Here is a 68,886-nt window from a genome sequence, read left to right as displayed (position 1 = left end):
GTAAATTGCTTCAGTTTGATGAACCTGACCTATACTCAGAGCGGTAGTTATTCTAAATACCAACAGAGAGGGAAAGAGTCTTCACATCAAGTATCAATGCTACCTATCCCCTCTGTACACAGGGTAGATAGGGATGGGCAATTTAGACACTGGCTACCTAAAATGAGGGGGCAGTAAAGTCGCGAAATGACTGGCTTACAAGGTTTCAAGAGGGATTTTAGTTTAAGAGTATGGGGGGAAAGAAAGAGTCCCCACTGAATAGCTGTCATCTTGTCTAGAAGGGTCTGGTGAAAAGAGATAGGGATAAGATTTGTAAGATTCAATAATGAATAATTGTTATCATGACTAATCGTGCCTGTCACAATTGTAACAAAAAATTGTACAAAAAGTTTTGTAACAAAAACAGGGGAGTGGTTAATCTTACAGTCCAGAAACAGAGGACCCTAGGACCATCAAGGGAGAAGCACCCAAGCAGAATGCAGGACCTTATCCGGAGAAGCAGCAGCGCCAGAGATGGAGGCAGAGATGGGGGCATGGAGAGGGGGAGCGGATGAGGACTCTAGATTCATGGACTAAGAAGAGAAGGACTAAGAGCTGGTGGTCAGGAGGCAGACTTGCAGAATGTGCCCTTTGGAGGTGTAAATTATTATATATGCCTGCGTGGTTTATTTGTTTTTTAAAAAAGCTAAAGTGGATAGAAAGAAATACTGTTAAGTGATGGCACATGGAGGGGATTATAATCATTGTAATTAAATAAGGTATATGATTTGTTGAACGTAAAACTGATGATATGCCCTGTAAACTTTAACGCAATCCACAATATAAACCTTAAATAAAAAAACAAAAACTCTTCATTTTGCTTGTATCCACAATCAACACTCATGGAAGAAGCAGTCAAGAAATCAAATGACACAGTAAAGAGCAGAGATGTGAGATTTAGTATTATAGTGCACGTGACCCAAGCCATGGTATGTTCAGTAGCCTCATATGCATGTGAAAGTTGGACAATGACTAAGGAAGACTGTAGAAGAATTGATGCTTTTGAGTCATAGTGTTGGAGAAGAATATTGAAGGTACCATGAGCTGCCAGAAGAACAAACAGATCAGTGGTGAAAGAAATGCAGTCAAAATACTTCTTAGCAGCCAAGATGGTGAGACTTTGTGTCTCATACTTCAGACATGTTATCAGAAGGCACCAGTTCCTGGAGAAGGACATCATGCTTGGTAAAATGCAGGATCAGTGGAAAAGAGCAAGACTCCCAATGAGATGGATTAGCACGTGGCAACAGCAATGGACGCAAATGCCAATTTCCTGTAACAATTGTGAGGATGGCACAGGACTGGCAGTGTTTCGTTCTGTTGTGCATAGGATTGCATGAGTTGGAATGGACTTGATGGCCCCTAACAACAACAACAACACAATGCCTTTAAGATTCATCCTATGTAAATAGTTATTTCCTTTTTATTGTTGAGTAGTATCCCATAGTATGTACCATACTTGTTTATTCACTTGCATATTGACAAATATCTGAGTTACTTCCAATTTGGAACTTACAACTAAAGCCGTGTAAGCCTTCATTTCTCCAGGATCATAACATATTTAGGGTTGGGTTGCTGGGTCATCAGGCCGATATGTGCTTAACTTTATCAGAAACTGCCAGAGTGTTCTCCAGAGTGGCTGTACCATTTTACATTCTCCCCAGCAATGAATGAAGGCCTGAGTTGCATATAATTTTGCTAGCGTTTTGTCTTTTAACAATTCTGTCTGCTGTGAAATATGTCTCATGGTTTACATTTTCATTTCCCTGATGGTTAGTGAAGAACCCTGTGCCTGATCAACAAGATGGCATTGCAGCTACCCCCAAGTAGCGTCAAATAAAGTCCTGCTTAAGCTTCCAGTCTCCAAGTCTTTATTACCCCAAGGGACACCCACCCCCATCCCCCCACCACCCATAATTCCAGGTTTCAGGAAAATCTCCATAACCCCACCTATTGGAAACTCACCAGAACTATACCAGGACCACACTGCCTTAAATACCCCAGTCTGAAAGAAACAGGTGGGCACTTGGTCTCCTTTGGTGACTTAGAGTACCCATCCCAGGTTTACTCTCAATAAGCTTGCCTGCTGTTGAAGCCAAGCCTTTCTCCTCCTCTCTTTCTTTCTCATTTCTCACAGTTAGTGATGGTGAGCGTTCACGTGAGGATTTTGCCCATGTTAAAGTTGTTTGCTTTCTTACTGTTGAATGTTTGCTTTCTTACTGTTGAATTTTGTAAATTCTGTATCCGTGAGTATTCTGGATACAATCTTTTATGAGATGTGTGATTGGCAAAATTCCTGCCACTTTATAGCATGCCATTTCAAAGAACAAACCTCACCTGGGCACATCACAGTCTGGTCTTCCAGTGAGTGGGTGATTGTCCTCAGCAGGTCTAGTTTCTTAGCAGTTTGAAACTACCAGCCGCTCCGCGGGAGAAAGATGAAGCTGTCTGCTCCCGTACGGCACGGCACACAACAACAACAAGAAGTAAAGTTCTGAGGCTATTCAAGCCTCATTTTCTGTAGTCTTTTGCTTTCTACCCCATAAAGTGTTCTGCCTGCCTATATGGCTACTATTGGGGTCTTATGAAGACCCTTTGGGATGGATTGAGGGCTCATTCTCAACAACAAGCCGTCAGTGCCCACGGAGTCCTGATGTGCCTCTGTAGGATAAGCACTGGACTTGTAACCCAGGTTGGTGGTTCAAACTCACCAGCTGTTCTGGGGAAACCCTATACAGGATCACTATGAGTCGGAACCGACTTGAGGGCACTTAATGACAGCAACAACAGCTTCAAAAGATCTGGATCCTTGAAGCCTGGTCAGCATGGGGTAGGGTCTGTGGAAGACCCCAGGGTTGAGGCCACATGTTTGCTTGTTGGTGGTTTCAAAGGACTAGCCACAAGTTCCTCCTCAGAGTAGTTATACAACGTGATGAAGGCCTTAGGCCTCTTGGAGCTGCTGTTTGGGGTTTCTGAGATGTTGTTCCCTGGGTGGACATCAGAGGAACATGTGGCTACCTCCTTGGTTTTCCACAGGGCCCCAGGTTGCTGACTCACCCAGTTCAGGATTTCACCAAGCCTCACTGGCATCAAGCTGGCAGGCTATGGGGTTGGGATTTTGATGGAACCAGAGGCTAATGTTTTCCAATATGGAAAGTGTTGATAACATATATGTTGCTGGATTATTCTCAGAAAAAACTGTGGCGTTAATCAAGCCCTCTGAGTTAGGAAACACATGTACAAACATACACCGCTGGTATCGATCACCATCTGTATGCTGGAGCTATCTTACTGTGCTCGCTTCTGCTGTGTGGAGTTCAGGTGGCAAGGTCTCCTCTGCCTCCAGCACAGGGCAAGCGGTGCCCAGAGTGGGTGGCTGCAGCTCCTGCTGCCCTCCTGGGAACCCCTGCCCACACTGCCTGGCTCCCTCCTTCCTGTCTCCACTGCCTCTCCTCTACCTGGCAGGGCCCCCAGAGACTCTGTCACTCTCTGAGGGGCTCTAAGACATTTGCCAGGAGTGGGGTCTTGCTTCACTGGGGCCCATTCCGGCCTGAGGCTGGCCCGGCTCTCCCTGGACACCCCTCACTGCTGAATGGTTAAAATGTAACCTCCTGACAGTTAGCCTAATGCCCAGGCACACGGGGTGTGGGTGTGAGGTTGTTGTTTACAAACTCAGGCCGACTGTAGGCTTTGGCTCTAGACAGGAGAAGGGCAGACACAGAGAAAACAGGATATGGTAGGAAACACACAGAGCCATGAAGGTGGGAACAGGGACATTTCTTCAAGACGTGTGCCGGGGGCATCCTTGGCCACAGCCCAGGACTGATGGGTGCTGCTGGCTGTAGGTTTTAGAGTCCCTCTCCCAGGATTCCATGTGGGGTCTGGGGCTGCCTTTCTGCTCCCTGGACCACCCGCCTGAGGCCCTTGGCCCCATGAGGAGAGGAATCCACAGGAAGCCACTTTGTGTCTAGAACATACAAGCCCTGTTGTGGGTGGGCTTGATTTTCTTTTTTTCTTTTCCTCTTCTCCATTTCCAAAAACCTGTTTCCATTGTGGAATGCACTGCCCCAATCAACCCCACCCCCACAAAGGGGACTCCCGGACCCTAATTCACTTTCTTACTTTTCAAGAAATGTTACCAAACATGCACCGTGAACCGTGTCTGGTGCTAGCTGAGGTTGGTGGGGTGCTGCCTTGGGCCCAGACGAGGCACGCTCTTCCTGCTGGCTCTGTCAGGGAGGTTCTGGTTTTTAAGATAAGAAAACAGAGACTGGTGTGTATGCGTGATGAAACTTGTCCAAGGATTAAGTGGACAGGGAACCAGCCTGAACTGGGATGACATGCCTCTATAGGCTGCAGATGTTTAGGGATTTGAGCAAGTGGACCTCAGTTTCCCCACCTGAGCAGTTTCCAGGACCCTGAGAACTGCTACTATCTGGGTCAGATTCCGTGCCCTGGAAGATTCTATAGCACCCTGGTGACACACTGCATGAAGCACTTGACTGCGAATCCAAAGGCAGGGGGTTTAAGTCTACCAGTTACTCCTCAGGAGAAAGAGGAGGCTGCGAGCTCTGTGAAGACGAACAGTTTTGGAAACCCTCCGGAGCAGTGCTATGCTGTCCTCTAGCATCATCTCAGTGGAAGAGGGTTCTGAGCTCAGAGAGATTCCTGGTCACCCCGAGGACAGTAAGAGGGGGGCTCCAGACCCTCCCTGATGCTAGCCCCTAGATTGCTCAGGCAAGCCGAGTAACCTGAGTTACAGTTTCTTTGTTTTAGCCTTCAAGAGGGGTGACAATAAATAGCCCCCACCTCAGATGAGGAAGGATAACCTGGGTTCTCAGTGCCTGGATTAGATTATTATTTTTCTGTCTTCTTGGCTGCCTCCCTGGTGGGTGGGAGGTCCAGCCAAGAGGGTGGGGGTGGTGAGGTGGTACCCCAGATAGCCAGCTGGTAGCCTCACCCAGCTTTGAGAGCCCCACCTAGCCCTCCCTCTTGCAGATGGTGGCAGCCCTATCTCACTGACCAGGTGGCAGAACCGATTAGGTCCATTGGATCCAAGTGGCCTCCAGCTCCCTTCCCCCAAGTACTAAGACTGAGAGGAATGTCCCCTGTCCTCTGGAGCTTTGGTGTCCCAAACTCCATTTACTTTGTAAAGGGCAGGCAAGAAAACCACTCTATAAAATAGGACACTCCAGTTGGTTTCACAGGTAGACTTAAAAAAAGTTTGGGGCAAAGGAGTCTGAGGCACACCCCTGAGGGGAATGGAGGTCGCTCTGGGTACACCATTGTCTAGGCACAACGCTTCTCCTTTACACCTGTCTGCCGTTTTCCCATCCCCGTGTCCTGGTTTTGTGTCTAGGCACCCACAGCCGCCATGACGGGGACCACAGACAGGAACCTCGATCACCTGATCCCTATTCCTTTCAGGCGTCCAACTCCTCCCCACTGCCCTGAGCCCTGCTGGCCTCACTGCTGCGCTCCTTCTCAGTTCTATTCCAGAGGTTCTCCTGGTAAGTGTGGGAGGGACTCAGAAAGTTTTTGGTTCTTCACAAATCAGAGCAAATGAAACTGGGAAATGCTTGGAAAATCTGTAACACAACGAGCATTCAAGCTCATTAAAAACAAAGCTAAAAGAACACAAAGAAGCCATGGAAACCCAGGTCAATCCTGTTAACTGATGATACATGGAGCGGGATTACAGTCATTACAATGGAGCAAAGTATTGGATTTGTTGGCTGTAAAACTGACCATCTGCTCTGTAAACCTTCACTGAATTCACAATACAAAGTGTTTCCTTTTTTTAAAAAAAGCATCTATAAGCAAGACACTTTGAATGACTGCTACAATCAGAGGGAATAAATGAGGGGCTTAGTCCTAGAATAACTACAAAGAACTGAATTCTGCCAACAATTAGTAGGGGAAGAGCTTGGAAAAGGAGCCGTAGCTGTAGAGGAGAAGGCAACAAACACCTTGATTTTAGCCAAGTGAGACCCTGCGAGAGAACCCAGTTACAGCATGCCCCGGCTCCTGACCCACAGAAAGTATAATGTTATGCTGCTAAATTTGTGATTTGTTATTCAGCAATACATAACTGATACATATTGTTATGTGGCATTCAGTCAATTCTCATTCTTTACAGCCACCCTGTATGATACAGTAGAACTACCCTAGGGTGAAATCTTCATGGGAGTAGATCTCCTTTGAAGGAACTGATGGGCTTCAGTCTCTGACTGTTTAGTTAGCAGCTAAGCACTTAACCATTGCATCACCAGATCTCCTTAAGTGGTACATATGGCGCTGTGGGTTAATGCATCAGACTGCAAAGTCAGTTTGAACTGCAAGGTTGGTGGTTCAAGCTCATCAGCTGCTCCTTGGAAACCCTATACAGGGTCGTTATGAGTCAGAACCGACTCGATGGCACTCAATAACAACAACAACAACAATATTAAAACAGCAACTCAAAATGGATTCTATGATGAAAACTTCTTAGATATTACCATACTCCTTGAGGAAATGAGTGTTGGACCTGGGGGCTCAGGCCCACAGTCTGAGGGACATCATGGTCAATTGGCATAACATAGTCCACAAACACAACGTTCTACCTCTTACTGTGATGAGTAGAGACTGGGATCTTAAAAGCTAATGAACAGCTACCTAAAGTGTACCTATTGGTCCTTCCATGTGTAGAAGAGAGAAGAGTGATAAACTCGAAGATACTTAGAATCAATGAAGCCAGTGGACTAATGGAACATGTGAACATCAGCCTCCACCACTCTGGGAGCAGAAAGAAGGTCCTGGATAGATTGGGATAAAATATGGAATAAAACTCAAAACCATAAAAAAGGCCAAGTGTCCTGGTCAGAAGGAGACTGGAGGAATCTGACACTATGGCCTCTGGCCACCCTTCGGGTCTGTAATAGAACTTACTCTAGTGGTCCAATTTCCAGCTAAGCCGGAGGTAGATCTATAGGGGGAACAACTACACTAGTAAGGCATGCATATCATGGAATGGTCAACCATTTAGCCATTAAACGGCAACATGTACCTGAGGACAAAGGTCAGAAGGGTTGGGAAGGAGTGTGGGATCGAAATAAGGAGCAAAGCGGAGAAGTGGGTTAACTTTTGTTACCTGGAGAGGATTGACTAAGACTGGTGTGATCTGCTCTGTAACCCTTTACTCAACTCACAATACCAAAGTCTCAAAATAGAAAATGTACAACTGAATTATTTTACTGTGTTTACAGCGTTGTACAACCATTACCACAAACTAATTTTCTAACATTTTTGTCAACTCCCCCACTCAAAAAAAAACATACCCATACCCATTAGTAATCACTCCTCTTTCTCCCCCGCCCCATTTTCCCAGCCCTGGGCACCACTAATCTGCTTTCTGTCCCTAGGGATTTGCTCCTTTTTATGACTCAATGGTATACCATGGTATAGATGAATCCCATTTTTGGAATTCATTCATCAGGTAATGGACTTTTGTGTTGTTTCCACTTTTTGATCTATTATGAATAATGTTAATTATAAACACTCCTGTGCAGGTTTTTATGTGTGCATACGTTTTCATTTCACTTGGAATGGAGTGAAATTGCTTCCTATTTCACCTTTTGAGGAACTGAGAAACTTTTTCTACAGGAGCAAAATCATTTTACAATCCTATCAGCAATGTGTGAGAGTTCCTATCTTTCCACACCCTTAGCAACACTTGTCCCTGTGTGGCACAGTAGGATAAGCACTCGACTGCAAGGTCAGCTTGAATCTCAAAGTCAGTGGTTTAAATCCACCAGCCACTCCTTGGAAATCCTATATAGGGTCACTATGAGTTGGAACCAATTGCAGTTAACAGCAAAAACAAAGCAGCTTACCTTATTATTGTAGTAAAAATATATGTAGCAAAATGTTTTCCCTGTCAGTACTCCTCATATGTATAATTCAGTGACATTGTTTTTTGCAGTCCACCAAATTAACCCACAGTGCCACATCAGGACTTCCATTATCCACTTCCAAATTTCCCCATCACCTTTAACAGAAAGAAGGTCAGCAGTGTCGCCTAAGCTGTTAGTACCCCCTCTCTCCAGTCCACCCCTGGTAACCCCCTAGGCGTGATCTGTGATACACTTGCCTCTTCTAGATATTTCATGTAAGTGGAATCTTACAAGATTTGTTCTTTCGTAGCTGACTTATTTCACTCAACATGTTTCCAAAGTTCGCTGATGTTGTACATTATCAAGATTTCATTGCTTCTTGTGGATGGTAGTATTCCATTGTATGCTGGTGAGCCAGTTACAGGTTGGTGGATAGTTACGTTGTTTCCATCTTTTGGCTATTGTGAATAGTGATGCCATGGAAATTGATATGCAATTATTTGTTTGCATTCCTGCTTTCAGTTTTTTGGGGTTATGGATTGCTGGATCTTATAGTAATTCTAACTTTTTGAGGAAATGCCAAGCAATTTTACACACCGGCTGTACCATGTTACAATTCCACCAGCAATGGGAAAGGGTTCCTATTTTTCCACCAGTTGTTTTCTGCTTATTTATTTTAAAAAAATATATATTATTGTGAATTATGTGATAGTTTACATGGGAGAACATTAGTTTTACATTCATCCTATCGTATATCATTTCATTGCCATGGTTACAATCCCCTCCATGCATCATGAACCAACCAAAGGGTATACCTTGCAAGCCTGCTCTGTTTATTTTTTAAATTAAAAAAATAATTACCATTGTCATCTTAGTGAACATGAAGTGATAATTTGGCTCTTTAATTATAGTCCTTTTCAGTTGTCTCTTATGCATGTGAAAGATGGGCAATGAATAAGGACGACCAGAGAAGAATTGATGTATTTGAATTATGGTGTTGGCAAAGAATATTGAAAGTACCCTGGACTGCCAAAAGAACAAATCTGTTTTGGAAGAAGTGCAGCCAGAATGTGCCTTAGAAGCAATATGGCAAGAACTTTATCTCACACACTTTGGAGGACAGGTCATCAAGAGGGACCAGTCGCTGGAAAAAGACATCATCTTGGCAAAGTAGAGGGTCAGCGAAAAATGAAAGACCCCCAAGGAGACGCAGTTGTTGCAACAATCAGCTCAATCATGCCAACCATTGTGAGGATGGTACAGAGCTAGGTAGGGTTTTGTCCTGTTGTGTAGAGCCGCTGAGTCCAAGCTGACTCCATGGCGCCACCTTACAGCAAGTGGGTGAATATCATTGTAGTTTTGATTGCATTTCCCTGAGGACTAATATAGTTGATGTGTATACATTTCCCGTGGAGAAAAATCTCTTCAAGTCCTTTGCCCGCTTTTTAATTGGTTGACTTTTTGAGATGTGAGAATTTTTACAGCTGGGTTCTGGATGCAAGCCCCCATCAGATATATGACTTGCAAAAAAATTTTTTCACTTTCTGTGCATTGTCTTTTTATTTTTGTGATGATGTCATTTGAGTACAAACATATTTAATTTGAATTAGTTCAATTTAGCTGTTTTCTCTAGTCTCCCATGCATTTACTGCTAAGAAACCAGTCACATCCAACATTCGTAAGAATTACTTTGTTTTTTGTTCCTATTAAACAACTTCTAGCTATACAAATTTTCAAATCCTTTGCTCATTTTTTAATTGGTTATCTTTTTACAGCTGGATTCTGGATGCAAGTCCTGCATCAGATCTATGACTTGCAGATGTGCATGCGAAAGTCGGACACTGAATAAGGCAGACCTTAGAAGAACTGATACATTTGAGTTCATAGTGTTGGAGAAGAATATTGAAAAGTACCATGGACTTCCAGAAAAACAAATCTGTGTTGAAAGAAGTACAGCCAGAATGCTTCTTTGAAGCAAAGATAGTGAGATTTTGTCGCTCATACTTCGGACATACCAGGAGGGATCAATTCTTGGAGAACATTGTGCTTAGTAAAGTGGTCAGCGAAAAAGAGGAAGAACACACTAAGATGGGCTGACACTGTAGCAGTAGCAATGGGCTCAAGCATAACAACTGTGAGGACGGCGCAGGGTCTGACAGTGTTTCGTTATATGGTGCATACGGTCGTTAAAGTCAGAAGCGAGTCAACAGCGGTGTCTTGTTTTCTTCCTGCCCAACGCAGGAAGGTGACGTCAGACGAAGGCGCGCAGAAGAAATCTCGCGCAAGCGTACGATGTACACGCGTCGACACCTTCAACGCTGCAGCCAGCCTCTTAGCGGAAATCTCGCGATCGCAGAGGGAGCCATTTTTTCCGCGCCTGCGCAGGCAGCGCGTCTATCCGGCGACTGTCTACCTTGGTTATGCAGCCGCGCCGCTGGGCCCGCCCTCCTCCGCTCCGCCTCCAGCCTTCGTCCATCTCTGACTTTCCTGCCCCCGCGACCCTGTCAGCCCCCTACTCCTTCAGCCCCGACTCTTTCTCAGGATATTCCCCACCCCCGTGTTCTTGGGTTTTGCCTCAGACCCCCTTCTCACAGCAGGATGGGGGACAACACCAGCCCCATCAGCGTGATTCTGGTGAGCTCGGGAAGCAGGGGCAATAAGCTGCTGTTCAGATACCCCTTCCAGAGAAGTCAGGAGCACCCGGCGTCCCAGACAAGTAAGAGGCCATTGGGCGCGGGCGCTTCTGCGCATGCGCCCGGCGTCCACCCAGCGGCGCGGTGGTCCCTTGGCGGCTCCGACGTCAGGGTCTTGCGTTGTCTAATCCTGATCGCACGTCGGGCGTACTGGATCGTCGAGTGTATGGAAATACAGAAAAGCCAAAGAAATTTTTAAAACCACTCAGTTCAGTATTCCCAAGCAACTTTTATTAACGTTTGGTCAGCCTTCCAGCCTTCTAACAATTGTTTTTTAAATACGAAAGCTGTATGAATGTAGTTATATTGGGGGGAAATGTAGACCTACGAGTACATCTAAGTTTTCTTAGGCCGTTTCGTCTAAGTTCGGCTCCTCTTCCCCACTCCAGAGATAACTACTTACTCAGATCCTTGTTTGCTTTGTTGAGTGCGGTGACGTCTTTTGTGACCCACTTCAAACTGACCTTATGGCCCAGTGCTTACACCAGGACTCCCGCAGACAGATCGTATCCGGAGTAAAATAGCATTTCTCTCATGTGCATGTAGTCTGCAGCCTCACTGTTCTGTCTTGAAATCCCTTTGAGTTTAGAAAAATGGACGGTAACCTTCCTGGTATTTGCGGCATACCGCTGCTTTCTTCCTCTGTTGATGACCAGTTAGGATACTTGCAGTTTTCCACTGTTACTATGAGTGTTTGATTTTTAATTTTTTAAAAGTTATTTTTAACTTACCTTTAAACTTGCTAATTTAAGACAAGTTTTAAAGGTACAAAGGGGTTTATATTATGCAAAGAAAGCGCTTTATTACAGTTGACGCATGGTAACCCAGTTTCTCCTGTTGGGGAACCCAGCCACCTCTCTAGAATCTTTTGTACAGATACAAGCATATACACACATTGTTGTATTTTCTCAACATGAGTTGTAGCATATGATACACACTACTCTGCATCTATTTTGTTTTAATTTTACATATTGGATATAAAATCAAAAGAAAGGGCATTATTTAAAAAAAAAAATAAGTGCAGTGAATTCTATGAGATGAATATACTGTGATTTATTCATCCACATCTCTGCAGATGGATGCCTACATTGATTCCAGTCTTTTGTTCTACAAACACTGCTTCTGCCTGTGTTTCTGTCATTTTATAGATTATCTGTCAAATCAATTTCCAGAAGTGGAATGGTTGGGTCTAAAGGATAATGAGTGTTTTTAGTCGTAATAGATCAGGTTTTTCCATCTCTGCTAATCTAGTAGGTGAAAAATTGTATCTCAGGTTTAAAAGAAAAATTTGGTGAAAATATGCACACCAGAATCTTTACTAACACACCTTCTACATTTACAGTTCATTTGCATTGATTTCTTTTTTCATGCTGTTGTTGTGTGCTGTTGAGTTGGTTGTGACCTGTAGTGACCATGTATAGGGTTTCCAAGGAACAGCTGGTGAGCTTGAACCACTGACCTTGTGGTTCAGACCAACTTTGTAGTTCAGCGCATTAGCCTAGACCACCTTTATTGCTCTTTTTCCAAAGTACTCTACCAACGGTAACATAAACTCAAAATTCACAAAAACTCCTAAACAAAAGCTCCCCCTTTTCCTCTCCTTCCCACCCCTGGTACCATTAATAATGAGAAAATACAGTATCTCCTTTGGCAACTCATTTATTTCAGTCGGTATAATATTTTCAAGGTTCATCCATTTGTGGCACGCATCACCACTCACTCCATTTCTCTTTGTTGTTGAGTGCCCTTGAGCTGTTCCGACTTGCATAGGGGTTCTGGGACTGTAGATCTTTACAAGAGTAGAAAGCCTCATCCTTCTGACTTCGTGGTCAGCAGTCCGGTGCTTATTCTACAGAGCCTCAGAACTCTCTTCATGTGTCTTTATGGCTGCGTACTATTGTATGTGTGCTGGACGTTTTGGTCATTGGTGAACAGGTTTGATTTCTGTTCTATTTGCATTTTTCTCGTAGTAGTTTTAATGTGCCCTGAGTTCACTCTGGGAATGCCGCTGAGCATCTTCTCTTAGTTCCACACTCATCTAGCTTTACCATGGCTTTTCTTGTTTACTTTCCTGTGGGAACCTAGAAATCAGCTGCTTTCGGGGCCACTCCCAAAGTTGTTGCTATTTTCAGTAGAGGTAGTTTCAAATGTATAATCTGGGAAAAAGCGGTATCTTTTTGCTGAACCTTCATTTTCAAGAACATGGAATATCTTCGAGGTTTCTGCCTTCCTTACAGCTCTTACTTTCTTCTTAAGTTCAACACTAGGATTGTAAACTTTTAAAAAATTAACCAAATTATTGTTGAAGTCTATGAAAACTATTGATACGTGAACATTTTAAAACTCATTCTTTTATTTGTGATCTGGCTGCTGATCTCACAGTCAGCAGTTCGAGACTGCCAGCTGCTCCATGGAAGAAAGATGAGGCGTTCTGCTCCTGTAAAGATTTACCGCCTCAGAAACCCTGTGCAGGGTCGCTATGAGTCGGAACCGACTCCACGGCACATAACATTTGCCGTTTTACTATGTGTGTATATTGTTGTTGTTAGGTGCCATCAAGTCGGCTCCCACCCCTAGTAGCCCCATGAGCAATAGAACACAACAGTGCTGGGCCCTGCACCATCCTCACAGTTGTTGCTCTGCTTGAGGCCACTGTTACTGCGCCAGTCCACTGCTTGGAGGGTCTTCCTCTTTCTCACTGACCCTCCATTTTACCTAGCATGATGTCCTTCTCCAGGGACTAGTCCCTCCTGATAACATGTTTTCCCAGCAGTCCATGGTACTTTGAATATTCTTCTCCAACACCATAATTGAAATGTATCGCTTCTTCTACAGTCTTCCATATTTACTGCATGTGAGGCTACTGAAGATACCATGGCTTGGATCATGCGCACCTTAGTTCTCACCTGATGTCTTCGCTCATGAACACTTTCAAGAGGTCTTGTGCAGCAGATTTGTCTAATGTAATGTGTCATTTGATTTCTTGACTGCTACTTGATGCTTTTGAGTCATGGTGTTGGAGGAGAATATAGAAAGTGCCATGGACTGCCAAAAGAACCAACAGATCTGTCTTGGAAGAAGTGCAGCCAGAGTGCTCCTTGGAAGCCAGGATGGCCAAACATCGTCTCTCATACTTCAGACATATTGTCAGGAGGGACCAGTCACTGGAGAAGGACATCATGTTTGGTAAAGTGGAGGGTCAGAGAAAAAGAGGAAGAGGCCCAGCGAGATGGATTAGCAAAGTGGCAGCATCGTTGGACTCAAGTGTGGCAACAATTGTGAGGTTGGCCCAGGACTGGGCAGTGTCTTGTTCTGTTGTCCATAGGGTCACTATGAGTCGGTACCAACTCGATGGCACCTGACAACAACCACAGTCCACTCATGGAGTCCTGGTGTGGCTCTTCAATGAATGCGCTGGACTGCAAAGTCGATTTGAACTGAAAAGTCAGCGATTCCAGCTCACTAGGTGCTCCTCGGGAACTTTCTAGAGCATCACTATGAGTCGAAACCGAATCAAAGGCACTTAGCACCAACATTCCATCATATGTGGTTGAATCGACGTTTCTAGCCGGTCTCTCCTTTTTACCACACAGATAAGCCACATAGCAGATACGCTGTTAACAGCACAAGTGACCACACTGAGGACCAGGATGGAGACTCCAGGTAAGGGACCTGCTGCCACCTCAGAATTTGGGTAGTCTTGTGCACCGGCCCTTGGCGAAGCCTCCCTCCTGCTGCCCCAATGCTTTTGCCCCTAAAATGCAGGGTCTTTTCCACAGACATTTAGTTAGTCTTCCGAATAGCTCAGATCTGGGAGTTGTACTGCTAGTCTCTGCCTTGCCTCCTACTTTGAGCACATGTTTCAGCTGTGGACTGTGGCTGGAAAGCTGGCTGTCATGCAGGACATTTAACACTGTGAAGCAGACCCCAGTGCGACCCTCAGACACGGTGCCTCATGCAGGCTGACCTGGAGCCTGAGGTGCAGCCTTCCCTGGCCAGGTGGTGATATGGGTGGTGGGGCTGAGCCTGGGGCTGTGGTGAGCTTTGCAGATCTTCTAGGTACAGAATCCCTCTGTGAGTGGGGAGAGCTCTCAGGGTGAAACCATCAGCAGTGATCAGTTCTGCCTTCTTACATTCATTTAAAAATGGGATAAGTGGTAACTTGGGAGTCCTGGGGTGGCACTGTGGGTTAATGCGCCAGGCTGCAAAGCCATTTGAATGGCAAGATGGGCGGTTCAAGCTCACCAGCTGCTCTTCGGAAGCTCTATACAGGGTCGCAATGGGTTGGAATCAACTCAACAGCACTTAACAACAAGTGGTAACTTAGAAGACCATAGTAGAATTGATGCATTGAGTTATGGTGTTGGAAGACAATATTAAAAATGCACCGTGGATTGCCGAAAGAACAAGCAGATTTGTGTCGGAAGAAGTACAGCCGGAGTGCCCCTTAGAAGCCAGGATGACCAGACTTCGTCTCTCATACTTTGGACATAGTGTCAGGAGGGACCAGTGTCTGGAGAAGGGCTTCATACTTGGTAAACTGGAGCGTCAGCAGAAAAGAGGAAGACCCCCAATGAGATGGATGGGCACCCCCAATGAGCAGCAGTGGGTTCAAGTGTAGCAACCATTGTGAGGTTGGTGCAGGACTGGGCCATATTTGGTTCTGTTGTGCATAAGGTCGCTGTGAGTCGGTACCAACGTGATGGCACAGAGCAACAAGGACAACTCGGGTGAAGGAAGATCCTGAGGTGCCCATCTTGGGTCTCCTACATCGGGTAAGGGACTTGGTCTCTGCTGTCCCAGGGAGAAAGTAGCCGAGGTTTCTGAATCGGGTCTTTGCCGTATAACACGGTCCTCTCATGTCTTCTCCAGTCCCTTCACAGGTGTCATGTCAGCCAGAGCTACATGCGGTTTTCAGAGTGTGACTTTTGCTCTCTCTGTGCCCCAGCCTAGCCCTTAGCAAGGGGAGCTCGGTTTGGAAGAGCCATCCATAGGTGTAGGGTGTGGGGGGGCTGTTCTGCATGTTGTTGTGATCTGTGACTGTGTTGTCCTTGAAAGATGCTAACTGAGGACGTGGGTGTGTGTGTTTTGTTCTCTGCTTGGACTGATGAGCTTGGCGTTCAGCTGACCCCACTATTCCTCTGTCCAGCAGCAGACTTGAGGCTAGAAATGGTCTGTGTGAAGGAAGCAGTGCCTGCTGCCTGCTGTTGGTTTTCAGAGGCTTATAGTGAAATAAAGTAGCCCTGACAGTGTTTTCCAGGGAATTGATGATCTAATGTACTGAATGGAGAACTGCAGGGAAGGTGTAATCAATTGTGGGTGTGTCAGTAGGGCTCACAGACAGGCGTGGTCTCCGAATCTCATTTATTAAATGTTAGAATCACTTCATTTGATAATTTTGACACATTGTAGCCTTTATTGATGCCCCCTCTCCCAACTTTTCAAAGTTGCAGATAATACCCTTAGGGCGCTGTTCATTCCCCTCTGGCTTAGTTTTGCCTCCGAGGCCCCGTTGCTCCTCCCCTGGCACCCGTGGGAAGTAGTCCTAGAGCTGTAAAGTAAAGGTGGGTTAAGTCCATTTTCTGGGGTTTCTTTGAGCTGGTGGTCTTCTCTCTGGCGTCAGCAGAATATTCCCATTTGGTCAGTTTGCTGGAAAGAAACGATGCCAACCTACAACACAGTAACTTCTGAAGGTGGCAGTGGAAGGTCATTTAGCTCCTCAGTTGTACTCGCCACAACTCAGAGGCTCAGTAGCCACATGGGACTGGTGAGTGGAAAGTCATGCTGGACCGCACTGACTTAGAGAGAGGCTTGGTTATAAAGTGACCATCAAGAATGTGCTTCCGGGTACAGGAAGTAGCTGTCACTCACTTTTCCCTTTCTAGATTTCAGTAACAAGGGAAGAAAGTGGACATTGTCCATTGTCTCAAGGTCTGAAAAGTTGTTCTGTTGATTGGGCCTTAGGAGCTGGGATGCCGAGTGATTGTGTCATGAGTCCCCAACACTGGCAGGGGCAGAGGTCAGCAAGAGAGGTGTCCCTCAGAAGAGCTGGTGTGGCATGTCCACCTCTGCTTTCCTCCCCAGGGGTCACTGTCTTAGAGGAGACTTGATGGTTTCTTTTAGGGGCACATGCTCAGAACTCATTTTACTTTCCCCACAGTTCAGAAGACCTTCCTGTGCTGGATGGCTTTGTCCCCATCCTGTTGTTCTCAGGAGGAAGCATTAGGGGGCTGTGGAATGTGGTGGGTGCTGCAGGCATCCTCAGACTCAGCCATCTCTCACAGCCATGGGTCAGCATGAGGACACACTTGGTCCCTGGATAGACTTCAGCCCTCACCGGTGCTCACAGGGCTCCTCCGGAGCCTCTGGGCAGCTGTCTCCAGTGTGTGGGCTTAGGGCTGTCCTATGACATTAGAGAGATGCTTCCTGCATCCTGGGCCTGAGGTCAGGAGCATCACCCCCAGACTTGAGCATCTCCCACCCTCCCTCGGCCCTCACAGGTCCCTGCAGGGCAGCATGCAGTGACCAGGATAGCACAGGATACCACCCCATCTGGGCTTGATCTTGACTTTGTCTCCGACATTGGGTGGTCTTGGGAACCCTTTGTACTTGCCATCCATGTCCCCTTGGTAGGATGACAGCATAGTGCATGCTTTGGGTTGTGAGGGGCTCCTGCCTCTGCCTCCCTCAGAGGCTCCAAACACTGCCAGCCCTCAGAAATCCTGTGGCTGTGTTCCTTCCAGACCCCACCTGGCTCCCTCCCTGTGCAGGTGATATGTGTGTGTAGTTGTAGGAGAGAAAGCAGAGACAGCCTCGGGGGGTGGGGAGCTCCGGAAAGGACTGTGAACATCTTAGACTGATACCGTGCGGCCCGGAGCTCCTGGAGAGCTTTCCCAGTAGGCAGCTTCCATCCTTTGTCACCACCCACACCTCCCAGTTCCACTGCCGGCAACGCTCAGTTAGGACAGCGCCCAAGTCCCCACAGAGTCCAGGGTACAGACACGCATACACAGCTCCACTGTGACTGCCTCCTGTGGGTCTGTGCAGAGGCTCGGGTTCCTAGAACTGGCCCGATGGTGTTTATGCAGTACTGTGTTCAGAGGTGTGTAAATCTCCTGGTTCCTGTGGAGGCGGTGAGAAACCTGTTCCGGGAAGGATTTATGCATGTACACAGGTTATCCAGCTAATACGTGTGGTGCTGGGGTTGAACCTGGTCCGCCAGCTACACTTAGTGCTGAAAAGTGAACCTCTGTTCTCGCCAGCCCGTATATACACGTGAGACTCTGAGCTTGACTGGGAGAACTATGTGGTAAGTGTTCAAGGTGGGGAATTTTATTGTTGGTTTGGACACTCCGCAGTTACGCTTGATGATGGTACTGTGAGATGTGAATACTGGTTTTATAAAGCACCGTGTAACTCTGCATGGGTTGTAAAAACAGTGTGTTTGTGTTTGGTCTTGATGGTCGTGTTCCTATTCCAGCGAGCCCTGTCCTCCAACTGATGACCAATTAGTTGCAGGGTAAGACCCAAGACTACCCCCACCCCTTTCTTTCTGCCTTGATTCCTGCTTCCTTATCTCTCGTAATTGTGCTTAATTCCCATCTCCTCAATGTTGAAGGATGAACTAATGAAGCACACAGCTCTGGCTCGTACCTCACCGCCCGCCCCAGCCCTCTGCCTTCTTCCCCACCCTGGATTGTGTAGCTGCTTGGTCTTAATTCTCTTTCCTCGAGGGGCTATGCCATGGCTGGTGGGCAGCTCACCTTCCCAGCCCTGTCAGCCCAAGGAGAGCCTGGCTGCTGGCTCCACTTCTCAGAGGTTCGGCGAGGCCTTCTCTGCAGAGTAGGGTGTTAGGTATGAAGCTCAGACCAAGGCTTTCTTCCACGGGGTTTGTACAAACATGTTCAGGGGGTGGTAGGCGAGGTGGGACCCTCCTGTCCCCACGTCATGCTACTTGGAATTATTGTTCCCAGGAGTCGGAAGTGACTGAGTCACACGGCAGGGAGGTGGTGGTCAGTGCCTCAGGCTGCCTCAGAAAGCTGGGTTGCAGGGCATCATCCTACATCCGCTGTCTTGAATTTCTGTTCTTGCAGGAATCTCTAGTTGTCATAACGGCAGTTTGATGGTGTTGCAGTACGTTTCTAAAGCAGTTACATCTCCATCTATGCAAAGGAAGAGAATTGTCGTTTTGGAAATCTGCAAACCATTGGGGTCACTTGTTTGTGGTTCCCTTTTGTTTTACAACAGTGTGCCCTGCATCTCCCAACACAGCTCCGAATGTGTCTGTATGTCATCACCGCACACATAGAGTGAAGCTGCTCGAGCACTTTCTCATCATCTTTTCTCATTAATGAACCAGTACAGTAAGCTACAGTGAGTGGACTTCTGTGGGGCCAAGCCCCGTCCACCTCCCAGCTGAGCCTGCTTGTGGGCAGTGAAGCCCTTCATTCCCACAGCTCTCAGCTGTCCACTTGCTGCGTCTGCAGACCCTGTCCTTACCCAGCCCAGGGGGGAGCACTTCTGTGTGACTTATAACACCTGGGAGTGGGGTCTTTGTAACTGAACTGGGCTGTATCTACCTCTGAGGAACCCAGGGCCCCTTACATCAAGCCCCTAGACTGCTGGCCCAGGGTGGGGCTTGTTTGTGACTGGATTACGGCTGTGCTTCACTGGAGATGTTTGCTTATCACTAAAGTTGAGTTTTCTGGAGTGGGCGAGGTCACCTCTCTGTTATCTCTGTGTCCCCTGAGACGTAGAATGTTGGCACTGGGTCAACATGAGGGGTGTTCCATGGCAGAGGGAGCCACCTAGAAGTTCCTGAGGAGGTGTTAAAGGGCATGTGTGCCACCTTCTGTGCCTTTGGTTTCGTCACAGCAGAGAACAGGATTCCAGATACAGGGTGGAATGTTCACACAACTCACCCATCAGCAGAGACCCAGCTGAGTCCTGGCCTGCACTGGTGTGCTCTGCCGTCACCAGGGCCACTCGAGAAGGCTAGAGGCCTTTATGAGTCCTGGCTGAGGCCCGAGAACCTACGCAGCACTGGGCTCAAGAGACTGCTCCTCCCAGCAGATAGGAGCCTGGAAGGAAGAAAGGGTCTTCCTACTTATAGCAGAGCCCCCCACCCTCACCCCCCACACTTCCTTCAGAGGGCAGAGCCTCTGGTGCTTGTTACCTGCCCCCAACCATGGGGGGCCTCAGGACAAAGATACCTGGAACATCTGTCCACCACTAGGGCCTGCTGTAGGAGCCACAGTGGTCTCAGGGCACCACCGTGTTAGATGTGTTGCTTATGGTGGAGAGATGGGCAAGGACCAGAGTACAACCATTCTCTGGGGTTGGTGGTGCCCAGCCGTGTCTCCCTGATGCTGGTATCATTTGTAAATAATGGGGATTGTAGCTTTGCGTATCTAAATGTTTCTCTGGATACAGATTGGAAAGTCTGTGTTGGTGGTAAGGAAGTGAAGGGACTAAGAGGCCTAGTTTGAGGCTTTCCTTAGCACACTGCCACTCCCTCCGGTGCTGAGGGCTGCGGACCTGGCCACAAGCCCCCTCCTCTCTGATCCTAGCTGGCCTCCCTTCTGAAGTTCCCGCCCCGCGTTCTCTCTTGAACTTGTACAGCACACGACAAATGACCGCATGTGCCCAGCTGCTTGTCACGTCTCCACCATGTAATTCTGGTGATTGAACCACCCTGATCTTGGGACTCACCTTAGAGATGCCAGAGCTTCCATCTGCAGGGTACTCCGTAGTTCTGCGTAGCTGCCCTCGGGGAACCTGGGGGAGGGGCTGGTGCTGTGACCTGCCCTCATTGGCTTCTTTTCTGCCTGTCTTTTTTTTTTCTTTTTCTTTCTTTTTTCCTAAGGTTTTCAGATGTTATTCTGGCAACAATTTTGGCAACCAAGTCTGAGATGTGTGGTCAGAAATTTGAACTGAAGATCGATAATGTGCGGTTTGTTGGGCACCCAACACTCCTGCAACATGCTCTGGGGCAGGTAGGACCCACCCTGGGCAGGTATTGGGTTGATCCTTGCAACTGTGGCCTGGTACTACACACCCTTAGACTGTGGGGGACAGTGGGGTACAGTGGGGAGAGAGAGAGCTTGCCCTCAGTCCAGGTGCTTTCACAAAGTCGTTTTCCGGGCCTGCTGACAACGGCCCTTTCTCAGATAGGGACTTACACAGACAAAGCCTTGAACTTCGTGTGAAGCATTTCTCCTTTCCCGTGTGATGCTAATGTGAGAGCTAATGCATTGGGCACCGTCAGTGTGTCAGACGCTCCAAACGCACTGAAAGGATTCCTGCGATTGGATGCCAGGTCCCTGAGTATCAGCCCAGGGCTCAGTTTGCCTGGCCCAGGAACCATGTGCAATCCCAAGGTCACTCTGGAAAGACATTGTGGTAGCAGGTAGCTTAGATACAAAGCTGTCCCGTCTCCTCTGGCTGGTGCCCTTTGTAGTCACGGATGCCAGGTTCCTGCCTTACTGCGCCTCCTGGCAGTCCAGTCGGGGGAGGAGGAACAATTTAGCAGCTGCTGGTAACTGCAGACAGTGTGTCCAGCCCTGGGTCTTGGAACTCTGGCGCTGCCTGATGGTAATACCAAGCCGCTGTTTAGGGCCGAGGTGTGAGCCCACAGGCCCAAGGGAAGGCTTGGTTGTGAGTCACCTGCTCAGGCCACTGCTGCCCTGTGTGCTAGCCTGCCTGCTGTCACACTGGAGGGATGCCTGGGTAGATGCAGGTGGACGCTGGACAGTGGGAGTGGGCAGGCACCATTCCATCCGGTTTTGCCCCTCTTTGTTCCCCTTCCCTCTGGGCATTCTGCTCATGAGTGGGTCCCATTGCCTTGGGCCCAACACTCGACCCCCTACCCGTAGTCACAGACAGTCTGACTTTCAGGAACTCCAGACTCTGCTCCCTTCAGGTTTTGCAGCACTCTGGCATTCCTGGGCCTGGAGGACAATAAACAACTTTTCCTGAAAACAGTAACACTCGTTGATAGAATTATGTCTCTTTTACAGGGATCCAAAACAGATCCATCCCCAAAGAGAGAGACGCCCACCATGATTCTTTTTAATGTGGTGTTTGCTCTGAGGGTGAGTGCTGGGGGTAAGGCGACACATGCAAGCCTGGGAGCAGGGATGAGGTCATTTTTAGTTAGTGTGTCCTCAGCAGACATGCAGCTCTGCAGAAAACACAGCCCTGGGTGAGGACCAGGTGCTGCTGTAAAGGACAGCTCAGTGGCAGCTTTCACCAGAGGGTGTCGGGTGGTGGTGGGGTGACTGGGCCTTAGGGAACGAGGCGGGGGGCCTGTCCAGTGAGTGGCCACCGAGACTTCTGGTCTTGGTGCAATGACTCAGCGTCAGTCAGGGCAGAGCCCATGTTGGACGGTCACCCTTCTAGTGACTGGGGTTTTCCCTGGTGTGTAGGTTCAGGGGGATGCTGGCATCTACTTCCTACATTTATAGATTTCCCTTGTAAAGCAGCCAGAGAGAGAAGTGGGCTAGGTAAAGAAGCACCTACAGCTATGTCAGCGCCGTCTCTGTCCACACTGATAACAGGGAACATCACAGCCCCACCCAGGCGCTGCACTGGAGAGCAGCAAGGGAAGGCCCTCTGGTCACAGGCCCGTATGACTCAGGGCCCTATCAGGAACTCTGCAGATGGCATGACTGTACAAAGATTTGTAGGGTGACACTGGCATGAGACAAAGTGGTTGATGTAGTGAGGCCAGAGGCATGGACTAGGTGGTCCCTGGACAGGTGTGGGGATGACTTCTACAGGTGGCCCACCGTGCATGAGGGGAAGGTGACTGACGCCAGGAGTTGGTAACTCAGGGTGGACTGGACTTTTTTCCTCCTCAGTGTGGTGAAGTGCCATCTAGTCAGTTCCAGTCCATGTTGTTGTTGGATGCCGTTGAATACCTTATTCCTGGGCTGGCGCCGTGAGTTAATACACTGGACTGAAAGGTCGGTGCTTCAAGCTCACCAGCTGCTCCTCAGAAACCCTATACAGAGTCGCTAGGAGTCAGTAACAGCTCCACAGTACTTAACAACAACATTACACAACAGAACACAACATTGTCCCATCCCAGGCCATTCTCACAACTGTAATGACACTTGAGTCCTTTGTTGCTGCCACTGTGCCAATTCATCTTCATCTCCACTGACCCTCCACTTTACCAAGCATGATGTTCTTCTCCAGGAACGGGTCAGTCCTCATAGTCTGTCTGAAGGATGAGAGAGGAAGTCTCACCATCCTGTCGTCTGTGGCGCATTCTGGCTGCACTGCTTCGGCACAGATTGCTCTGTTCTTCAAACCGTCCATAGCACTTTCAATATTCTTCTCCAACACCGTAACTCAAATGCATCAATTATTCTATGGTCTTCCTTAGTCACTGTCCAACTTTCACATGCGTCTAAGGCAATTGAAAGTACCATGGTTTGGATCAGGCACACCTTAGTCCTCAAATTGACATCTTTGATCATCAACACTTTAAGAGGCCTTGTGCAGCAGCTTTGCCTAATATGATACGTTGTTTCATTTCTTGATTGCTGCTTCCATGAGTGTTGATTATGGCTCCAGGAAAAATGAAGTCTTTGATAACTTCAATCTTTTCTTCATTTATCATGATATTATTTATTGGTCCAGTTGTGAGAATCTTTGCATTGAATGTTGTAGTCTTTGATTTTCATCAGTAAATATTTTAAGTTATCTTCACTTTCAGCAAGCTTGTATCATTTACCTATCTCAGGTTGTTAATGAGTTATCCTCCAATCCTGATGCCATTTTCTTACTCATAGAATCCAGTTTCTCAGGCTGTTTGCTCAGCATACAGATTGAATAAGAATGGTGGAAGAACACAGCCCTGGTGCACACCTTTCCAGATTGTAAACCTTCAGTATCCGCTTGTTCTGTCTGAATGACTGCCTCTTGGTCTATATACAGGTTCCTCATGAACACAATCAAGTGTTCTGGAATGCCAGTTGATTCTTAGCAGTGTTATCCATAGCTTGTTATGATCCACACAGTCAAAAGTCTTTGCATAGTCAGTAAAGCACAAGTAAACATCTTTCTGGTGTTCTCTGCTTTCAGCCAAAATCCATCTGACGTCAGCAATGATATCTCTAGTCCCACGTCCTCTTCTGAATCCAGTTTAAGGTTCTGGTAGTTTCCTGTTGATGTCCTGATGCAGCCATTTTTTAATTCCCTTCAGCAAAATTTTACTTACATGTAATACTACTGATAGTGCTAACTGATTTCCACATTCCATTGGTTTACCTCTCTGTGGAATGGGCACAAATATGGATCTCTTTCAGTCAGTTGGCCAGGTAGCTGAAAGCTTCCAGATTTCTTGGCACAGATGAGAGCGTGCCTACAGTGCAGCTTCAGTTTGTTGAAAGATTTCAGTTTTATTCTATCAATTCCTGGAACTTTGTTTTTCACCAGTGCCTTCCGTGCACCTCGGACTTCTTCCCTAAGTGCTGTTGCTTCTTGACCAGATGCTACCTCCTGAGATGGTTGAAGGTCCGCCATTTCTTTTCGGTATAGTAACTCTGTGCATACCTTCCATCTTCTTTTGATGCTTTCTGTATCATTCAATATTTTGACCATAGAATCCTTCAGTATTACAAGTCAAAGCTTAAATATTTTTCTTCAGTTCTTTCAGCTTGAGAAATGCTGAGCATGCCCTTCCCTTTTGGTTTTCTAACTCCAGGTCTATGCACATTTCATTATAGTACTTGACTTTGTCTTCTCAAGCTGTCTTTTGAAATTTGCTGTTCAGCTCTTGTACTTTCTCATTTCTTCCATGTACTTTAGCATCTCTATACTGGAGCGCAAGGTTCAGCATCTTCTGACATATATTTTGGTCTCTTTCCTTGTATTTTTAATGGCTTTTCGCTTTCTTCCTGCATCCTGTTCTTGATGTCATTCCACAGCTCTTCTAGTCTGTGGTCCATTAGTATCTAATGCATCATAACAACCTAGTGTAGGACTTTCAAGGAGGGGCTGGTGGGTTTGAACCACCCCATTGGGTTAATAGTTCAGTGCTTACCCTACACATCACAGCAGTACTTCTCAGTAGGCATATAAAGTGTCTACTTGGAACCATTCGAAGTGCCCTTACACATCCATCTGAGGTTCGCAGCCTGGCTCCTCTACTTCCTTCTCTCACTCATTATTGCTCAGATATTTTCAGGTAAAAGCAGACCTTGGTCACCCGAGCTTACTTCCCGATCATGGCTCTGTAAACTCTGGGTATTTGATTTGATACCACAAAGCCTGGATCCCTCCTGACAAAATTCTTCACATCAGCATCAGCTAATATACATGTCACTAAAAATGCTCCCAGTTGCCAAAACACGTTTCCCATTGGACTGCCTGACCATCCAGACCATCCTAGAAGGCCCCCTGCCTCAACCTGATTGCCCAGTGAGACCTGTCCACGGGACATTAGCTCTGTGCTCGTTCATATCCCGCTGTGAGACTCTGGGGCAGGAAGAATTTTGGTGCAGCCTGGCTGTGTGTGCCGCACCATGGCATCTGGGGCAGCCTAGCATGTTCATGTGCAGACAGCGTTGGTGTGGCCTGGTCTCAAATGATCAGGTGACAGCCTCCTTCTCTCCCGCTGGACTGGGAGGTTCCTATCCAGTCTTTTCTGTGTGTTGGAGTTCGAGGTGATTGTGTTTACCCTACAAAAACCAGGCCCTGACCTGTGGGCTGTAGGGAAGAGGCTGTGGAGGGGACCCCTAGATAAGGAGGGTGTGAGGTCGCTTTCTGGGACAGGATCATACTTGCCCCCCTGCAGGGGAATGCTGTCAAAACTCGAGTTCTGTTGCACTCTGTCCTACCCGGGAGCTGAGCTGAGGTTGGAGTTCTGGCCAGAGCTTGCCTGTGGCCCTCTGTGTGGGTCTTTGTCTGTGTACTGGATAAGCCGTGAGAAGCAGCTGTCCAGGCCCCCTAATCAGTGGCACCAGCCTTCTCCACCCCTGTAATGACTCATCAGTTCTGCTTGTCTCCTGAAACCCTTAGTCATGATGGCTCACAATCGATACCTCAGGCGTCCTCCCGGCCTTGCCTGGCCCACCTGTGGCCCCTGATAGGCTCCAGAGGCCAAGGCAAGACGCTTCCTGTTAGTGAGAGCCCACCCAGCTCCTGGAAATGCTTGGCTCTGGTATGCATGGGAGTGGGCCTTGGTCTGTCTCCCAGGGCATGTGGAGTGGTGCACCGGATTCGATGTGGCCGCTGGTTCTGCGTCCACGTTTTGTAGACCAGGCACTATGTTTGTCTTATCCCTGCCCCTTGTACTTTACATGCATGACTAGTTTCTGCATCTCAGTAAACATTGGGTCTCCTCAGATGAGGAAGCTGAGATGCAGGGTGAAGGTGGGTGACCTTTTCTGGGCCCGCTGCCCTCCTGTGCAGGTCCAACATGGTGGCCCTACCACACGGCATAGCCCACAGGGACCCCAGTGAGTTCTGTGTTGCCATCCCCACTGCAGTTCCCAGTGCCCTGCCCTAGGCACTGCCCACAGCTTCTGGGGGTCTGGTCACGTGGGCTCCTGTAGGACTCCGCTCTGCCCACTCGTTCTCACCCCCAGGCCAACGCGGACCCATCGGTCATCAGCTGCCTACACACCCTATCACGGCGCATCGCAGTGGTGCTGCAGCATGAGGAACGGCGCTGCCAGTATCTGAGCCGCGAGGCCAAGCTGATCCTGGCGCTGCAGGACGAGGTCTCCGCCATGTCTGACGGTGAGTGCGGGCAGTCTAACGCTGGGGGTGCAGGACCCTGCCAGGGACCAGTGCCATCTGTTCAGTAAAGCTCTGGGGCCTTGAATTGACCTGAAGTCCTGGACTGCTAACTGGAAGGTCGGCGGTTCAAATCCATCAGCTGCTCCTGGTACACCCTATGCAGCGTGGTTATGAGTCAAAACCAGCTTGACAACGCTCATCACCAACTGCAACAGTAATTCAGTCATTGTCATTGTCATTGTAACGAACTGAGTCAGTCAGAGGTTCTATTGTGTTTGTTTTTAACATTCTCTTCAAAGTCTTGAGGTCACAGGAAGTAGAAACAGTGATTTCAATTTCAGTGGATATATGTAAATATGTATATATATCTTTGTGTGTTGGAGATTCATGAAAAAGGGTCCGTATGAAAGACGTTCGATCATCATGTGAACCTGGGACTGCGTGGTCAGGGAGGGGGCGTGTAGGGTTGGGAGCACCACTGGAAGTGCACCTGTACTGAAACACACGCCAGAAAACCACCAGACAGATCAGCCCACCTCTAGTTGTCACTGAATTGGATATAAAGAGTTTATTAACAGTAGCCGAGCTTTTCCTGACGTCTGATTTCAGGTTACCTAGATAGTGTTTTGTAGGCACTCCCTGTTGAACCTGTTGGATCGTCCTGGTCCCGAAGTTGTAAACTATGTGTTGTGATTCTTACAGCAAATGAAGGTCCTCAGTCCCCGTTCCATCACATCCTGCCCAAGTGCAAGCTGGCCAGGGACCTCAAAGAGGCCTATGACAGGTGAGACAGGTAGCCATGCCTCGGGTTTCCACCTCAACAGGTCTCCGAGGCCCCTGGGAGGTCCGTGCAGAGATGTCATGTGGGCAGCTCAGCCACCCTGCTAAATGTCAGCACGTTTGTTTGGTGGTGAGTGCTGGGCTGGGCTGGACATGTCCAGCTCCACCTGCACTGAGGTTGAGGATCTGAAAGTGACCCTTACCATGTATGACACAGAAACAAGTCCTGGGCCCGGCTCCTTGTGTGGATTTGGGCATGGGGAGCACTTGGGGTGTTGAGTGTTTCCCCGTGTCCGTCAGTGGAGTTCGGAGTGGGGAGCACTTGGGGTGTTGAGTGTTTCCCCGTGTCCGTCGGTGGAGTTCGGAGTGGGGAGCACTTGGGGTGTTGAGTCTTTCCCCGTGTCGGTCGGTGGAGTTCGGAGTGGGGAGCACTTGGGGTGTTGAGTCTTTCCCCTTGTCGGTCGGTGGAGTTTGGAGTGGGGAGCAGTTGGGGTGTTGAGTGTCTTCTTGTATTGGTGAGTGGGGTTGGGAGTGGGGAGCAGTTGGGGGGTTGAGTGTCTTCTTGTATTGGTGAGTGGGGTTGGGAGTGGGGAGAAGTTGGGGGGTTGAGTGTCTTCTTGTGTTGGTGAGTGGGGTTGGGAGTGGGGAGAAGTTGGAGTTGGGATGTTGAGTCTCTGAGGTCAGCAAGTGTTGGAAGAAGACAGCATGGGCACCTCACAGGATTTGGGGTATAAGGGTTGGCTCTGCACCAGCTCTGTTAGGTGTGAGATGTGTTTGTGGTGCTTTCTGGAGTCACCCACTGGGTCCCTGCCTCTACTTACTGTCAGGATGTGTAGGTGCCTTCATGGGGACACTTGTCTTTTGTGATATAAGTTGCAAGTAGTGTTTAATCCGTCTTTCGCCTCTTGCTGTAGGTTTCCCCCGTCGCTACCATGCTATTTGAAACAGGGCTTGTTGGGGGGCTGCTGTGATTTCTGGTCCCTTCAGCTGCAGACAGCTAGAAGGACGCCTGTAGGGTCCTGTGTTCCAGCCTTGTCTTTCTCTTTTCTTTGTGACAAGATCATATCAACATTTTCTTTGTGACAAGATCATTACTGCCTCCTATCTTGAGTTGCTTGTTTCAGGAATTCCTTACTTTGAAAATGTGACCTTACTCTCAGGGAGGGATCTGCGTGCCTCAACTAGAATTAAACTCCAGGTTAACCTGGAATTAAAAAAGAAAAACAAACCATTGACTTCCTGTTTGTAAAGGACAACCAGATTGTGACTTTATTTTGTCTGAATTTCATTGGAAGCCTAGAGGCTAGGCTAGATCAGGACACCAGCTTGGTTCAGACTGTGGTCATCGCCACCTGGAGGCTGCTCTAGATCAGGACACCAGCTTGGTCTAGACTTCTGTCCTTGGCACCTAGAGACATGGCTCCAGGACCTTCATTTTCACTTTCACCGAGTCTGCTGCTGGCCCTTCACTCTAAGGGGAACTTTGTGAATGCCCCAATGGCTTCAGAGCCTGTCTAGCAGCTGTTTTGTGGTTAGAACCTACCAGAAGCTGAGGCTCCTGAGTTGTAGATGGTGATGGTGGAGCTGGGACTCTGAATACCTATGGCTACCATGACAGAAGGTGTCATGGGGTCATGTGGTGACTTGTTACACAGTCCTCTGGGTTAATGGCCTGTGGAGACCGGAAGGACTCAGACTGGGGAGCCCTGCCCAGGGTCAGGATGGCACCCTGGTCTGGTGGCATCTGCTGATGGCCTCAGGTGGTGCAAGGTGGCCCTGCAGATATGCTGAGAGCCATGGGCCCTGAACTCGTGAAAAGACACCTGTCTGCAACATTCTGTTTGAAGTGTCCATGGTGATGGTCCAGGACTCCAGGGAAGCAGTGTGGGCTCCTCCCAGCTGCTGCTGCCGCACTGTACCCAAGAAGGCCATGCTCTGCCCTGTATCCTGCTGCAGGCTGGGGTCTCTCTCACGGGTCACAGTGTAACCCTGCGTCTCATCAACAACCTCACAAAGAGCTGTCAAGTGTCATAGAAGCCCTTTTAGGGTCAGACTCTACCCTATTCAGGGCCTCGTCTTAAAACTATAGACTTCACAGTACAGACAGATCTTCCCTCCCTCCCTGCGCAGACTTCCTGGGATATTCCTGGCTTTGTGGGAACCAGTGGTGATGGGCAGGGGGCGCATTCCAAAGTCCAGGGAAGGCCATGTCTGTCCTAACCTCTCCGGGGACTCCTGGGGGCTCTGCTGACACCTCACCACCTGGGGAAATGGAGTGAGGTCTTCAGGGAAGTTGGCCTCAGCTGTTCTGTGTCCCCTCATATGCCCCAGGCAGCCCTGCCCACTTGGTGCTTCATCCAGGCCCCTGGGTCTCTCTGCAGACATCAGCTGCCCTGGCCCTTTGTGGTCATCTTAACAAGACCATGGCGTAGGGCAGAGTGACCCTTCATTCTCCTTAGGCTTGGGCCCACGTACAGCTGGGTCTTGGGAGAGGCGTGCATGCTCCTGGTGTCCCCAGTGTCAGGGGCTCTGTGTGCAGTGATGGTCACACTGTGCTCTGTCCTTCCCTGTGGACCATCCCCGACTGGAGAGACTGGCAGCTGTTGCTACTGCTAAGAAGTGGCCCCCTGGACAGGCCGCACTCACCAGCCCTACCCTCAATGTGTGTGGTCCAGAGAGATGCCCAGGCCCTTAGTTGCCTTCCAACGGGGCTGGCACTGACTGGACGTGGGCATCTAGGAATAGCAGCGTGGGATGGACTCTCCTGAGGCTGATGGGAAAAGGGCAGGGGGCAGCGAACAGAGGAAATGGAGTGATGGGTGGGCGGGAAGAGTGGCCTTTCCCAGGAGCTGTGTGAGTGGGCAGAGGTTCTCAGAGTCGGCTCCTACATCCGCTGAGTCAGAGGGGCCTCCTGGGCAGAGAGCACTCAGACCGTCCATGGAGCAGGGATCAGACCCTTGGCTAACATTCCCTGTCCTCTCACTGGGTGGCTTGTGCCCCCTGCTAGCCCTGACCCCAGACCCTGCCCACAGGTACAGACCATCCTCTCTGAAGGCAGAATCGTCTGGGATGGGCTCCTGGGCAGAGCTTCTGGACACACTTCTGCATATGCCTGCATCGTACCAGATACTTGCCCAGGCATGGCTGAGCCTCGAGTAGGCCCCACAGGCTGGTGGGGTGTAGAGCAGAGTGGGGACAGGGCTGAGACGTCGGGCACAAAGGGACAGCAGGCACCTGTGCCATTGGAGAGACCCTCTGGAGGAACTGGTCAGATTGGGCCAATCACGTGGCGCCATGGCAGTTGTGAGCCGAGAGGGCTGGGTGAATAGACAGTTGGGATGGATGGAGGAAGGAATGGACATTGGGACAGATGGTGAGTGGACAGAAGACCGAGCAGATGGAAGGTGGATGGAGGAAGGGCTGGCTGTGGCTGGGTGGACGGAGTTGCATGATAGTTGCAGTTGGGCCTCCAGGACCAGGTGGTGCTCAGGGTTCTGGCTGTGCCCTGCAGGTAGAGCAGACAGAGTTGGTGATGGTTCCGGCTGGGATGTGGACCAGTCACAGTTTGGGGCCTTCAAGATGGGTTATGTGGGAACTGTGAGGGTTGCGCTGGTTTGGAGGGGTTGCTAACAGTGAGTGTTGGGGGGCCACCAACATTGGAGAACTCTGCCGCCCCGCTCTTCACCTGGAGATAGCGCCTCACACTGGCTGCACCTGTGACAGGTCCTGTGTGAGGGGGTGGAGGGGTAGACAAGGGACATTGGGGCGATCATGCAGGGCTTTTAGCCCCAGGACAGTCAGGTGGTGCTCCTCTGGACTAGAGATTCCCAGGCTGCCAGGCATAGTTGGATCCTGTTACTAGCGTGGGCCTGAGTGTGTGAGGGGTCCTTGTCTCTTGCAGTCTCTGCTCCTCGGGCGTGGTACAACTCCACATAAACAACTGGCTGGAGGTGAGCTTCTGTTTGCCCCACAAGATCCACTATGTGGCTGCCAGCCTTATCCCACCCGAGGCTATCGAGCGGAGCCTCAAGGCCATCCGGTGAGTGTCCCTCGTGTCCCTTCGCTCATCCCTAAGGACTCTTGTCACCAATGGCCCCTGGGTTCACTGGTACACTCTTCTCTGCCCGCAGCCCCTACCACGCCCTGCTGTTGCTCAGTGATGAAAAGGCCCTGCTGGCTGAGTTGCCCGTGGACTGCTCCCCGGCCCTGGTGCGTGTGATCAAGACCAGCACAGCCGTGAAGAACCTACAGCAGCTGGCTCAGGATGCCGACCTGGCACTGTTGCAGGTATCGCCCAGGGCCTGGATCTGAGTTAGACCAGGGTAACCCCACCTTTCACTGGTGGATCAGCCTGGAAGCTCAGACCACTGCACTGTCTGGCCAGCAGAGCCCTGCCCATGGTATGGTTGGGGTGTCTGGGCATGAGAATTCAGAAGCTGCTGGGGGACAGCCTTGAGCGCCATCCGCTGACCTTGCTGGTCACTCAGGAGTACTCAGGCCCACCCAGGGCAGTGGCACTGGTGACTGGGTAGACAGATGGATGAAGGACACAGGAGTGGAGGGTGGCACCAGGGGCAGCAGAGGCCCATCTCTTCGTTCTCTGCCAATGTGGCGGCCAGAGCAGCAGGCTGGGGAAGGACTGCTGTGGGAAGGCTTCCTGGGGACGGCTGCCCCTCTGGCGCCGTTGGCTGTTGTTCAGAAAGCCAGAATCCCAAGCATGTTGCTTTCTTCACATTTGGGAAGGCCACAAGGCCCCCAGTACACTGCATTTTCCAAACAAGTCTTTCATGGGTCTCGAGTTCGTAATAAAGAAAGCCTGGTGGCACAAGGATTAAGCACCGGGATGCTAACCACAATGTGTAGCCCACCAGCTGCGTCACTGGAGGACGATGTGGCAGCCTGCTTCTGTAAAGATGACAGCCTCGGAGACCGAACGGAGCAGTTCTGCTCTGTCCGTGAACTGGAATCAATTTGAAGGCAGTTCCCCTCCTCTGACCCACTGCTTCGTCCACACTTGAGAGAGCTTTTCCCAGACTCCACCTGGCTGTTGCCATATGATCTCCCTAATGGGAGAGCCAGCAAGAACTGCCCAAGTGTGGCGTCTATAGGGTATTGGGCCCTGCACTGCATGGTGGATGGAGCCTCAGGCCTGGTCCCAGAAACTCCTGGGATACATAGCAGGTCATCTTTAAACTGTGAACAGAGCTGGCAGTCAGTCTGGCCCTTGCTGTAGAAGTCTCCATAGATGGAGCTTTGCTGTCCTTTCATGTCCCCCTCACTTCCGAGTGGCCTCCCTGCAGCCCGTTTCCTGTTGGTTGTTGTTTCCATCTGCTGCTGGTGTGGTTGCACAGAGGCCTGGTGAGCCATAAAGGCTGTCCAGCCAAGCTTATGTGTGCCTAGAACAAGAGGGGACACTGGAGGTGGGCATTCATCTCAGAAGCTTTGGTCAGCTGTGGGAGGGCATGGACCGTGAAGACCCATCCCCAGGCTGGAGCCCAGGTGTGGTGAGAGGACGTCAGAGGGGCCTTGTGGGTTTCTCCTCTGTGTCCACAGGTGTTCCAGCTTGCAGCCCACCTAGTATACTGGGGCAAGGCCATCATCGTCTACCCGCTGTGTGAGAGCAACATCTACATGCTGTCACCTGACGCCAGTGTGTGTCTGTGAGTGTTCTGCCCAGTCTCCCTCCAGAAAGCTGGGCTGACTGGGCTTCTGCGCTGAGCCTGCATGCCGTCCACTTCAGGTACTCCCCGCTGGCTGACCAGTTCAGCCGTCAGTTCCCGTCACATGACCTGCCGTCTGTCCTGGCCAAGTTCTCTTTGCCTGTCTCCTTGTCTGAGTTCAGGAGCCCCCTGGCACCCCCAGTACCAGAGGTGAGTCAACAGTGCTTGTCGGGCAAGGGCTTGGGATGGGAGGGTCCGTCGGCACTGCTGCCAGAGGACTCTACTACCCCCAGCACAGATGCAACAATGACTCTGGAGCTGGGGCCTGGTGGGCACACGGTTTGAGGGGACAGCTGGTCTCCAAATTCACTTGACACTGAGAAGGTCTGGGAGGACAGGCCTAGGGGACTGACTGCAAGCCCAGGGGTTCCTCCTGAGAGCCTCAGGCTTTAGGCCTAGCCAGGTTCCCTCCCTGTGCAGTGGGCCCACTGGGGAGAGCTCATGGTAAGTGTCTGTTGGTAACACTGCATCACTGGGTGGGTCCTGACGTGATGGAGCGGTGACGTCGGCGTCTCCCAGTTGCCCTGCCTCAGTATCCTCTGGGTCTATTGAAGACTCGTCAAGCCTCTTAATTTAGTGTGGTATTTTAGCCCTTTCACATCTTGTCTGGTTTTGACCATGGTTCCTCCTGGGGGTTAGCCTAGCCTTTCTAAGGACATTCTGAACGTGCTGCCAGCAGGATCCAAACTGCCCGATTCCTTCCAATCTGGAAATGCTTTCCTGTTGGGGACAGTTGGTAGCTTTCTGCTCTCAGGTCCAGTCCCTGTGGCTGGGGGTATGAGGACAGGAGACAGAAGCCAACTGAGGGGTATGAGATGCTGGGCCACCCAGGAGCAGAGTGGGCCAGCCGTGTGATCTGACTAGAAATAGATCTGGCCAGCGGCTGTTCCAAGGTGAGGGGCCTGCCTGCCCAGGGACAGAGCCCAGCTGACTGCTTTGTCCAGGCCGCCTCCTGAGGTGACTTATGGGTCAGTTTGGGGAAAGGTACAGGATGGGAAAGCCTTTCCCCAAGCAGACCTCCCTCTGACTGCAGACGCAGCTCATCCAGATGGTGGTGTGGCTGCTGCAGCACCGGCTACTCGTCCAGCTGCACACCTACGTTTGCCTGATGGCCGCGCCCCGTGAGGAGGAGGCCCAGACCCGTGAGGATGACCTGCCCCTGCCCGCCCGTGTCGGTGGCCGCAGCCTCAGCACGCCCAATGCCCTCAGCTTTGGATCCCCAAGTAAGAGGACCCGGGTGGGAGGGGGGTACCAGGAACACATGGGCAATGCTGTGGGTGCCTGCAAACGTGTACATTCACACCAGTGTACAACCAGGTACACACACACACACACACACACACACACACACACCTCCCCACATGCACACACTCTCGTGTACACACACACACACACACACATGCACTTGCCCACACACATGTCCACACACATGCATACAACTCAGGCTCACACTCGTGTGCCCACACAGTGCTCACTCATACATTCATGCACGCGCATGCATATCTCCACGCACATGCTCGTAACACATGTGCATACATGCATTCACACCCAGATTTGCTCATGGCCATATATGTTTATGCATGTGCACGCATGCCTCCACATGTGCCCACACACTCACATGTGTACCACATACATCCATGCACATACTCACATGCACATCACACATCAGCATGCTCAGACTCATATACATGCATGTACACGCATGCACATCCCACATGCTCACTCATACACCTCTACATACACCTTCACACACTCACATATTTATCACACAATGGCTCACACATGTATGGTGGTGGTGGTGGTGTGTCATGGAGTTAATTCCAACTTCTAACAACCCTGTGTGAGGTTTCCAATAGGGTTTTCCAGGCTGTAAGTCTGTATGGGAGCAGAAAGCCTCATCTTCCTCTCTCAGAACTACTGACTGTGAAGTTAGCCGTCTGACTCATAGCCACTCTGCTTACACACACGTACACCTCCACATGCATGCTCATATCCTCATATGTACACCCACATGCCCACACGTATATACATGTACATACATGCGCACACCCAGTTTGTGTAATCACATTCACGTACACACATGCACATATATGCATGCATACCCACATGCTCATATGCATATACACACATGTACACACCCCTGTGCACATGCATATACTCACACACACGAACATACACACACCTCCACATGTACATACACAAACACACCCAGTCTTATGTTCATGTATGCACCACACATGTACAGTGCATACCTGCACACTCATATACATGCATGTGCACACATGCACACCCACAAGTGTGCCCATGCTGCTCCCAGAGGGAGCGGCGGTGTCACACCTTAGGAATGTGCTGGTCACGATCCAGGCACTGAAGGGGCTTCGAGGGGGCCGCAGCAGTTTCAAACCAGGGTCCTTGAAACTCTGACTGACATTCCCCACAGCCAGCAGCGATGACATGACCCTCACCAGCCCCAGCATGGACAACTCCAGTGCCGAGCTCCTCCCAGGTGGGGACTCGCCACTCAACAAGAGAATGACAGAGAACCTGCTGGCCAGTCTGTCGGAGCACGAGCGTGAGGCCATCCTCAGCGTGCCCGCCGCCCAGAACCCGGAGGACCTGCGTATGTTTGCCAGGTAGGGCTCAATGCTGTGAGCCCCGGGGTGAGCACAGGGTGGGAGGATGTGGCCCCGGGCAGGGGGTGAGCAGGGCTGAGGCTAGTTTCCTTCAGGCTCCTACACTACTTCCGAGGTCGTCATCACCTGGAGGAGATCATGTACAACGAGAACACGCGGCGCTCCCAGCTGCTCATGCTCTTCGACAAGTTCCGGAGCGTGCTGGTGGTCACCACCCACGAGGACCCGGTCATCGCTGTCTTCCAGGCTTTGCTGCAGTGAGCCTGCTCCACAGCCTGGCACAGCCGCTGCCCCCATGGCACCCTTTGTGGCCCTGCCTGCCCAGCTGAGGGCCTGAGCTATCATCTGTGTGTGTCTCTGCAGGATGGGGTCTCCACAGCAGGGCTGAGGGGTGACCAAGCCAGGCCTGCCCTTCCCTTCCCCATGCGCAGAGCTCCGCCTTTCCTGTCGGTGAGCCGCAGAGCTGGCTGCAAGCAGGGCCCACAGCGCCTCTCTAAAACGAGAGCATTTATTCACTTCCTAAACAATGAAAGACTACTTGGAATGGACCCTTTGCTCAAGCCTGTGTCTGCTCGGCTGTCCTGTCCACCACACTGACAAAGGGGCTGCCCCGAACATAAAAACGCAGAGGCTTGTGGACCCACTGCCCCGCACGGCCAATGCCCACCCGGGCTGCAGCAACCACAGCTGCCTCGGGAGTACCACGCTCCAGCCACAGGGCTCCATCTGTGGCTAGGTCCTGCTGATCAAAGCTCTTGTCGATGGCCAGGGCCTGGCACAGCTTGGAGGGGCCACTGCAGAGCTGGCGGTCTTTGAGGGCTCGGCCTGCAGCGCCCTTCCCGAGGCTGCTTCTGAATTGCCGCATGCTCTCCAGACCCTCCAGGGGCTCCAGCGCTCGCAGCAAAACACATGCCCCGTCACCTGCAGGACAGATGGACAGGCTGGACAGGAAGCCTCCCAGACACCCACCCAGCCACACCTGATGCTGCTGGGGGACACAGCTGACTGCTGGTGGGCAGAGGGATGAGTCCTCATATGACTAGCTCCTTATACCTACACCCACTGGCTGGGTCACCTCTGGCTCCCTGCCAGGCTCCACTGATGCCCTCCCATCTAACATACCTGCTGGATCCATGGGAAGCTGGCCTGAAGTAGCCGCCATCCTGGGACTACAGAGAATAGGAGATCCACGTACCTCCTGGGGTCCCTTTCCCTATCTATCCAAGAATAGGGCCCCGGGAAATATTCCAGATCTCTGCGTGCTCAGGAAGGAGGGGACAGCCAGACCTGTGCTAGTCACCAAGGAACCCTCCTCTGAAACACCTACTCCCACCCACACCAGCCTGGACCCCCTTCCTGCTTCACATTGCCATATGCAGCCTCCAAGTTAGACCTGGACTGAATTTGGACCACTGGCCTTCTGGACCCTTCCTGGAGCCTCTGGGCTCAGTTCTGATGTCACCTGGGAGCCAGCAGCCACTCAGCCTGCAGATAGCAGGTTTGTGACCAGCCATCCCACAAGTGGCTGGTTTTCAAAGAACGTAAGGTCTCAATGTGAGGGTAGTCCCGTGTAACCCCCAGTGCCATCACCGCTGCTGCTAACCCTAACCCAGCCTCATCTGTGATCCCCCATGGGGAGCTCCACAAGTGCATACCCCTCTCATCTTCGTACTTCACAGACAAAACAACAGCTTGACTGCCTTGCCCATCCACATACCCTCCCTGCAGAGCAAATGCAAGTCTCCAGCTTTAATATGACACCAGGTCTCCTTCCTGTGACCAGGCATCCACTTCCTGTGAGCTCACTTGCCCCCCTCCTTCCCCCACCATGGACTCTCCCTTATCCCTCTTCTTCCTAGAATCCAGCCCCTCTACTGTGCCCTGTTGGGGGGACACCTAGACCTCATCCTCACTTCTCTACGACCCTGGGACCACATGTGGTGCCTGTCTCTCCTCCCACCCAACCCTTCACATAGATTCCCTCCGTGCAATGTAGTCACGTGCTCTGGGAGTGATTCACTCCCACTCCCCATTCCCTAGTCTGGAAACCCACCCTCACCTGGGATTCTTACCCCTGCTTGCAACTGGATTTTTTCTTTCCCCAACTCTCCTGGTCCCCCAAGTTCTGTTTGGCCCATAAGTGATGCCACACTCAAGCTTTCCCCATGGAGACTCCACCATCTGACACCCTCTGTAGTCTCGCTGAACAACCGTTCCATCTGACCTTGGGGCCCAATTCTGGCAGGGACAGCTCCCAAGAATGTCACTGCCCTCATCCAGCAAACATGAGACCTTTATGTGTGGGTCCCCCTTTGACAGACTCAGCCCCCAAGGGAAGCACATGGGTCTCCACCTAGCACTGTTGGCGTCTGTCTCTGGACCTGACCTCTGGCCCGCCCCTGCCAGCTCTTGACAACCAAAAACGTTCCCTGTGAGGGGTCTTTCTGTGCCAAGTGTATCCCAACCCTCACCAGAACTAGCCCCTCCCAGCCAACAGTGATGCCAGGAACCTAGGAGCTATCTGCAAACTATGCTCTCCTGGAACCCAGACCGACCCATCCCACCAGGTTTATCCTGCTCACCCTGGCTGGAGACGTTCATGCAGAAGTACATGCCATAGATGATGTACACATACAGGGTGCCTGGTTTCATGAACATGCCACGGTTCCGGGCTGTCTGCCGGCCGCCTCTCGAGTGGGCTGCCTCATCCTCTGGACCCAGGTATGCCTCAGTCTCCACGATGCGACCACGAAGCTCTGTGCAGTCAGCCAGCCGCCGCACTAGGACCTGTAGGCCAGACTCTGCTTGGAGCTAGGAAGAGCCGGGACCCCAACTCCCCTACAACCCTCTGATCTGGAAACCACCCTGTAGCTTGAGCACACAGCGAGGCACCAGGTTCGTCCAGGTGCCCCCTGCCCCTCCCTCCTAGACCAAGGCTCCTGCCCACCAGTTTGCAGCAGTGAGGCGTTGGATCAGCACCGGACTGTTTACCACAAGGTCAGCAGCTCAAACCTACCAGCTGTTCTTTGGAAATCCTATCCAGGGTCGCTGTGAGTTATAACTGACTTGATGACACTTGACAATAACAAAGCAAACTAGGACCTGTTCCCCCTGGCTGCTCCTCCAAATCCCTCTCAAGAGACCCCAGTGTCCAGCACAGGGCCAGGTGAGTGAGTGCGGAAGAGAGAGCCCACAGGGTCTCTGTGCAGTCTTCCTAGAGCCCATGGAGACCCCACCCCACAGGCACTCACAAAAGACCCCCCACATGGCTTCTGCCAACCTGGTTCTGGAAGGTTGCCTGGGTTTCCAAGTCTTTTCAAAGGCTCTTTGGAGTGGGAGAACCCACTGCCCCTAAAGTGCTTCCAGTCAGTGGGTGCAGGGGGATAGGGTAGTCTAGATATAGGCCGCTTGTTCAGACCACACCTGGACCAGGCAGGGACTAGCTGGGGTCATGGAGGCTTGGGAGGTGGGGAGCCAGAGATACCAGAGCATCCCCAGCATCCACCAGGTTCTTAGGTCAGGTCAGCCTGGGCTGCAGTCATTGGACCAGTTGGTGCTCAGTGGGGGAGAAGTCTGGGAGGCCTTTCTGGAGACAGCGGCACACACACCTAGAGAGTGAGTGGGGAGAGGGGAGGGTCCATGTCTCCACTAGAAGTCAGGAATCCTGTGCATCCAAAGTGGGAGCAAATACGCCAGGTCTTTTACAGAATTGGTTTTCTGCAGAAGCCTTAGCATAAGCTTTCTTCACATGGCATCAACCTGGGGTCCATGGGCATGGACAGGCTCCCACCATGAGGCACATTTGAGTTCCTTCCTCCAGGGGGGCTCCCTAGGCCCCATCCTGGCTTTCTGATCTGAGTTTCACCTAGATGGGTTGTCAATAGACAACTCATTCTCTTACGCAAATGATGGTGGGCCCAAGAGGTTCTGGAAAAGGTCCTCCCTGTTTGGAAGGTCCACAGGGTGTAGTACCCTTTCCTGGACATCATGGGGCCACATGAGCAAGACAGGCTCTCTCCATAGGCTGGCTAAGAGTGGTTGCAGAAGCTGTCCTTGACAACTTCCCCCAGTTCCTGGCCAATCCCAGGACTCGTCACCTGCCTTCACCTGCCATATGATTTCAGGAACTTTCAGAAGGCTCTTCTGGTCCTTGGACCCTAAAACTTCCTCATGGGACAGACTGGCTCATTTTCCACTTGGCCAAGTCCACCCTTCAGCACCAGTTTTTCTATTAGTCACAGACGGCAACTCTCAGCTATTTAAGCTAAAAATGTGTCAGGGTGTCCGTAGGAGGAGCAGAGAGCCAGACTTGGGATTCTTGATCAGGAACAACACCCAGCTCAACCGCTGCTGCACTCTGACCCAGAGGAGGGTGCTGCAGCTGGTGTTTGCCATCACGCCACTATACCACAGAGCCACTGGAACACACCCTGGGGGCTGGGCTGGGCTGGGCCCAGGCCCTGGACCAGCCACACTGTCTGAGCAGCAGGGCACCTCCTATGTCCCAAGGCAAATTGGATGCCAGCGGCCCAGTGGCAGCCATGACACAATCCTCACGTGTATAAAAACCAAAACTATTGATGGGGACAAGGTGAACAGAGGTAGCCCCTCTCAGTTCCTGGAGGCCAGTCCTGGCCTAGGTCCTGGTGAGAAACCTCCCCTGAGGAAGACCCAGGTAGGCAGACAATGGATGGAACATCAGTTTACATGACTACCAGCAGGCACAGCTGTGAGCCTGGTCAGGGTTTCCGGCCTCTAGCCTCAAAGAGCCTGCAGGGTGACAATCGCTTCTGCCCGAGAAGCTGTGTGTATATTACCTGTCCCAGCAATGCCCGCGCTAGAGCTACCGCGGGCTGGTCAAAAAACTCAGGCCCCAGCCGGACAGGGTGGTCCTGCGGGCTCAAGAAGTAGATGCTGCGTTGAGGGCTTGGGGTGATAGGTAGCCTTGAGCAGGGTCCCTCACAGGGAGGTGTCCTGGCCTCGTCATGTGGGCTCCGGCTCTTCTCTGCCACTGACAGGCGCTGCCTCTTGTGCCGCACCTTCCTGAAAAGCTGCAGAGGGAAACGGAAGTATGTGGTCTGAATAGGTAAAGACGGGTCAGTGTACAGAGGCTCAGGCGCAGGGTGCAGGTGGCTGGGATTTGATGGCTCTGTCTCAGTTTCCTCATCTGCAAAGTGGGCTGATGACCTCAAAGGACTTAACAGGAGGCACAAATAGAATGTGGTACCTGAGGTGACAGTGATCAGGTGGGCAGGGGCGGTGTGAAGCGTTTCAACTTAGCACTCTGTGGGAAACCCCTAAGATGCTTTCTGAGGGCAGTCACCCTGAACCTCAAGCACCAGGGCTGGTGCCCTCTGCCTTCTACCTTCATGTAGCCAAGGAGCAAACTTCCTGAGCTTGTTTCATGAACCTTGCCCTTGCTCCCTACCCTGACCCAGAACGAACAAATATAGACCAGTGGTCTCCGGTCAAGCACGTAAAAACCTTGCAAATCATCAGCCTTGTGCCCACAGCAAGACAAAATCTGAAAATCATCACGTATTCAGAAAGAGGAAGTCACAGGGTAACCTGTCCCCATAGAACCAGAAACAGTCACCAGGGTGGATGCTACCAGCTCAGGCTCAGCACTGGCCAGGAAGTACTGAGGACTGAGTGTGGGTAAGCAGGACAGGTCAGAATGCCTGGAAACCCAGACTGTGGCCCCATGCTTCTGTGGGAGCCCACAGGGGTGGGTGAAAAGTCACCATTCTCAGTGAATGCTCTCTTAACCAACTGCTCTCATGATAAGCTTCTGAAGACAAACGAACATGGGTTTATTCAGAGCCTAGCGGAAAGGGGAAATCCTGCTGTGTGGCCCTGTGGGATAAAGCACAGAGCCACAAGGCTGGTGGCACTTTAAACTCACCAATGGCTCCTTGGAAACCCTACACAGGCTCACTAGGAGTTGGAACCAACCCAATGGCACTTAACAGCAAATGGACATGGTGTGGTGCTGTACAGTAAGCATGCACTGCTAACTGCAAAGTCAGCAGTTCAAACCCACCAGCTACTTGTAGGAAATGCTACACAGGGTTGCTGAGAATTAGAACCAACTCAACAGCAATATTAATATCAATGGACATGGGGAGTCCTGGTGTGGCTCTGCAGGAGAAGTACTGGACTGACAACAGGTTGGTGGTTCAAACCCACCAGCAGCTCCTTGGAAGCTTATACATGTTGCTGTGAGTTGGAACAATAACAATAGATGGGCATTGTTGTTAGGTGCCATCGAGTCGGTACCGACTCATAGTGACCCTATGCACAACATAACCAAACATTGCCTGGCCCTGGCCAACCTCACAATTGTTGCCATGCTTGAGCTCATTGATGCTGCCACTTGGCCAATCCATCTCGCTGCAGGTCTTTCTCTTTTTCACTGATCCTCCACTTTACCAAACATGATGTCCTTCTCCAGCCACTGGTCTCTCTTGACAACATGTCCAAAGTATGAGAGATGAAGTTTGGCCATCCAAGGAGCACTCTGGCAGCACTTCTTTCAACACAGATCTATTGGTTCTTTTGGCAGCCCATGGCACTTTCAATATTCTCCAACACCAGAACTCAAAAGCATCAATTCTTCTACGATCTTCCTTATCCACTGTCCAGCTTTTGCTTGCATATGAGGTTATAGAAAATACCATGGCTTGAGTCAGGCGCTATACCAGTCCATTTCAGCTCACTAATACCTAAGATATCGATGTTTATGCGTTCCATTTCGCTTTTGACCATTTCCAATTTCCCTAGATTCATACTTCGTACATTCCATGTTACAATTATTAATGGATGTTTACAGCTGTTTCTCTGCATTTTGAGTTGTGCCCCATCAGCAAATGAAGGTCCCACGGGCTTTACTCCATTCGCATTTTCACAGGCAACTCTCCTTTGAGGAGGCAGCTCTTCCCCAGTGGCATTTTGAGTGCCTTCCAGCCTGAGGGGCTCATTTTCCAGCACTATAGCTGACAGTGTTTCTCTGCTGTTATAAGGTTTTCAGTGATGAAATATTCAGAAGTGGTTCGTCACTCCTTCATCCTAGTCTGTCTTTGTCTGGAAGCCCATCTGAAACCTGTCCACCATGAGTGACCCTGCTGGTATTTAAAACATAGGTGGCATAGCTGCTGGAATCACAGCAACTCACAAGCCACCACAGTATGACAAACTGACAAATGGGCATGGAGGGAGGGAATACCCCAGTTTGTGGTTGTGGTTGTTGAGAGCCATTGGGTCAGTTCTGACTCATAGCAACCCTGTATGGGGTTTCCAAGGAGCAGCTGGTGAGCTTGAACCACCACAACCTTGGGGTTCAAATCGACCCTGCAGTCCACAGCCTATTTCACCTAAGAGATGAAAACAAATAGAAAAGTTGAAAGGTATTTGTGGAGGACACAAACCAAGGGTAAGCGCTTCCTAAGAGACTAAGACCTAATCTGATGACTTTAGTCAGTGCAAACGTACAGCAACCCGATGCACAAGAGACGGAAACTCTGTGTGGGGCTGTGCCATCCTCACAATTGTGGAGTCCACTGTTGCTGCCGCTCGGTCTATCTATCTTGTTGGGTGGGTCTTCCTCTTCTCGATGACCCTCCACTTTACCAAGCATGATGTCCTCTTAACAATATGTTCAAAGTAGGAGAGACAAAGTTTTGCCATCCTGGCTTCTACAGAGCATCCTGCCTGTACTTCTTCCAACACAGATTTGTTTGTTCTCTGGCAGTCCATGATATTTTCAATATTCTTCACCAAGACCATAATTCAATTGCATCAATTCTTCCAGGGTCTTCCTTATGGCCCTTCAAGTCTGGAACCAAACTTACTCCTGCTTAAACTCGTCAACTTTTAGTCAAACCTATAAGAGAAACGACACCAGGAAGGTATGTGCTCCCTAGACCAACCAACCATTCAGAAAGATCAAAGGGCAGCAGTTGTCCAGATGGCAAGAAGGGCTAGGGAAGGGTGAATGGAGATGGTGAACACAGGAAGGAAACAGGGAAAGTGCTGTTAACATCTGTTACACGTGGGGCTGCAATCAAGGTCAGGAATCAAAATGTGTATAAATTGTTGAGTAGAAAACCAATTTGCTCTGTAAATTTTCAACCAAATGACAATAAAAAGTAAAGAAAAAACAAAAGTCTCCCTCCTAAAAGGTCAAAATTCTCACGTTGCCTCTGTGTGCATTGATAAGGAGAGATTAAGATGTCGATTAGTTCTCCAATAACTTTTATCATATCCCAACCAAAATTCCTGCAAGTTAGAAAAATGGGTGCTAACATTTATATGAAAAGGCCAAACACTCAGGACAGCCACCACGGCACTGACGGGCCGAGAGTGAGCTGCCATGATGGTGACACGGAACGTGAGGGATCAGGGAAGGAACAGACAACTAGATTGGAAGAGTAGAGAGCCCAGAAATAGACCAATACAATAGCTTGTCAACTCAACGGAGAAAGGAGTCTTTTCAACAAATGGTGTTGGAACAACTAAGCAGCCTCAAGCAAAAAATGAATCTAGACACCAAAAATAACTCAAAATGGATCATAATCCAAATGATCTGCCACTAGAATACAGATATGCCAATGGAAAAAAGTTGAGAATCCAGAAATAAACCCATACATCTTTGTTCCACTGATTCCCGACAAGGGTGCCAAATCCATTCAATGGGAAAAGAATAATCTCTTCAATAAAGAGTGCTGTCACATGACCCCCACATGAAAAAGAATGAAGTTGGAGACATATTTAACAAAATTAACTGAAAACAAACCCACTGCTGGGTTTCCAACTCACAGTGACCATCTGGGGCATAGTAGGACTGCCCCATAGTGTTTCCAAGGCTGTCGTCCTTGTTCCTCTGATTGGCTAGAGTGTTGAAATCTCCACCCTTTCAGTGTGGTGAGACCTGGGGACACTTGAGCCATGGACAAGGACATAGCCACAGAGGGCTAGAGCTGAGAGTGAAGCATCCAGCTGATATGAAGTGAGGGGCGATGCACAAGAACACCCAAACTTGCAGATAGTACCCATTTGACCTAGTCTTAATAGCTTGATAATCAGAACTCGACTAGAGGAAGAAAAAAAAGAAAACAATTTTTTATAAACAAGTGTAAATTGCTACAATTTGATGAACTTGACCTATATTCAAGGAGATAGGAGCTCAAAATAGCAACAGAGATGGAAGGAATTTTCATATCAAGTATCAATGCTATCCCCTCTGTATACAGGGTAGATAGGGATGGGCAACTTAGACATTGGCTACCTAAAATGAGGGGGTGATAAAGGCTTACATGATTTTAAGAAGGAGCTTAGTTTAAGAGTGTGGGGGGGAAGATAAGAGTCCCCACTGAAGAGTTTTCATCTTGTCGTAACGGGTCTGGTAAAAAGAGATGGGGATAAGATTCTTATGATTCAATGCAGAGTAATTGCTATCATTACTAATTGCGACTGTCATGATAGTAAAGCTAGAAGTTTTGTAACAAAAACTGGGGAGCAGTTAATCTTACAGTCCAGACACAGAGGACCTTAGGACCATCAAGAGCGAAGAGGATGAGCAGAATGTGGGATACTATCCAGAGAAGCAGCGACACTAGAGATGGAGGCAGAGATGGGGACATGGAGAGAAGGAGCAGCTGAGGACTCTAGATTCATGGAGAGAGAGGGACTGAGTGCTGGCAGCCAGGAGACAGGCTTGCAGAATGTGCCCTTTGATGGTTTACATGACTATATATGACTGAGTGTTAAAAAAAAAACTAAAATGAATAGAGAGAACCACTGTTAACTGATGGTATATGGAGGGGATTATAATCATTGTAATGAAACAAAGTATATGATTTGTTGAACGTAAAACTGATGACCTGCCCTGTAAACTTTCACTCAATTCACAATAAAAACTTTTTAAAAAGTTCAATGACTTAAGTATAAAAACTGTTGCTATGTGCTGTTGAGGCTTTCGGAGGAGGAGTAGCTGGTGGGTCCAACTGCCAATCTTGTGGTTCATAGTCCCGATGTAAGAACTAGGACCAAAAATATAAATCTAGAATTAAAGGCTGCGTCTCCCCTTGCACATTCCAGACCTGAGGTACCAAGCTGAACAGAGACAGGGTGTCTGGAATGGATGCCTAGGCCTGGCCCTGGGGATCATGCAGGCTCAGGGGAGAGATGCCCCGGGGAAAAGTCACCAGGTGCTCGTGCCTGTGTCCTGTCTGCAAAAACTGAAGAACCGCGTCCACCGCACGACATGGTTCTGGAGATAAACTGAGGTTCAGGTACCGCCCTGGCTGGACGTTAGTTAGAAACAACCAACGTGAGCCCCTCTTCGGGGATGCTGAGAGTGAATCAACACAGGGACACAGTGGTCCGGACTGCAAAAAACGGTTGCATGACGTTCATTCCGGCAGCCTGGACGCTCTGGATGCCCCCCAGGGGACGTCTGGTCCTACCCAGAACGGCCAAGGAGGGCAGCAGAACCCCCTGGGGCCAAACCCTACCGGTTCACCTGGGCTCGCACTCACCTGGGCCCCACTGCGCGTAGACATCAGGCGGCTCGGGCAGGCGGGGACCCACCCCGTGCAGAGGCCACCCCTGAATCGACCCCAGAACACAACCCGACTGGACACCACCAACTACCGCAAACCGGGAAGCGCCGCAGAGACTCGGAGTTGATCCCGCGCCTGCGCGATTGGGACGCAAATAGGGTGGGAAGGCGTGTGCAGAGCGTGGACCCCGCCTCGGGGCGGGGCGGGGTTGGTGGGCACGGCCTTGCGTTGGCCTGTGGGCGGGGCTTAGCTCCAGGCCCAGACCCGCCCCCCCCGCCCCCCGCCCCCGAACTGCTCTGTGGAAAGGAAGGAGGAGCGAGGGCGAGGCGAGACATTGCCTTTGCGGCCCAGTGACCCGCCTCCACCTGTGCCCAAGTGTCCCCTCAGCTGTACAGCCTACGAAAAGGACTGGTTCAATTTGAATTATGTCCCGGTCTTCGAGGGCCCCTGGTTTGCAGAGAGTTCCGTAGGGTCTGTGAGGGTTAGACTGCGTGTGGGCGTTGGGCACAGAGGGTTTCACTAGTTGAGGGGCGGAAAGAGCCTGAGCAGGGGCGGGGGTTGGGGGGTCTGGTGTACCCTGCCCAGGAAGTGGACTCGAAGTTTACCCAGAAGCCTCCACGCGGCCCAGTAGTCCCAGGCCAGTCTGAAGACAGTAGGCTTCTGTTCCCCAGTGAATCCCCCATGTCTCCTGCAGCTTCTGGGGATGACCCGTGGGACCCCCACCACCCCGTTCATCTGGTTGCCTGTACTGACCTCAAGTCTGAGGAAGTCTGGGGAGTGCATCACCCCCCACCTGTAACACTCCCCCACCCCCAAGGACCTCCCCCATTGCTCCCTGGCCCTCCCAAGTCAAGTTACCCCCCCATCTCCCCACCCCCACATGGAAGAGAGGCTGGGAAAGGTTGGGGTCCAGGTAAAGGAAAGCACCCTGGTGGAGTTTCAGGCACAGGCTTGTGGAGAAACCCCAGCGTTTGTGTTGGTGTGTGGGGGGTGGTGTTGGTGGTAGGGCTGCACATTGAGCATCTGTGACTCAGTGCATACCCACAGAATCATCCCACACCCCCACCTCTCTGGGTCCCCACTTCGCAGTTCTCCTAGGGGCTTGTCCTCAGCTGTCTTGGATATCTGTGACCATGAGCAGGGCTGCTGAGAGGTCCGGGAGAGCATCAGCTACTGGACAGAAGGACATTCCCGTGTCAGATGGGCCTGGCCCTGGTCCCATGTCACGGCCAGTGGGGCAGGACCCTGGTCTCCAACGGCTCCAGCCTAACCTAACCCAGCCCAGCCCAGCCCAGCCCAGCCCACACCAGCCGTCCCATTCCAGAGGCCCTAGCCAGGACTTCCTGGGGAGGGAGGGGCACCACCAGACTGGAATTCACCCGGCTGTTGGTGGCACTGTGTGTGACTTCCAATGTATGTGTGTGGGAGCTTGACATAAACCCATGGCTTCTGAGGCAGGCTAATTGATGTAACCCTTCCCCACCTTCTTCCTCCTCCCCCTGACAGTCATTCCACCCCACTTCTTGTTGGCCCAGCCCCCACTGTCCACAGAAGGTAAACTGAGGCCAAGTGTTGAGCAGGTCAGGCAGCAGGAGGGAGAATGTGTTTTTGTGCTAATTTTTTTTTATTTCACAAGTGGTGCACGTGCCTTTTAGAGATCCAGACTCTCTTCCTGGAAGACCTGGATGCAGCCGGGAGGCTCAAGGAGAGGCCAGCCCTAGGCAAGGGCAGCCAGCCAAGGGGGAGGCACTTCCAGATGTTCCAGGTCCTGAGCTTTGGAGACTTTTGCAACATCTGGCCCACCCCCACTTCCTGGTTGCGGCCTGGGCCCCCTGCCACAGAGTGGAAGTGGTGGACTGAGAGTTCTCTCAAGGGCCTGGTGGGCGGGCCATCTCCTCTGTCCCCTGGGTCGTAGCAGGGAGAGACTTGGAGGAGGAGGCTTTGAGATTCTAGATGTGATCATCTCTGGAGTCAAGTTGAGGTGCTCATCAGAGTGGCACTGTGTCTGATGGGCGCCAGGGGGCCAGGAACGCCTTGTCCTCCCTCCCGGGGTTGTGGCTGCCTAGCCCAAGCCCAGGTACTTCTGTTCCCACCCCTCACCCCTGCAAGGCCCTGAGCCAACCTCAGAAATAGCCAGTGACTCCAGGCCTTAGGCTGGTCTGGCCCACCTCGGTCTCCTCCCCAAATAGCCAGGGCTGGACCTGGTAGACCCTGTAGCTCTGGCCCCTGGCAGAGGCGGCTGTCTGGGGTGATGAGCCTAGGATTCCAGGAGGGCCTGAGCGAATGGCTGAGAGCTCAGGGGTTGTCCCGACCTTGTCCTGCAGTGCTGTTTCTGCATGGTCTCATGACAGGAGCATTGGGGGGGTGGGCTCTTCCATCTGGGCATGGGTGCCGGTAGGGACTCATACTGTCCTGCTCTTCCGTTCCGGCTCTTCCCGGGGTGGGGGTGGAGGTGGAGGACAAGGTCAGGTAAGGCAACCCTCCTCCTCTGAAGGCAGTTCCTGGGAAGGTGCAACTGAGCTCCAGCTGACGAGGGACACCCCTACAGGAGAGAATGTGCCACCACAGACCCATTGACCTGGACGTACCCACCTGCCCACCCTGATACTTGCTGTCTGTCTGAGCATCCAGGCCACTCAGGAGACTGTCCTGCCTCTGGCCCAGAGCTTGGCAGGAGGAGAGGGAGGAATGTGCCTGAGGCCACAGGAGCAGCTGGGCCTGTCTGTAGTCACCGTCCTACTCCAAAACTTCTTAGTCTCATTCTAAGTCGGAATTGAGTGGACAGCACCCAAGATCACGGGGCCATGCAGGCCAGCACCACACTGCCCATCGCAAACAGGCCCATGTATGTCTTTGAGGTCGTGGACACCCATCACCTTCACATGAGTGTCGACTTTTCATGTTATTAGAGGGCGGAACACAGCTCCTGTTAACTGTGACCCATAGCCACTCCCTGTGGCATGCCCACTCTGGATGTTGGCACACACAGACGTGTCTTAGCCTTACCCCTTTGTGTACCTGTCTTCCTAGGTCACCCTGGCCTTCAGAGCATCCCACCCATGGGGATGATTCTGGGGAGGTGTTGGGGTTTTCAGTGTAGGAGGAGGACCTGTGTAATTCTAAAACCTGGGACCAAACCCTCAGCTGTTGGAACTCCCTCAGCCTCATAGTCCTCCTAACCAACCGGAGTGTTCAGAGCAGATGGGGACGCCTGAACCCGATACTGGTGCACACACTCCCTCCCTCCCACTGTCTCAGGACTATATCTGGGTGGGTTAGCCCCATCAACTCCTGCCGTGTCAGGAGAGAGGAATGCTGGCAAGTTCCTATCAGCAGTCTCAGCCGAAAGCAAGAGGGTCATTTGTGTCCAGCTCAAACTGTGCAGGATGATCCATGGGGTCATCTGATAGCCAGTGGGGGTGGGTAACATTGAGACCACCGGGGGCAGGGCACAGAGGAGACACAGGAAATGGCTCTGCTGCCTCTGCTCAAGCCTGGGGTGCAGGAAAGGGCAGCATTTAATGAATGTTTATGGATAGTGTATGTATGAGTGAGCACAACTGCATCATTCCTGTGTGCAGGCATGAAGGCGTGTACAAGCGTGTGTGTGTGTGCACTTACGGTGTTCAGGCATGTGTACAAGTCAGTGCACATGAGTGTGAACCTGTGCGTATGCATGTATATGAGTATGAACCCATGCATACATATATGTATGTGAACCTGTGCATAAACATGTGCGTATGTGAATGGGGACACACATGTATATGTGACGGCACACACACGGATAACCCATATGTGCACATTAACCAATGCATATGCATACATGCACACAAAACTGAGTGTGCACATGCACAAATGTGAAGCTGAGTGTAGACGAACATGTATGTGCACAAAAACACATGCATGCATGTGAGCCTGTATATGTATGTGAGCGTGTGTGTATATGGGTATGAACCTGTGTGTACATGTATTGTGTGAATCTGGGTGTATGCTTGTATTGTGTGACCTATGTGAATACATGGATGTATGCATGTGAACCTGTGTTGTTGCTGTTGTTAAGTGTCTTTGAATCAGTTCTGACTCATTATGACCCTGTATAAGGTTTCAAAGGAGCAGCTGGTGAACTTGAACCTCCTACCTTGCAGTTCAAACAACTTTGCAGTCTGATGCATTAGCCCACAGAGCCACACCAGGACTCCGTGAACCTGTGTGTATATATGTATATATGAATGTCAACCTGTGTGTATGTACACATGCATGAGTGTGAATCTGTATATATATGCATATGTGAACCAGTGTGCATATATGAGCGTGAACCTGTGTGTGCACATATGTATGTATGTGAACCTGTGTATTTGTATGAGTCTGAATCTGTGTATGCGTGTGAACCTGTATGTATATATGAGTGTGAATCTGTGTGTATGCACTCATTCATGAGTATGAATCTGTGTATACATGTATGTATGGGAATCTGTGTGTATATAGGTATATATGAGTATGAACCTGTGTGTGCACATATGTATGAGTGTGAATCTGTGTATATATGTGAACCTGTGTGTTTGTATGAGTGTGAATCTGTGTATGAGTGTATGCATGTGAACCTGTATGTATATATCAGTGTGAATCTCTGTGTATTCACTCATGCATGAGTATGAATCTGTATACATGCATGTGTGTGAACCTGTGTGTATCCATGTATGATAAATCTTTCCATGAGCGTGTTCATGTGAGAGTGGGGTTTTGTGGGACAAGTGACTTGTCAGTGTGTTGTGTGTAAAGGAGACTCAGGGATACCCCACATCATGCATGTGTCCCCAGATTCCGGGACGAGGTCCGGATTAATTCTGAGGTAGGTGACAGCTAGAACTGATTGCGGACCACCAGACCCTTCGCAGTCCAGGCGACCCCCACCCCCTTAGCCTCAAGTGGCCCTGGAGCGCCCCCTCCACCCTGAGAGCAAATCCGGGCTGCCTCCTCGATGGAGGTGACTGGGGGGTGGGGGGCGGTGCGCCCGCACGCATTCCTGAGCCCTGAGTCAGAGAGGCCGCCCCCTCCGGCCGAGCCCGCCCCCGGCGCGCACGCCCCTCGCTCCATGGTATTCCCGGGAGGGCGGGTGGACGGGCGCGCAGGCGGGGATTCGGCGCGGGCGCCCTCCCGGCCGGCGGCGGCGGCCCCTCGCAGGACCCTAGGAGCCCCGACAGTGGCGGTGAGTGGCGCGGCGGAAGGGAGCGCGGAGCTCGGCAGGGAGGGCGGCCGAGCAGCTTCCGTGGCTGTGCCCGCCCCGCGCGGGGCCCGTCCACTGCCCAGTGCGACCCCCCGGCGGCCCCGAGCGCGGCGGGCCGGGAGGGGTCGGGGTCGGGGTCGGGGTCCGGGAACTGGATCCAAGATTGGGGCCCGGGGTCCGAGATGCCGCGAGTCCCCGACTTGCCGGCCCGGACTTTCCCCCGGAGTTCCCCGAGCCGCCGGCGGAGGCGGCCCTGCCCCGCCGGATTCCTCTCGGACCGGCGCACCGCAAAAATAGCCTTTGGCCGGATTAGCACGTCCCGGCGGCCTGACCGGGCCGGACAGCTCGCCTCCAGCCCCTGCCCGGCATCTAAGGGTCCTGGTGTCGGGGGGTGTCCGGGCATTTCGCCCCCCCCACCCCACGTTTCCCTTCCGGCCGCGGCGGGCGGTGTCTCCCGGTTGAAACTCTAGCTCAGAGGGTGGAACTTTCCGGGACCGACCCAAGATGGGAATCGTATCAGTAGTTAGAGCAGCGACCACCCAGTCATGGGGACCGGACCCACCTTCCGCTTCAGCCCCAGCCCCCATCTGTCAACACCAATCACATGCCCGGAACGCTTCCCAAAGACCCCCGCCCTGGGCAAGAGCAGCAGACCGTGCTGAGTCTTGTGTACTGACTGCCCAGTGCCTTGGAGAAGGCCCTGTCCCGAGATGGGCCGACAGCTGGACCCCAGCAATCTGGGCACTGGGGAGACTGTCCTTCTGGGGGCCTGTCTGGGCTCCTCCCCCCAGGCCGGGCCTCAACTCAGAATGGGTTCCTTCCGCTGGGTGTGCAGCTGTGAGCTGTGTGTCTGTGTGTCTGTCTGTGTGGGTGGGGTTTGAGTCTGGAGGCCCCAGCCCCATGCTGGGAGCCCCCCACCCCCACCCCCATCTTGAGACTTCCTGGCAGAGACAGAAGATTCAAGGATGAAACTGGCTTTTCAGGTTTGGCCCAGCTAGATGCTGATGTCTGGGCAGTCCCTGCTGGGATCTCCCCACCCCCATGGAGACAACCCTAACCCCTTGGCCCCCAACCCTGAACTGTGAGGCAGCTGGGGGGCCCAGCACCTGCTGTAACTGAGGGGGCTCCCTGAGGCTGAGCCCCCTCCACTACAGTCATTCTGGGGGTGCTGGGTCCCCTGAGAAAGGACTGGGGTGAGTGCAAGGCACAGGAATTGCTGGTCCAAGACTGAAGGCACTGGTTCCAGCCCCTTGGCCCTGTACGCAGTGTCCAACGTCAGGCCAGCCCCCCTCCTGCCCTGACAGTCCAGGGACAATCCCTGCCTGCCCTGGGGAGCCTCAGTTAGGTGGAGTCCTCAGGCTCCCTCCTGTCTTTCAGACACCACCTTTAGACTTTCCTCAGGGTCCTCAGTCCCCTCCCTGGGATGTGAGGATGTGCCCCCCCCACTGGAAGCAGTTACTCACTGTCTGTAACAGGATTGACACTCAGCCCAGGCGCAAATTCCTCAGCTTTGGACTGGAAACAGGCCCTTGGGCTGAGTGTTTTGGGGCGACTCCCTTTTCCTTCAACTGAGATGCCCCCAGTGTGGTGGGAAGTGGGATCCAGAAGGCCTAGCATCTCCCCATAGTCCCAAGGCTGAGGAACCCAGGTGGTCTGCCCTTCCCTTGGGGGCTTTGGCCTGCTCTGCATTGCCAGCAGACTGGGCCTAACCCCTTTACCCACAACCCCTGGGTGGGTTAGGGTTAGGGTTAGGGTAAGGCCACACGAAGCTTTGACCTGCTTTCCTTGGCACAGATGACCCTTTCAGTGTGTGATGGGTCAGGCAGGGTCAGGGCTGAGGAAGGTGTGCTAACTTGGTCTTCCTAGAGCCCCCTTTCTGGTATGAGGGGCATACCAGAGGGAGCATGTGTGGTTCAGTTGGGGCCCTTCTAGGTCAGTGTGTTAGGATGTGGCCTCTTTCTGCTCCAGTCGGGGGGTGGGGGGAGAGTACGCTCTCATACTGGGGATCCAAAGTGTTGGCCTCCCCCCTTGCTTACTGTGTGACATGGCAGCTGCTCTCCGCCCTCCGGCTTCCCTGAGCCCCTGGGCTAGGACGGTATGAGCCCAATGGGTCAGGGACTTGTACCCTGGCTGTCTGGGCCCCTGGGCCTTGTGTGTGAGCTGGACAGTGAGCTACCCTGCTCCCCCACCCAGGGCAGTGACGCCTTCCGACCTGCACTGGGTCTCCCCGGAAGACTCCATCTCAGGGTCCCTGCATCAGTTGAGGGGTACCTGGCACACCATGCCGTTTGACAGATGGAGAAGTTGGGGCGTAGGGCAGGGTTCTTCCTTGGCCCCACAGCAGCACTATGGAGCACTGATTCCAGACTGGTGGTTACCACCCCAAGGGGGAGCCAGGGTTGGGGCTCAATTTAGGTGTCAGGCAGCAGCCAGGGTCAGAAAGTGGGATGCAGGCAGGGAGACCAGAGGAGATGGTCCCTCTTGGGACAGTTCGGGTGAACCGAGGACGTGTCTGGGCAGGTGTCCCAGGGTGGGGCCATTACTCCAGCTGACCTCCATAGCATGCTGGACAGTCCATCTGCCTCTAGCCACCCCTGCTTGCCAGAGTTGTCCTGAGGGGTGTGGGGCAGGCCGTGTCTATACCTTTCCTCCTGCTTCTCAGCTGCAGAAGGCCCCCAGTGGACTCTTCTTCCTGCTCACACCTGTTACCCTGGCCCCGCCCCCTTCTCCACCTCTCTCTGAGAGTCCAGTCAGTGCCAGCCTTTCAGTGAGTTATGGGCACCTACTGGGTGGCAGCTGAGAACCCGGAGGGTGTCTAAAGGCTCTGGTGGTTATCACTGCTGGCTTCGCCTCCACCTGAGCTGGGCCAGCATGACTGGCCCCAGTCCATATAGGCTTATGTCAGTGGGACCTTCTCCTTGCCCACAGGCTCTGCCCCCGATGAAGCTACAACAGCCCTCCTTCTGAGCAGGGACAGTCCTCTTGTCCAAAGTCTCATGCCACCGCTCCTGTGCCCAACCTCTGAGCCACTCGGATCCTGTGTGTCTGTGGTGTTTCCGCTTGGTGGACTGGGCCCCACATTAGCATTTGTCCCCCAATCTCTGTACCCCCTTTGTGGTATTCCATGGGGCTGGGCTGGACAGGGGCTGCCTCTGAGCTCTGTGACCCTGCATTGATGGGTCTAATGGCTCTGAGGAGATTCGCTTGGAATTCCCCACGAAGAGCCGCTCAGAACAAGAGGCCGCTGTGCGGCTGCTGCAGGGGGAGGCAAACACTGAGCCCACTGTCTCCTCCAGTGCCCTCCCAGCCCAACCCTTTGTCCTGCCTGCACCCTCTGGGCTACTGTGCACCCCCACCCCCCATGGATCCCACCCACATGAGGTCCAGATGGGAGCTGGGCACACAGGGGGGGATGGGTCTGGTCAGTCCCTGCAAACTGTCCTGTTACCACTGAAGTACAGAGTGGGGGTGGGGAGGAAGGACAAGGGTGTGGGTACAGGCAGGACAACCTGAGCCTCTGTCCCCTGCAACCCAAGACCCCCCTATGCTTTTACAGAATCCTGCTCATTCATGCTGCTCAGTCCCTTTTCCTTCTTGGTCCACCCTCCCCCAGCCTTCTAGAATCAGGGTGTGTGTAGGCCCCAGTTGTGTGTAGGTTTGGGGCAGGATTCAGGCCATGCGACAGGAGGAGGTGTGAGCAAGGAGAGGTCAGTTATGTGGGTGCGTTTGTGTGTGTAGTTGTAAGGTCCTGAAAGTCTTAAACAGCCCACTGGACACAGGCGGGGAAGCGCCTGGGGAGGCTGCCTCGCTTTTCTGCAAGTCCTGTTCCGACGGAATCATTTGTGCAGTGCCGCAGCGTCTGAATTGCTAAGGAGGTTCCCATCCCTTCTAGTGCCCGGTACTGAGTCACGAAGTTCCATGGGCATGCTGGCCTTGGGGGTCTGAATGAGGAGAGCATTTTTGTCACCTGTGTAGCGGTCCAGGTCCCTGATTGATACCTGAGTGACACGGCCCCTCTGGGTGGGTGTGCAGCCTTGAGCAGCCTCCCTGCGGTTGCTGGGCACATGGCGCGCCCTGGTGGTAGCAGCTGGTGGTTTGGCACACTGGTGCCTTCACCTGCTGCTGTGTGTCTGGGAGGCCCCACCTCTCTCTTGTCATGTCCCTCATCTGCTTGTGGTGAACAGATAGCACTCTGTACCACCGGCTTGACCCTCATCATGTATCATGCGTGGAGTGGTGCTGGCTCTCACATGGTCTCAGCATCTAGGCTGTTGGCCCCTTGAGACGGCTGCTTATCACCTCTCAGGCAGTCCTGCTGCCCTCAGCCCACTGACTTACTGGTTTACTGCTGAACCCTAAACTTAAGACGACATGATTCCTGTGTGTTTTTTCCTTTTCGTATTTCTCCACTGGTACGTTGCAGGCACCAGGGACAAGGTCAGGTTCTTAGCAGATGCTCAGATATTTGCCACATGAATCCATATTCTCTTGGACCTACCACGGAGCAGTTGCATGGAACATGGGCTGTATTCCATTTGGAGCCCATACCCCTGCCAGCTCGTTGCTTTAGGGCCAGGCCCAAGCATCAGCAGTTAGAGGGAGCCCATGGTCATTACTGAGCCATGTCCTGTGCCCCCAGAACTGCCACACCCCGGCTCATCTGAACCATGAGTGAGGTTCGAAGGGACAGCGCAAGCAGCCTGCAGCGCAAAAAGCCGCCCTGGCTGAAGCTGGATATCCCAGCCACAGTGCCTCCAGCTCCAGAGGAGTCCGGCTTCCTGCAGGTAGGTGTGGACAGGCAGGAGCTCTGGGGGGTACTCCAGCTGGGCCCTGACCGTGATGTGACCCCTTTCCCAGCCTCTGAGACGTCAGGTCTTCCTTCGGAGTGTAAGCATGCCTGCTGAGACTGCCCGAATGCCCTCACCCCACCCCGAACCTCGGCGGCCTGTTCTGCAGCGCCAGGTCTCCATCACGCAGACTATCCGCAGGTATGCCATCCAGGGGTGGGCTCTGGCCAAGGGCAGGCCCTCCCCTCTGGCTTCGTCCTTGCTCAGCCTGCCCTTCGTTTCCAGTCTCTGCAGTGTCCCCTCGCCCTCTCAGCTTCCCTCAGCTTGTGCTCTCTTGTTCTGTCTCCTCCACCTCCATTGCTGGGCCCTCTCTCAGCAGCCCGCAGGTACGCTTTGAGCGTGTCCATACTCTGCCTGTCTGGGGCCCCCGGGCTGCCCACAGGGCCCTCCCTCAGCGCCGGTCTCTCTCTCGGTCCCTGCTCAGGTACTCGCAGGGCATGCGTGTGTTGGCGTGTGCATGGCGTGTGGCCTCTCGGTGCTGCCAGCATGTCTGTCGAGCCCTGACGGCAGGTGTTGGCCATGTTTCTGCTTACATGTCCGAGCAGTGTGGGCAGCCTGCCCGAGCAGCCACTGTCTTAGGCTGTGGTATATCCCCTGCCTGGGCTGGGCCCCCAGATCCTCCCATCTCAGGGATTGAAATGCTTACCTAAGCAAAGTGGCTGTGTTTCCAGTAGGAATTTGGAGTTGGTTTCTCTCAGTGGGGTAACCAAAGCTCGAACCTCTTCCTCCATCTTTTGAATCAGACCTTGCCTCCTGGAACCTTGCCTCTGGGAGTGAAGGGAGCGTGGGGTGAGGCTGAGTGCATTGGAGGGGGGCTCGGGGTGTGGGAAGCGGGTCTGGTTGTCACATGCTGAGGCGCCCGTGTGGCAGGGGCACGGCCGACTGGTTTGGAGTGAGTAAGGACAGTGATAGTACCCAGAAGTGGCAGCGGAAAAGCATCCGCCACTGCAGCCAGCGCTATGGGAAGCTGAAACCCCAAGTCATCCGGGAGCTGGACCTGCCCAGCCAGGACAACGTCTCACTGACCAGCACGGAGACACCACCCCCACTATATGTGGGGCCATGCCAGCTGGGCATGCAGAAGGTTTGTCCTGCCTGCAGCTGCTCCTTGTAGCCTGCCACCCCACCCCATGATGTGACCTGAGCTCATGGTCTGGGAAGAGCAAGCACTGATGATGATGTGAAGAAACCCATAGATACACTTTAGAAGGGGATAGGGCCCTGGGCTCTTCCTTGAGACCAAGGAGAGTACCCCAGGCCAGGGGGACAGTCTGAAAAGAGGCCTCCTTGGGTGCTGTGGGTGGGGAGCTGACCCCTCTCCATGAAGGCCAACATTGGTCTGATGGGCAGGGAGCCCTTGTGGTACCCACTGACTCCAGCCATCTCCTCCATGTAGATCATCGATCCCCTGGCTCGGGGCAGGGCTTTCCGCTTGGCAGAGGACACTTATGATGGCCTGAGTGCCCCGCACACGCCCATCACGCCGGGTGCCGCCTCCCTCTGTTCCTTCTCCAGCTCCCGTTCCGGCTTCAACCGGGTCCCCCGGCGCCGGAAGCGAGAGTCTGTGGCTAAGATGAGCTTCCGGGCAGCAGCAGCTCTGGTGAAGGTGAAGTTATGGGGTGAAGTTACGGGGTGAGGTGAAGAGGCTGAACGGAGCGCCCTTCCCCAACTCCGCACTGACACCCTTCTTGGCACGCAGGGCCGATCAGTGCGAGACGGCGCAGGGCGCAGAGCGCCACGCCGCAGCTTCACTCCTGCCAGCTTCCTGGAGGAGGATACGGCTGACTTCCCGGATGAGCTGGACACGTCCTTCTTTGCCCGGGTAAGAACCCAGCGCCAGTGCCATCCCACTGCTGTGCAGCTCCATGCCCCTGACCTTGCATGTTTGCTCAGGAAGGAGTCCTCCACGAGGAGCTATCCACATACCCAGATGAGGTATTCGAGTCCCCGTCGGAGGCAGCGCTCAAGGACTGGGAGAAAGCCCCAGAGCAGGCGGACCTTACGGGTGGGGCACTGGAGCGCAGTGAGCTGGAACGCAGTCATCTGATGCTGTGAGTTTGCAGGCCCTTAGCCATCATGAAGCTGTGTTCACGACCTTAGTACCTGGGGAGGGGTGGACCACCATGGCTGGGGACCCCTGGCTTGGTGCATCCAACTCTTGGTTGCACCTGTGGGAGAGAAGCCCCATCTCAGGGCTCGATAGGACCAAAGCCGCAGTGGGATGGCATTCCCTCCTCCCTGGCGGCCTGGGAGGGACACAGCTACTGCTTCACTGCTAGGAAGGGACAGGTCAGACAGACAGACAGATATGTGCCCAGATCTTGCCAGAGAGGGACTGCCACAGGTGGGGGTCTGGGCGGGAGCTAATCTAGGTGTTCCCTAGGCCTCTGGAACGTGGCTGGCGCAAGCAGAAGGAGGGCGGCCTGGCAGCCCTGCAGCCCAAGGTGCGGTTGCGGCAGGAAGTGGTGAGCGCTGCAGGGCCGCGGCGGGGCCAGCGGATTGCAGTACCAGTGCGCAAGCTGTTCGCCCGGGAGAAGCGGCCGTATGGGCTGGGTATGGTGGGCCGGCTCACCAACCGCACCTACCGCAAGCGCATCGACAGCTATGTCAAGAGGCAGATAGAGGACATGGACGACCACAGGTGGGCGGGCGGGCAGGCAGGGCTGTGGCCAGGGGTAGATGGGGCATGGTGGGCAGGGCTCGCTGACACTCCCCTGCCCCCCACAGGCCCTTCTTCACTTACTGGCTAACCTTCGTGCACTCGCTGGTGACCATCCTGGCCGTCTGCATCTATGGCATCGCTCCGGTAGGCTTCTCGCAGCACGAGACGGTGGACTCGGTGAGCTCGGCGCATCTCCCCAGGCTGATGTGTGGTCCCGGGCTGTGTCCTCCCCCCTTACGGTTCCGGGGAGGAGAGGGTGCAGTGGGTCCCTCCTTATGTGTGCCTGCCACCTAGGTGCTTCGGAACCGTGGGGTTTATGAGAACGTCAAGTACGTGCAACAAGAGAACTTCTGGATCGGCCCCAGCTCGGTGAGGGCCGCCGACCAGGCCAGGGGTGAGGGCGCTGGGCTGGGCAGAGCTCTGCTGACCACAATTTCTACGTTCCATTCTCTTGTCCATAGGAGGCCCTCATCCACCTGGGTGCCAAATTCTCGCCATGCATGCGCCAGGATCAGCAGGTGCACAGCTTCATCCGCGCGGCCCGTGAGCGCGAGAGGCACTCAGCCTGCTGCGTGCGCAACGACCGCTCGGGCTGCGTGCAGACCTCGGAGGAGGAATGCTCGGTGTGTACTGTGTGTCTGCGTCTATATGACGCCTGCGTCTACTCTGCACAGGCCCTCACGCATTCGTTCTTTTTACCCTCAAACTGCCCCTCCAGTACTGCACCCTACGTTAATGTGTGTCTTCTGGTTTGGGCGCAGTCTTTCAGTATGGATCCCTTTTGCGTGCCTGCGCCTTAGTTAATTGGAAAAAAAGTTCCACTCCAGTTTTTACTACGAGAGGATACAGTTATACCGGTTCCCTGATTTTGGACACCGTTTTTTTTTTTTTTTTTTTTTTTTTAATTTTAATCTAATACAAATTATGCTGTTTGAACAAAATCTCCTCCTGAAATTTCCAGAGCGTAAAATCCTAGAGATTGAGTTGTGGGGTCAGAGGTTGCCAGGCTCGTCCCACCCCACCTCAGGATCTGAGCTGTTTCTTTTGACTCTTGCTCTCTGAGCCCCCTCACCAAGGACTTGGGGCTGAGCCTATGTCTTTCACAGTCCACTCTGGCAGTTTGGGTTAAGTGGCCTGTCCACCCCAGTGTCCCAGACCTTGCAGGCCACAAGAGGCAGTTTGGTTCTGTCTGCCACCAGGACCCCAGGTCAGTCCCTTCAGCTACTCCCTTACTCATGGTAGGGGAGGGCTGTGGCGCGGGCTGGCGTGAGGGGCTGAAGCGGGTCTGACCAAGTGCTGGACTTGTGCAGGGTATGTGATGAGCCTTCCTCAGAGGACCCTCATGAGTGGCCTGACGACATCACCAAGTGGCCGGTGAGTGTGGGTCCTAAGGTAGGGATCTAGGGATACCACTGAAGCCCCCAGTGCTATGACCTGCTCCAGTGTTGACCTCTGAGCACGTCTGAGAGAGTGGTAGAGACATGGAGGTCAGCTGGCATCGTTCCAACTACAGAGGTGGGTCAGCTGAGGTTTGGGGTATAGCAGCCTGCTTCAAGACCAGGGAGAACTGTTCCTATCCTATGAACCTAACCCTCCAATGTGGTGTGGGGCCCAGGGTTGGAGGAGGAGGTCCTTACTACTAGCTCCAGTTCATTCCCATCTGTGACCCAGATCTGCACCAAAAACAGTGCCGGGAACCACACCAACCACCCCCACATGGACTGTGTTATCACAGGACGTCCCTGCTGCATCGGCACCAAGGGCAGGTGCGTGCATGTATGGGGGCCTGTAGGAAGGATACATGTGTATGTGTGCACGTACAGATAGCAGGAAGTGTGTGTGCATGGAGGGTGAGTACCCGTACCCGCAGAAGGGGTGCATGTGTGTGAACGTGGCTGTGTGCAGGATGGATGCATGTGTGCATGCATGGGCTTGGTGTGTATGTGTGCTCCATGGACATTTGATCAAGGTTTCTCAAGCACCAAAGTATAAACCAAAACTAATCACTTCCACACATCCATAGAACATTTATTTACCTATGTGTACACATGGGATGGGTTTATACGCGTACATGTGCATGTATATGTAGGACAGATTTGTATGTAGGCAGGCAGAGGCACATGTGTGCAGTTGGTCCCTGGGCTCAGTCTTGGCCAGGGGCTATACCTTCTTCACAAAATTCTTAAGGAATCTAACAGGGGAGCCTGGAATTATCTAGGGTACATACCTCTGCCCCTCCGGCCTCAGCCCCCACAATGGGGCACCCACCCACCCCCAGCCTGACTTTCCAGGTGTGAGATCACTTCCCGGGAGTACTGTGACTTCATGAGAGGCTACTTTCACGAGGAGGCCACGCTCTGCTCTCAGGTAGGTCTTGGGGGCAGAGGGTGAGCGGCTACCCCAGGCACGGGTGCTGATGGCCCCTCTATACAGGTGCACTGCATGGACGATGTGTGTGGGCTGTTGCCCTTCCTCAACCCTGAAGTGCCTGACCAGTTCTACCGCCTGTGGTTGTCACTCTTCTTGCACGCAGGGCAAGTGATGAACTGGGTTGGGTGGGATCTGCTGGGGAGTGGTCAGACTGGGACAGCAGACACCTACTGTCCCTGCTGAGTCTATCCCTCCCACCCCACTCAGGATTCTGCACTGCCTGGTGTCTGTCTGCTTCCAGATGACTATCTTGAGGGACCTGGAGAAGCTGGCTGGCTGGCATCGTATCTCTATCATCTACCTGCTGAGTGGCATCACTGGCAACTTGGCCAGTGCCATCTTCCTGCCGTACCGGGCGGAGGTGAGCTTCCCCTCCGGCACTAGTGCACACGTATCCCTGTCTAGCACTGGATTGGGCCCCTCTGGAAGCCTCCCTTGGCCAGGGAAGTGGGACGCCAGGAGGTGAGGCTGGAATCTGCTCAGTGTGCTCTGCCCCACAGGTGGGCCCAGCTGGTTCGCAGTTTGGTATCCTGGCCTGCCTCTTTGTGGAATTGTTCCAGAGTTGGCAGGTCCTGGCGCGGCCCTGGAGGGCCTTCTTCAAGCTGCTGGCCGTGGTGCTCTTCCTCTTCGCCTTTGGGCTGCTACCCTGGATTGACAACTTTGCCCACATTTCTGGCTTTGTCAGCGGCCTCTTCCTCTCCTTTGCCTTCCTGCCCTACATCAGCTTTGGCAAGTTCGACCTGTACCGCAAGCGCTGTCAGATCATCGTCTTCCAGGCTGTGTTTCTAGGGCTGCTCGCAGGCCTGGTGGTCCTCTTCTACTTCTACCCTGTGCGATGCGAGTGGTGTGAATTCCTCACCTGCATCCCCTTCACCGACAAGTTCTGTGAGAAGTATGAGCTGGATGCGCAGCTGCACTGAGCCAGGCCTGAGGGCTGGGGGCTGCGGCCCGGCTCCAGCAGGCCCGGAGCCCTGTGCCAAGGCTGCCCCTGCCCTCGCTAGCTGGTGGGACCCTCATGTTTCTGAACACAGACTTGGGTGCCTTGTTCACTTTGGTTGGACCTCTCATGCCGCCATGTTTGTTACACTCGTGCCCATAATCACCTTTTAAATAATCTCCTGACACCCACCTTACGTGGCCAGTAAACGAACGGGAGCGTTTTAGCTGCCATTACCTGGATCCTGGCTGCTTCCTTCTTCCTGGTTCTAGCTGGTGGGAGGTCCCTTAGGTGGTTGGATGCCTGGCACCCCTCCTATGGTGACAGGTAGGTGATGGTGGAGGGCCCCAGTGAGGCACTTACCCTTTTCCCTGCTGGGCAGCCATCCAAGCTTGCCATTGCTGCCCCACACTCCCTCCTTTCCCCAGGGGCTGGAGTGGAGCCACTGTGTTCTGGTCTACAAAAGGAGACAAAGATGGCCACGCCACTGTGCCTGTTCCCAGAGCAGTGTGTTACCCAGACTCAGGCGTGGCCACCCTAACCTCATGGCCCACCTCCCAGAGGGGCCAGTGGCCTTTTGACTTTCAAACTAAAAACCAAACACATTTATTTTGTATATAGGTCAACGCCCATAGCTCTGTGGGATCCATGTGTCGTCAGGGTTAGGCCTTGGGAAGGGGTCTGGCTAAGGCCAAGTAAATGGGAGAAAATGAGGACTGAGTTCACACTGATGGTTCCAGACAAGGGAGGAAGGTGGAGGCAGCTGCTGAGGGCAGTGTCCTGTGGGGAAGATCTTGGCCCACAACCCTCTGTCCTTGCAGAGAGGCTCACTTTTGCCTCAGCTTTTTGATGAAGGAAACTTCATCCCGATTGCGGATTCCATAACTGAAAGAGAATGAAAGGGTGTGCTGAGATATGGAGAGATTATTCCCACCTGACACCTGATCTCTGTGACAAAAGCTGAAGAGGAGCTCAGGATGTGGTGCCAAGAGGAGACAGCGAGGAAGCAGCACATCCTGCTCAGCGGTACCTTTCCTTCCACACACTCTGACATTCCTCCACCTGCCTTGGGTAGCCCACAAGGCCTCTGATGTTTCATGCCCGTGAAAGTCAGTCAGGGATTCTGGAGACAGCTCCTCTGGCTGCTCCTTTTAGTCAGGAGGCCTAAGATCTCTGGCAGAAGGCAAGGAGTAGATCCAGGGACTAGGACCAGACCCTCCAGGTATGGTTAGGACTTACTCTCGGAGCTTCTTCTTGTCCTCAGTGAGTTTCTCTCCCGTGAAGGTCAGGTGGTACGTCCTCCACACGTAGGACCTGCAAGAAAGTGCTGATCCCACAGGGCTTCGTAGGGGTCACACAGTGGTGCCAAGTAGGAAAGTGGGGGAGGACCAAGCTCAACCCTTGGATCCAGGATGACCACTTCAGGTCACACTGGAAATGTCTAACAGGGACCCCCAGTGGCCTCTCAGCAGTAAAGGCAGGCGGACAAAGAGCAATTAGAAAGAAGGGAGGGGTCTACGCAAGACTTGCATCAGCCTATCTGTTAGCGGGGCACGTAACCTCCCCACCCCCCCCAGTCTCGGCTCCACTCACCAGCTGATGTGCTGAATGCCTCCCTCACGCTCCTGCCGGAGCTGCACGTATCTCTGGATGGCCTTCTTTAGCTCCAGAACCGTAGCATTCTGCACAACCACCACAGCTGCAATCAAGGACACAAAGGGGTCCAGTCCCTGTCAGTGAGCTCCCCCGGCCAGCCTTGGTGGCCCTGCCGTTCTGACAAAGCGCCACTTACGCATGACCTCTCCGTCCATCTTGCATACGCGGACTGTCATGGCCTGGCCGTATTCCAGTGCTATCTGGGAGTTCACTTCCTCCAAAGTTACCTGCAAAGAGTGGGGTGTTCATCTCATCTCCCCAAGGAACAAAGCAAGCTGAGGGGAAAGACCCTACATATTAAAGCTGCCAGGTTCTCGGCACCCCGACCTCTCGGTTTACCCACACGTTCAGATCTGACACGGATCCAGGATTCAGGAAAGAGGGGCACAGGCAGGAGAAGGCGCTCCCCGAGGACCAACCTAGGGGCCGCAGCGCCCACAAATCTCGGGAGTGCATCCCGGACGCGCACCTGGATCGGCAGATCACAGAGCAGGGGGTCCTGCACCACCATGGCGAGACCTTCCTGGAACACGTCCACCACCTCCGAGTGCGGCAGGGTCTCGTCGTCATCCTCATCGTCTTCCGGCGCTTCGGGCCGTGCCTCAGTGTCTGCCACCTCCAGGTCCGCGTCCGCTTCCAGGATCAGCTCGGCAAGTCGGTGGAAGCAGAGCCAAACGCGTACTTGCGTAGACTGCGGGACACCGGGCGAACCCGGGCGGCCATTGGTGCATCTGATAACGGAGCGGTCGCTAGGACCAATGAGGAGTGCGAGACAGCTTGCCGCAGTGCCCGATGGGAACGCGAGGCCAACGTGCCTATTGGCCGGCTGAGGGGCGGTGCCATGTCTGGGTCAAAGTGAGGTGGGCGTGCGAAAGATCTGAGGCCGCGGAGGTTGTTGGGAGTAGGGCGTCCCCAGGGGCTGCCGGAACCGGGGGGCTTGGTCGCCATGTTGCTGTTTTGCCCAAGCTGCGGGAACGGGCTGATAGTGGAAGAGGGGCAACGCTGCCACCGCTTCGCCTGCAATACCTGCCCCTACGTACACAATATCACCCGCAAGGTGGGTCTCGCCGCCACCCTATCTCCACTTATTCCCGCAGTGCCGAGTCTGATCCTGGTGTTTCGGGCCGGCTCGGAGGAAAAGCTCCCACAGGGCCCCCAGGTTTGAGCCCTGACCCGCTCTGCTTGTTTCTCGGATCTCGTCTCCTCTCTGTCGCTTAAACAGCATGGGCCGCTGGAGTGTCACTATCAGACTCCGAGCGTTGCAGCCGCAGGGCCTTTGCACTGGTGGGGGGTGGCTGGGGCTAGAACCACGTGACTAGGTGGTCGCATCTTTAAATGATTGGGCTACTTATTTGTGCCCATTCCAAAGAGAGGTGACCCAACGGGATGCGGAAATCATCGGACAATCTGTTTGATATCACATGCGAGTCAAGTTTTACTAAAGGTAATACGGAAACAGAACTTCCAGAGGTTCAAGCTGGATTCAGAAGAGGCCCTGGAACGAGGGATATCATTGCTGATGTCTGATGGATCTTGACAGAAAGCAGAGAATATCAGAAAGATGTTTACCTGTGCTTTATTGACTACGCAAAGGCTTTCAATTGTGTGGATCATGACAAGCTATGGACAACATTGTGAAGTAGGAGTATTCCTGAATACTTGTGCTCATGAGGAATCTGTACTTGGACCAAGAGGCAGTTGTTCGAACAGAACATGGAAACACTGAATGGTTTAAAATTAAGAAAGGTGTGAGACAGAGTTGTATTCTTTCACCATACTTATTCAACCTGCATGCTGAGCAAATAATCCAAGAAGCTGGGTTCTGTGAAGAAAAACTTGGTATCAGGATTGGAGAAAGACTCATTCACAACCTGCGATATGCAGATGTTACAACCTTGCTTGCTGAAAGTGAAAAGGACTTAAAACATTTACTGATGAAGATCAAAGAGCACAGCCTTCATTATGGATTACATCTCAATGTAAAGACAACAAAAATCCTCACCACTGGACCAATCAACAACATTCATATCAATGAAGAAAAGATTGAAGTTGTCAAGGACTTCATTCTTCTTGGATCAACTGTCAACACTCATGGAAGCAGCAGTCAAGAAATCAGATGGGGTATTGCATTGGGCAAACGTGCTGCACAAGACCTTTTTAAAGTGTTGAAGAGCAAACACTTCAGCCTGAGGACTAAGGTGCGCCTGACCCAAGCCATGGTATTTTCAATAATCTCGTATGGATGTGAAAGATGGACAGTGAATAAGGAAAACTGTAGAAGAATTGATGCTTTTGAGTTTTGGTGTTGGAGGAGAATACTAAAAGTGCCGTGGACTGCCAAAAGAACCAATAGATCCATTTTGGAAGAAGTGCAGCCAGAGTGCTCCTTGGAGGCCAAGATGGCCAAATTTCATCTCTCATACATCGGACATATTGTCAGGAGGGACCAGTCGCTGGAGAAGGATATCAAATTTGGTAAGGTGGAAGGTCGAAGAAAAAGAGGAAGACCCCCAAGGATATGGACTGGCCAAGTGGCAGCATCAATGGACTCAAGCATGGCAACAGTAGTGAGGTTGGCCCAGGACCAGGCAGTGTTTCGTTCTGCTGTACCGACTCAATGGCACCTAACAACAACTTAAAGTTGCAGCCCCTTCCCCATTTTAGGTTTCCCATGAGACTACTTTTTGACATCCTGTCTAATCATTGGTTCATGTGTTTTGATTACTAATCCTAAAACACAAGCTAGAGGGTGGGGAATTTTTTTTTTTTTTAAAGTTCGGCGCTATAGGATAAACACTACTCAGCAGACTGAAAGGTCGCCGGTTCAAACTCACCAGCTGCTGCTCAGAAACCCTCTTTGGGGACGCTGTAAGTTGGAACCAACTTGGCGGCCCTTAACTACATGGTCTAGTTTGAATGTCAGTGTTGGAGTTTGCAATAGAATGGGCATTTAGTAAAGGAAAGCTGCCTACTGTACATATTACATAGGCCCTGGTGGTGCCAAGGTTAAGCGCTCAGCCGCTAATCATGTGATACAGAGTAGGAAAGAAGGGACGGTGCGCTTCCAGAAAACTACAGGAAAACCCTGTGGGGTAGTTTGTTGGAATCAACTCCGGGCAGTGGGTTTGGTTTTGGGTAGGAGCCCGGTAGCACTGTGGGTTAGGTCCACCGTGTAAACCCACCAGCTGTTCCACTGCAGAAAGATGAGGTGGTCTACTCCTGTCAAGATTGACAGTTTCTGAAACCCTATACATGGTTTCCATGAGCCGGAACTGATGCACTTAGCAACAATACCATGAGGCAGAACCAACTCCGAGCTTTGGTGGGTTTGTGTATTTTGTGTGTGTGTTGTAACTGGACAGTATTTTAGTATTTTTCATTGGTGATGCATTTTGAATACTGTACTCTCAAAAGTGTTTCAAAAGCAGAGAATACCAGAAAGATGTTTGCCTGTGCTTTATTCACTAAGCAAAGGCTTTTGATTATGTGGAGCATGACAAGCTAGGGACAACTTTGTGAAGTATGGGTGTTCTGGAACACTTAATTGAACTCATAAGGAACCTGTACATAGATCAAGAGGCAGTTGTTCAAACAGAACATGGGAATGCCAAATGGTTTAAAACAAGGAAAGACGTGTGCCAGGGTTGTATTCTTTTTCTAATTCAGTCTCTATGCTGAACAAATAATCTGAGAAACTGGATTGTTGTTGTTGTTGTTATGAAGTGCCATCGAGTCGGTTTCGGCCCAGAGTGACCCTGTATAGGGTTTCCAAGGAGCAGCTGGTGAGTTTGAACCACCGACCTTGCAGTTCAAACGACTTAGCAGTGTGGCGCATTAGCCCCCAGCATTGTTGTTGTTGTTAAGTGCCGTCGAGCCCCCAGCATTAGATGAAGAAAAATGTGGCATCAGGATTGGGGGAAGAAATCCTCACCTCTGGAACAGTGAACAACATCCATACAAATGGAGAAGCCTGAAGTTGTCAAAGACTTCATTATACCCAGATCAACCATCAGCACTCATGGAAGCAGCACTCAAGAAATCAGAGGACGTGTACTGCATTAGGCAAATCTGCTGCACAAGATCTTTTTAGAGTGTTGAAGAGCAAAGATGTCAGTTTGAGGACTAGGGTGCTCCTGACCCAAGCCAGGGTATTTTCAGTAACCTCATATGTGATTGAAACTTGGACAGTAAATAAGGAAGACCATAGAAGAATTGATGCATTTGAGTTATATGGTGTTGGAGGAGAATATTGAAAGTGCCATGGGCTGTCAAAAGAACAAACAGATCCGTGTCGGAATAAGTACAGCCAGAGTGCTCCTTAGAAGCCAGGATGTTGAGAGTTCATCTCCCATACTTGGGACATATTGTAGGAGGGACCAGTTTCTGGAGAAGGAGAACATGTTTGGTAAAGTGGAGGGTCAGAGAAAAAGAGGAAGACCCCTTAGTGAGATGGATTGGCCAAGTGGCAGCATCAGTGGGCTCAGGTATACCTACGATTGTGAGGTTGGCCCAGGACCGGCCAGTGTTTCATTCTGTTGTGCATCGGGTCGCTATTGGTCAGTCAGTACCGACCTGAAGGTGCCTAACAACACCTTTCAAAAGTATAGTAAATTTCTGCTGTCTCATTCCTGGTGTTCCACTCCATTGTTCAGCTGTTGTAGGATTGGAGTCTGAAACTATGAGAGGAGTGAACCCTTAAGTAACCTTGAAATTTTAGGGATGTCTGCTAAAACTTGGGAAAAGATGCCAAGTATAACCTTTGAAAGCTCTCTCCACCTGGGTCAGGGGTGTCTGGGCTTCCCAAGGAAGTGGTGCTCTTTGGGTTACATTTGATTTGTTTCTCACATCTTGGATTAGGAAGTACTCTGGAGAGATTGGCAAGGAGGAGAACCACACCTAACCCATTTTGCTTCCCCTGAGCCTCCTAGAGCTCTGCGATGCCCCAAACGATCTCCCTCTTCCTGTGGGCAACCTGATTATAGATTCTTGAAACTGCAATAGAATGTTGGGGCAAGGCCTGGGAGAGCAAGAACTTGTTTTTTATTTATTTCTCTATTGCTTATTGAAGGGAAGGAATTT

At 51.9% G+C, this 68,886-nt stretch overlaps 5 protein-coding genes across 6 annotated transcripts in view; 3 read left to right on the top strand and 2 right to left on the bottom strand.

Moving 5' to 3' along the window:
• Nucleotides 1-10,482: 10,482 nt before the first annotated feature.
• Nucleotides 10,483-35,753, top strand: NPRL3 (nitrogen permease regulator-like 3 (S. cerevisiae)). 2 transcript variants are annotated; one of them, XM_006873819.1, is made up of 12 exons: nt 10,509-10,626; nt 14,197-14,266; nt 20,469-20,598; nt 26,203-26,356; nt 27,059-27,140; nt 31,038-31,175; nt 31,267-31,423; nt 32,690-32,796; nt 32,877-33,006; nt 33,890-34,079; nt 35,297-35,489; nt 35,585-35,753. In XM_006873819.1, exons 1-12 carry the CDS (start codon nt 10,509-10,511, stop codon nt 35,748-35,750), a joined length of 1,635 nt encoding a protein of 544 aa, XP_006873881.1. In that variant the 3' UTR covers nt 35,751-35,753. The 2 variants fall into 2 exon arrangements, with proteins under 2 accessions (XP_006873882.1, XP_006873881.1); XM_006873820.1 differs by lacking the exon at nt 20,469-20,598 and having other exon boundaries at nt 10,483-10,626.
• Nucleotides 35,754-36,045: 292 nt separating this feature from the next.
• MPG (N-methylpurine-DNA glycosylase) lies at nt 36,046-43,862 on the bottom strand. The gene is made up of 4 exons (XM_006873913.1): nt 43,815-43,862; nt 40,307-40,540; nt 38,072-38,276; nt 36,046-36,410 (listed from the first exon to the last, which is right to left on the bottom strand). Exons 1-4 carry the CDS (start codon nt 43,860-43,862, stop codon nt 36,046-36,048), a joined length of 852 nt encoding a protein of 283 aa, XP_006873975.1.
• Nucleotides 43,863-55,942: 12,080 nt separating this feature from the next.
• On the top strand, nt 55,943-62,134 carry RHBDF1 (rhomboid 5 homolog 1 (Drosophila)). The gene is made up of 17 exons (XM_006873818.1): nt 55,943-56,059; nt 56,133-56,263; nt 56,993-57,206; nt 57,519-57,728; nt 57,822-57,944; nt 58,016-58,173; nt 58,506-58,763; nt 58,850-58,961; nt 59,079-59,153; nt 59,246-59,407; nt 59,891-59,991; nt 60,095-60,158; nt 60,456-60,550; nt 61,076-61,151; nt 61,218-61,318; nt 61,422-61,575; nt 61,715-62,134. Exons 1-17 carry the CDS (start codon nt 55,943-55,945, stop codon nt 62,132-62,134), a joined length of 2,571 nt encoding a protein of 856 aa, XP_006873880.1.
• An 844-nt stretch (nt 62,135-62,978) lies between these two features.
• On the bottom strand, nt 62,979-64,402 carry SNRNP25 (small nuclear ribonucleoprotein 25kDa (U11/U12)). Its single transcript, XM_006873817.1, has 5 exons — nt 64,277-64,402; nt 63,944-64,034; nt 63,745-63,850; nt 63,391-63,465; nt 62,979-63,036 (listed from the first exon to the last, which is right to left on the bottom strand). Exons 1-5 carry the CDS (start codon nt 64,316-64,318, stop codon nt 62,979-62,981), a joined length of 372 nt encoding a protein of 123 aa, XP_006873879.1. The 5' UTR covers nt 64,319-64,402.
• Nucleotides 64,403-64,751: 349 nt separating this feature from the next.
• POLR3K (polymerase (RNA) III (DNA directed) polypeptide K, 12.3 kDa) overlaps nt 64,752-68,886 on the top strand; it is a 5,338-nt gene continuing 1,203 nt past the window's right edge. Inside the window, exon 1 of the mRNA XM_006873816.1 lies at nt 64,752-64,864. Within this exon, the coding sequence (XP_006873878.1) occupies nt 64,754-64,864 (111 nt within the window). The 5' untranslated portion in view covers nt 64,752-64,753. The remainder of the gene's footprint in view (nt 64,865-68,886) is intronic.

Source organism: Chrysochloris asiatica, unplaced genomic scaffold (assembly GCF_000296735.1).
Source record: "Chrysochloris asiatica unplaced genomic scaffold, ChrAsi1.0 scaffold00257, whole genome shotgun sequence".
Lineage (NCBI taxonomy): Eukaryota > Metazoa > Chordata > Mammalia > Afrosoricida > Chrysochloridae > Chrysochloris > Chrysochloris asiatica.
This window is presented reverse-complemented; position numbering and strand designations above follow the sequence as displayed.

Excerpts from the sequence above, each read along its gene's own strand:
- NPRL3 (XM_006873819.1), top strand. The coding sequence starts at position 10,509 with ATGGGGGACAACACCAGCCCCATCAGCGTGATTCTGGTGAGCTCGGGA. Across the intron at positions 26,357-27,058 it reads GGTCTCCGCCATGTCTGACG|CAAATGAAGGTCCTCAGTCC; the intron begins GTGAGTGCGGGC and ends TGATTCTTACAG. Across the intron at positions 31,176-31,266 it reads CGGAGCCTCAAGGCCATCCG|CCCCTACCACGCCCTGCTGT; the intron begins GTGAGTGTCCCT and ends CTCTGCCCGCAG.
- MPG (XM_006873913.1), bottom strand. The coding sequence starts at position 43,862 with ATGGCAGCTCACTCTCGGCCCGTCAGTGCCGTGGTGGCTGTCCTGAGT. Across the intron at positions 40,541-43,814 it reads CCGTGGTGGCTGTCCTGAGT|CTTTTCAGGAAGGTGCGGCA; the intron begins GTTTGGCCTTTT and ends TTCCCTCTGCAG. Across the intron at positions 38,277-40,306 it reads CGCGGGCATTGCTGGGACAG|GTCCTAGTGCGGCGGCTGGC; the intron begins GTAATATACACA and ends TCTGGCCTACAG.
- RHBDF1 (XM_006873818.1), top strand. The coding sequence starts at position 55,943 with ATGAGTGAGGTTCGAAGGGACAGCGCAAGCAGCCTGCAGCGCAAAAAG. Across the intron at positions 56,060-56,132 it reads AGGAGTCCGGCTTCCTGCAG|CCTCTGAGACGTCAGGTCTT; the intron begins GTAGGTGTGGAC and ends CCCCTTTCCCAG. Across the intron at positions 59,408-59,890 it reads CCTCGGAGGAGGAATGCTCG|TCCACTCTGGCAGTTTGGGT; the intron begins GTGTGTACTGTG and ends TGTCTTTCACAG.
- SNRNP25 (XM_006873817.1), bottom strand. The coding sequence starts at position 64,318 with ATGGTGGTGCAGGACCCCCTGCTCTGTGATCTGCCGATCCAG. Across the intron at positions 63,851-63,943 it reads GATGGACGGAGAGGTCATGC|CTGTGGTGGTTGTGCAGAAT; the intron begins GTAAGTGGCGCT and ends CCTTGATTGCAG. Across the intron at positions 63,037-63,390 it reads GACAAGAAGAAGCTCCGAGA|TTATGGAATCCGCAATCGGG; the intron begins GTAAGTCCTAAC and ends ATTCTCTTTCAG.